The sequence below is a fragment of the Clinocottus analis genome, unplaced genomic scaffold, assembly GCF_023055335.1.
Source record: "Clinocottus analis isolate CAN_PGR_092001 unplaced genomic scaffold, fCliAna1.0.p SCAF_14, whole genome shotgun sequence".
Lineage (NCBI taxonomy): Eukaryota > Metazoa > Chordata > Actinopteri > Perciformes > Cottidae > Clinocottus > Clinocottus analis.
Window position 1 is genome coordinate 2370906 of NW_027175865.1, and position 60948 is coordinate 2431853.

At 46.7% G+C, this 60948-nt stretch overlaps 3 protein-coding genes across 3 annotated transcripts in view; 1 reads left to right on the forward strand and 2 right to left on the reverse strand.

Annotated features, from left to right (window-relative positions):
* Positions 1 to 2350, forward strand: part of LOC137784527 (CD5 antigen-like) — a 10832-nt gene extending 8482 nt beyond the window's left edge. Inside the window, exons 11-13 of the mRNA XM_068575284.1 lie at positions 1 to 164; positions 738 to 851; positions 938 to 2350. The exon at positions 1 to 164 is cut by the window's left edge and continues 1 nt beyond it. Coding sequence (XP_068431385.1) covers positions 1 to 164; positions 738 to 851; positions 938 to 1032 — 373 coding nt within the window. The 3' untranslated portion in view covers positions 1033 to 2350. The remainder of the gene's footprint in view (positions 165 to 737; positions 852 to 937) is intronic.
* A 19870-nt stretch (positions 2351 to 22220) lies between these two features.
* On the reverse strand, positions 22221 to 24339 carry gdf6b (growth differentiation factor 6b). Its single transcript, XM_068575476.1, has 2 exons — positions 23994 to 24339; positions 22221 to 23113 (listed from the first exon to the last, which is right to left on the reverse strand). Exons 1-2 carry the CDS (start codon positions 24337 to 24339, stop codon positions 22221 to 22223), a joined length of 1239 nt encoding a protein of 412 aa, XP_068431577.1.
* A 1053-nt stretch (positions 24340 to 25392) lies between these two features.
* On the reverse strand, positions 25393 to 60681 carry pkhd1l1.1 (PKHD1 like 1, tandem duplicate 1). Its single transcript, XM_068575475.1, has 76 exons — positions 60639 to 60681; positions 60249 to 60326; positions 59449 to 59593; positions 59253 to 59361; positions 59109 to 59166; positions 58922 to 59015; positions 58310 to 58363; positions 58103 to 58176; positions 55996 to 56038; positions 55694 to 55764; positions 55482 to 55592; positions 54289 to 54393; positions 53177 to 53442; positions 52994 to 53085; positions 52745 to 52904; positions 52367 to 52502; positions 51972 to 52115; positions 51723 to 51877; positions 51076 to 51183; positions 50754 to 50900; positions 50542 to 50666; positions 50301 to 50458; positions 50008 to 50177; positions 48719 to 48851; positions 48405 to 48559; positions 48169 to 48291; positions 47804 to 47909; positions 47596 to 47703; positions 47340 to 47498; positions 47123 to 47244; positions 46628 to 46760; positions 45771 to 45966; positions 44817 to 44959; positions 44614 to 44718; positions 44322 to 44507; positions 43687 to 43860; positions 43388 to 43599; positions 42320 to 43292; positions 41187 to 41435; positions 40946 to 41095; positions 40105 to 40279; positions 38910 to 39066; positions 38542 to 38698; positions 38249 to 38458; positions 37865 to 37994; positions 37009 to 37250; positions 36776 to 36912; positions 35658 to 36687; positions 35369 to 35560; positions 35068 to 35219; positions 34818 to 34977; positions 34387 to 34558; positions 33884 to 33972; positions 33604 to 33767; positions 32320 to 32449; positions 31947 to 32065; positions 31482 to 31611; positions 31079 to 31252; positions 30686 to 30789; positions 30401 to 30527; positions 30201 to 30322; positions 30018 to 30108; positions 29772 to 29920; positions 29483 to 29605; positions 29279 to 29390; positions 28957 to 29073; positions 28699 to 28864; positions 28338 to 28570; positions 27698 to 27862; positions 27461 to 27618; positions 27132 to 27267; positions 26706 to 27050; positions 26416 to 26567; positions 26167 to 26313; positions 25882 to 26035; positions 25393 to 25625 (listed from the first exon to the last, which is right to left on the reverse strand). The coding sequence occupies exons 1-76, from the start codon at positions 60679 to 60681 to the stop codon at positions 25393 to 25395; spliced, it is 12627 nt and encodes a 4208-aa protein (XP_068431576.1).
* Positions 60682 to 60948: the final 267 nt, after the last annotated feature.

Genomic DNA, 60948 nt, shown 5'->3' on the forward strand with positions numbered 1-60948 from the left:
TCCTGAACCCACAGAGGAAGTGATGGGAGTCTTTACAGGATACAACCCCGCTGAGGCTCAATATACCGCAGTGTCAAAGATCTCGGTGGACTCCTTCGATACCTCCAGCACCTCCTCCGGGGAATGCTACGACTCTAACAACGGCTACGTCCAGGTCACCGCAGGTCAGCTGAGTTACCATAAAAAACTATAAGCACAGAACTGGATGCTACATGCTGACATCATCGTATGAACATGAAACTCTTGACTTGAAGACAGTTAGTGGCCAGATTTATGTCATTATTATTATGCCATTAATCTCACACTTCCACTTCCAATGTGTGTGTGTTGGCAGCTGTTTATGTTATAATATTAAATGAATGGTGAGGAGATCAATACCACTCTCGTGTCTGTACGCTGAATATAAAGCGACAGCCAGCAGGTGTGTTTTGTTAACTCTGGCCAGCTCTTTACATGTGTTTTACTATAAGCTACGCCGCATGCTACGCTAAGCTAACAGGCTGCTAACTGCTGCTTCAAATTTGCCATACATGACATGAGATAAGTCGTCTCAACTCTCTTTTATTGATAGTAATTTAGCTTTGCAAAAATAAGATTCATCTTTTCTGTGGGTGTGAGTCAAGAAAAACAGCCCCGTGACTAACAGTTGTGCGCATATGAAAGCCAACCTGAAACTGCCTCAAAGGCTTTCACAAGATGAATGTCATGAGACAGAACACACTCTGCTCTCACGACAGACGCAGGACCGGCCCCGTCTTCTGTCGCCAACGCCAACGCCGCCGCCTGTGACCCCTCACAGCTCGTCTCCAGCGAAGATCAACCCAACCAAACGATGAACCTGCAGAGTTCAGGTAAACGATGCCAGGTGGATATTAACGCTTGTGCGAGAATCGAGACCTGTAACGTTCGCTGATCTCTGTCGCTGTCCGGTCATCAGATGACGAGGATGACGGCCCCGTCTACTCCCCCGTGAGCCCCGACCAAGAGTCTTCGTCCGAGGACGAGTACGACGACGTCGACATCCCCCAGTGACCCGAGGGCGGGCCTCGAGTTACTGGAGAGCTGAAGACGGCACAGAAAGGAAGCGTGCACTGTGAGACGAGCACCGGTTGGGAGGGAGGAAACCCAATGAGCATCCTTTTACTGGTGTGCAGGCGAGAATAATAATGTGCATTTAGGTTAGAAATGGGTTCAATTGTGGTTGAGTACACTTTATTGTGTGGAGCAGTCAACATTTAACTGCTGGTGATAACGGAGTTCAACGCGGCATCTAAAAATGTTCTTTTCAACTAAATTTAGACCAATTTTGACCCAGATATCATGGCTGACCTTTGACCTGCCGTTTCCTGTAATCCGCATTAATAAGTTGGACTTACTTGAGACTCAACGTGTGATTGACCCGCCGCAGGTTTCACAAAAACATGGTGCTTGTCACGAGCAGAAACTTAAATGGTGCACTTAATGATGCTCTGACATCTGACAGTTGGCTTTGAAAGGCCTTCATGTCCTACGTTTAACCCCAGAGAAATAAATGACGAGCAAGTTCATGTTGTTGAAAAGGATGACGTGTGGTTTGCGTTGAAAAGCGCTCGAGCGCACTCTGAAACGTCCTGTAAGCGTCCTGTAAGCGTCCTGTAAGCGTCCTGTAAGCGCGCTTAAAAAACAAAACGGGTCCTGCTTTCAGACGCATTGTCATGCAAATATAATTGAACAAAAAAGTCAATTTAAACTCAACAAAATGTTCACTGTGATGGAGCAATGACTACCTGGAAGGTAGGAACTCAACCTGAGAAGTTAAACTGCAACATGCTTTTTTTTTCTTTTATAAAAGCATCGCTAAATGAAATGTAATATAATATTTAACTATTGTGTTTAATGTGTTCGATCGCAGTATTTGCACACTTCACCTCAACTCAATGTGCTTTGAATTAAAATGCTTGTGCAAACAACCGCTCACACCGACAGGAACAGACACACACACACGTACAGGAGTTGAGCACAAGACAGTGAAAATATACGTTTGCAGTTTGCTGGCTTGCATTTATTATTCATCCTGAAAACCTTCGTCTTCATCGACCTCCAGAGAACGTCTTCTTTATTCTGCTCACTGTGTAAATAATACCACTGTTTGCACAAATGACTCAAACATACATGTCCTTATACTTTTGGCCGTGACGTGTGTTTAAATAATCTTTGCAACACATCCTGGTGAAAGTGTGCTCAAACTACTGAGTCCCACCACCAGGTGGCAGCATGGTCGTGTGAGTAACTAAGTGTCTGACTGTAAAGCACTTTTATAGAAACTACAAACACAAACAAACTTGTTGTGCCGTCAACTGTTTGCCAAATAAATGTCACCCAGTCTGTAAGACTTTTTATTCCAATGCACATTAAGCTAAGTGTGGGGTCGACGCGTCGCTCAGTGAAAAAGGTTCCTGAAGGGGGACTCAAACCGTCGGTGCGGTTTGAAACCAGGCCTGGCATCGCTCTGCTGGGTCCGTTCCGCCTGCAGCAGCAGCTGCTGAGCGTCAACGCTTCCCCCTGATCCAAAGTGATGCCTCCAATCACAGTGATGTCTTGTTTTGTCGAAGCACATAATGACAAACGGCCCTCAAAAGCACCTGTGAAACTTTTACTAGAGGAGGTGGGGTGGGAGGGGGGGGGGGTAGCGGCACAGATGAGCAGGGATTAGCTTCAGGGAGGGATGATGCATTCGACTGATAACCCAGCAGAATGGGGTGTTTTCTGACTGGAAGGTATTTGGCACATGAGGACGAGTGTGTGTCGGGGTGTGTGTGTGTGTGTGTGTGTGTGTGTGTGTGTGGAGGGAGGGGGGGGGGGGGGGGGAAGTCGGCAGAGATAAAAACGTGTCTGAGAGAATCGTATATTGCACTCAAATGTAGTCCAGAGCTCTGTGTCCAGATAAACAGGCGAATTAAACCACCAGCTCTCCTTATGAAACTCAATCTCTTTCACATGCTGGAGAATCCAACACTCTCTCACACACACACACACACACACAGACACAGACACACACACCAACCCACACACCACTTAACAGAGCTTCCATCTCAAACTATGCAGCCTGATTTATTACAGATCCTCCTCCTCCGACAGTTTGCTTTTGTTTTATTCTGCTCCGAGGGATCGATAAATCAGAATCTTAAAATCTGGGGATTTACAGGCCCGATTAACATCAAGGGGGAAGAAAATGTAGCGCGCCAGTATTTCAAGTAGCTTGTAGTATTTGAGGGATTAGAAGATCAACCCTCTGTTTTTACTTTGTTCATTAAATCAGTTACACACAACGGATTACGGCTCCATAAGTCCGTAAGTTGCTTAAAGTGTCCCGGCCACAGATCCTTGAACTTCTGAACTCTGTTTGGTGCCGGAGGCCCGGAGACGACAGTACCGGCCTGCGCACACTGTGAGCGGTCAGACTCTTTTTGGGATACGAAATAAAAACAAATGCAACAATGGAAAAAGTTTTTGAAGCCTCTTTTAGCACAGGAAACGGGTGGGCACGTGTTACACTGTGTGTTTTAGCTCCTTGTCGTGAGCCACGGCTCCAACACGAGTTCACAACGAGGTCTGTGCATCGTCTTCAGCCGCCGGGTCAGGATTTCTGGAGAAAGGCGTCGTTTAGATGTCTTTTACTTGCTCTTTAAGCAGACTGAGCCATCGCACTGCTTGAAGTTGCCCCTTTAAAGTTCCTATCGACGTTTCTTTTTCTGTAATAATTCACTTTTGCGTTTTACCTCGAGAGAATATTTCATTTATGTTCGTCCCGTGGACATAAACACAGCTCCACATGAATGATTATGTCTCCCTGTGACCGCTGCATGTATTCATAAACTGCCGCTTGCTAACAAGTTCATCATATATCACCTTGAACCGTGGGTACGTCAGCGCTGTGGGGTTTGCCAACTTCTCTTCCTGATTCCTGCAGCTTCTGAAGAATTGACCTCAAATATCAAGAGGTCGTTTTGTTGTTATTGTTATTTGGGTCGAAGCCCGCCGTTCATCTTGTGATGTAAAGCTTCATATCTCGCTGCATGAGCGGTCTCGCTCCACCGTGTTTGTTTTGCTCCTGACTCGGCCTTTTGTGTGTTGGCGCTGCTCTTCCATTGCCAGGGACACGTTGCAGGATGGACTGCAGCCAGTAAACCGCAGTGAGGTCATTAGTTTAGAGCCCCAGATGGTTTAAGAGAAGAAAAAAAAATCCACTCCAGCTTATTAATCAAAGCTTTCTTTTCCTTCTTCTCTCCCTTCGGCCTAGAAATGGCAGCGATTCATTCTCCTGCCATTAAATTCACTGTTATATCCCTCTTTCTCCTGATTAGTGGCTCTCCCAGTGATCCGGCTGTGACCGACGTCGCGGCCCGCTGGGCTGAAGGTCGGGAGCGCCGGCGAGGCTCAGTAATAGTGTTGATTACTCCTCACTCATTAGGTCGCTTTCACTGCCGCCGCTAAGCCCTCATCAGGAGGGTTTGTGGCTGAGCGGCCGGGCAGGGGCCCCGATCCAATTCACCTTTAAAGTTCAGTGGACCTGTCCGGGTTTGCCGCGGGTCAGCGCGTCGCTCTCCACGCTGCGCTCGTCCCCAGAGAGGCCCCCTCGTGACCTCATTTCCTGTTACTACTGTACCAGAGCAGCGGTTGAATCTCACGCTTTGGTCGTGTAGAAGTTTGCAATGTTTGACACTGAAATGTTCTCTGAAACTCTGGAATAAAGCCGTGAATGAAGGTAATAATAATAACAATAAAGTCTCTGCAAAAGTTAATTTTAGGGCTTGAACTCACCACAATTCATTGTTGATTAATCTGGGGATTACCTTTCTGATTAACTGAATAATCGTTTGATGTATTAGTGACATCATCATTAATAACAATATGGAAAGCACAAAAACAATTCACTGAACACACATCAATATAATAGAAAGTGAAACATTTTAGAAAACATAAAATTAAAATATATTCATTTTTTAGAAAAAGCAAACAAATCAGAAAACTTAATATATATATATATATATATATATATATATATATATATATATCAGAAAATCCAACAGCATTTTATAAAATTTTATTAATTAATAAAAAGGTATTTTTGGTTTATGATAGACAGAAGAAATTCATATCAGATGATTTTGTTACTCACTGAGATAATAGTTGATTCAATATTGACTCATTTTATATGATTATGCCACCGAGCCAACACTGGATTACCTTTACCGATATTAACGTGTATTTTCTATATCATTTACTCATTTTAAAGTACGGTCACTTTGACCCAACTTTTCATTTTTTATTTAAAATATATTATTATTTAATTGTCACTTTATATTTCTCTTCACAACCTTTCAGAATCTCCTACGTGTCACTTCACAGATACAGAGTTTACATAAAGAAACATATAGATACAACACATTGTTAAGGCACGGAAAAGTAAAATGATGTTTTTTAAAGTATTTTCTATTTCGCTCTTGTGTTTTGCACCTCAGGGCCACCGTACGTTTCTCAGGAGACTCGTTTACGGGTCCGTATAAAGAAATGAATCCCAACTTGAAAGCCGGCCGCGGCGGCGCGGCGTTCAGCTCGTTAACCTTCTTCTCAGCACCTCGCTGCAGTTAAGAGTCTGCGGCCTCTTCCCCACCAAGACACATTCACGGAGCTGCCAATCAGGTCAATGCTGCAATTAAGCTGCTTTAAACTTGTTCAGTGGGGCCTGGAGGCCGTAAAAATACTTCCGTTTGAGTGTCAATGGGAGCCCGCGGCGGTCAGCGCGGCATTCATGGGAGCCTGCATTGTGTCTAGTTAGTGTAAGTAGTCTGGTCAGCGGGTCAAAAGGTCAACGGGGGCCGACGCGAAAGGCCGCGCGGCGGTTTCCAGCGACTCCCAGCGACTCCCAGCGACTCCCAGCGGCCCTGCTGCTCCGTCTTTGTTTCTTCTTCAATTTTCTCTCTCTCTCAAGCGAGTTAAGAATGTACGGGCGCATTTCCTTGTTTGTCCGCGAGCAGATGGACCGAGCTTTATGAGTGTGCGCTGCGTGTCGGACGGCGGCGTCTCGCTCCGAGCGCCGGGTCGGCCGGGACAGGCGTCGTCAATCTTCGGTCTCCAGTGAATGGCAGATTGGCTGCCATAAACCGGGCCTGATTGCTGTGTGTGCCGTTCCCTTCGGAAGAGCTTTCAAGCCAAAGGGAGGCATGGCAACAAAACCCCGCCGATACACAGTGTGTGTGTGTGTGTGTGTGTGTGTGTGTGTGTGTGTGTGTGTGTGTGTGGGACACTGAGAGCTGTGCCACATTGCAGGCTGGTTTACTGTACGCACCAGTACAGTGAACATCGAATATTGCGATGACATTGTATACAAATGAAGTGCCTTCTGAGCCGGGATCCAGGATTTAGCCACGGCCCAAAGAGAAACTCATTTCCAGGCCCCCCCGGGCCGCAACATTTTTGATTCGGTAATGAAACGCAGGCTTTTGGGGTTTTTTTTAAAAGCAGAGGCCGTGACCGCCAGGTCATCGTTTTGCAACGCCGAGCGTTCGCCACGACGGAGCCGTTTCACAGCACACGCGGCTCAAAAGAGCGCAGGTGTAAATAATCACATTAAAAAATGGCTCCGTTCCATGAAAACGTCCCACAGAGAAACCGCGGCCCCCGAGCGAGCGCGCACGATTCCCAGAGCTCACCAGTGTGGAATGCAGCCGTCGTTTTTGTGTTATTTCAATACATATCTAAGGCACCTTACCCTGTCTCTAAGGTTCCTTACCCTATCTCTAAGGTTCCTTACCCTGTCTCTAAGGTTCCTTACCCTGTCTCTAAGGCACCTTACCCTGTCTCTAAGGTTCCTTACCCTGTCTCCAAGGTTCCTTACCCTATCTCTAAGGCTCCTTACTCTATCTCTAAGGCTCCTTACCCTGTCTCTAAGGCTCCTTACTCTATCTCTAAGGTTCCTTACCCTATCTCTAAGGTTCCTTACCCTATCTCTAAGGTTCCTTACCCTATCTCTAAGGTTCCTTACCCTATCTTTAAGGTTCCTTACCCTGTCTCTAAGGCTCCTTACCCTGTCTGTAAGGCTCCTTACCCTATCTCTAAGGTTCCTTACTCTATCTCTAAGGCTCCTTACCCTATCTCTAAGGCTCCTTACCCTGTCTCTAAGGCTCCTTACCTTATCTCTAAGGTTCCTTACCCTATCTCTAAGGTTCCTTACTCGATCTCCAAGGTTCCTTACCCTGTCTCTAAGGTTCCTTACCCTATCTCTAAGGTTCCTTACCCTGTCTCTAAGGTTCCTTACCCTATCTCTAAGGTTCCTTACCCTGTCTCTAAGGTTCCTTACCCTGTCTCTAAGGTTCCTTACCCTGTCTCTAAGGTTCCTTACCCTATCTCTAAGGTTCCTTACCCTATCTCTAAGGTTCCTTACCCTGTCTCTAAGGTTCCTTACCCTGTCTCTAAGGCTCCTTACTCTATCTCTAAGGTTCCTTACCCTGTCTCTAAGGTTCCTTACCCTGTCTGTAAGGCTCCTTACCCTATCTCTAAGGTTCCTTACTCTATCTCTAAGGCTCCTTACCCTATCTCTAAGGCTCCTTACCCTGTCTCTAAGGCTCCTTACCTTATCTCTAAGGTTCCTTACCCTATCTCTAAGGTTCCTTACTCGATCTCCAAGGTTCCTTACCCTGTCTCTAAGGTTCCTTACCCTATCTCTAAGGTTCCTTACCCTGTCTCTAAGGTTCCTTACCCTATCTCTAAGGTTCCTTACCCTGTCTCTAAGGTTCCTTACCCTGTCTCTAAGGTTCCTTACCCTGTCTCTAAGGTTCCTTACCCTATCTCTAAGGTTCCTTACCCTATCTCTAAGGTTCCTTACCCTGTCTCTAAGGTTCCTTACCCTGTCTCTAAGGCTCCTTACTCTATCTCTAAGGTTCCTTACCCTGTCTCTAAGGTTCCTTACTCTATCTCTAAGGTTCCTTACCCTGTCTCTAAGGTTCCTTACCCTATCTCTAAGGTTCCTTACCCTGTCTCTAAGGTTCCTTACCCTATCTCTAAGGTTCCTTACTCTATCTCTAAGGTTCCTTACGCTATCTCTAAGGTTCCTTACCTGCTCCTTACCCTATCTCTAAGGTTCCTTACCCTATCTTTAAGGTTCTTTACTCTATCTCTAAGGCTCCTTACCCTATCTCTAAGGTTCCTTACCCTGTCTCTAAGGCTCCTTACTCTATCGCTAAGGCTCCTTAGCCTGTCTCTAAGGCTCCTTACGCTATTTCTAAGGTTCCTTACCCTATCTCTAAGGTTCCTTACTCTATCTTTAAGGTTCCTTACTCTATCTCTAAGGTTCCTTGCTCTATCTCCAAGCTGAGACCGGCTACCCTGTGAAGGAAACTCAATTGCTTGTATCCTATATTGAAATAGTTTCCGATTAATTTTCTTTTTAACAACAAATCTATCAATCAGCTGATTGTTGGCGTTGTAATATTGTATTTCTCATAAAAGTAAAACTCTGGTGGCGTTTCTTTGCTTCCATGGAGGTGATCAGGTTGCTCTTGATCACATGATCACAGTTGGAGGACGCGTGTTGTTTTTTCTAATTGAATGAGGTCACTGCAAGATTGATAGCATGGCATGGGAGGTGATGGTGAGTGAGCTCAGCCAGTTTAGAGTCCAGGAACTGTGTGTGTGTGTGTGTGTGTGTGTGTGTGTGTGTGTGTGTGTGTGTGTGTGTGTGTGTGTGTGTGTGTGTCCGGTCAGCCGCTCCATACCTCCAGCTTAACCCCTGGATTCTCCACATTCCAGCCCCAAAGTCAGGCACAAGTCTCGCCGCTGGTCCGTTTAAGGTGATTGACGTTATTTGCTACCATTAGGGCCCTACTATGTAATTGACCTTTGACCCCCCTCACAAGCGACCTGTTGAAACAGCTTCAAACCAGATCGTCTAATCTCCATGGGAAAAGCCCTCAATCGAGACTTAAGGCTCTAAAAGCAATCAACACCTAAAGGTGAAAGAGGGGAGCCGGGGTCACCGCCGCCAGATCGCTCTGATCCGGTCGGGAGGCGATGACGACCATTTTGTTCTGACTCACCGAGCCGCACACAAACACACTTTATCAGAAAAACAACTCGGAGCTCCACGATGCGCCACGTCTGAAACAACACTCACCTGTTGTCGTCGTTTACCAGGTGAAGACCAACACTTTGTGAGTGCATCATACTCACATTTAAGAAGTGACGTTTATGAGTAGCAAGTAAAATACAATTATGATACTGCTATATTTGAAATAAAATTCACATTTACACATACATTTACTTACGTTTTACTATATTTTTTAGAGTAAGATTAACTTTTTCCCCTCATTTCAATGAAAGGAGAAAAAGAAAAAGAAAAATATAAATATAAATCTCTGTATTGTTTTGCATGTGAGGCGATTCTTTTGGTTCACCTTTAACATACAAAATAAGACACCAAACATCCCCAAAAAGTGACTCCTTTTCATTAAACAAATACCTCCAACATATCAGTAAATTCCCGCCAATGTAAGTGCACCTTGCTGTGTGAACCTTTCCCTGGACGTCGTGGTAAATCTATGAGGTGTACACTGGGCTCAAATGTATATAACGTGAACAAAAGAACAGCTGGAGCTTTAATCTTATGCTCTAATCCCCAACACAAACCAACTGCTCTTATAATAAAAAGGACAAAGTTTCATTCTTCGCGGCGGCCCGGTAACGAACCTTCGGCACGTTACATTTTTGGCCTTCAGAGCCTCAGCGTGTGACTCCGGGCCGCTTCTGAAATCCACTTTGGTTCAAGTTTTTAACCCGCTGGACGTGATCCAGTCTGACAGTTTAGGACGGGAGGGAGGGAGGGGGGGAGGTTACCGGAGGTTTTGACGACAAGACATTGTTTCGAATGATATTGATCAAAGTTCACTTTAATCCTGTTAATTAAAGCAAAGAATAACACGGAGAAAATCCACGACTTAAAAGAGAGGCTGGATGAAAGGCCTGATGGGAGATTTTCATCTTGTAATGCTCAGCTAATGCTTGGAGGGAGGGAGGGAGGGAGGGAGGAGGGAGGGTTGTGACTCGGCCTCAGAAAATTGCCGTTGCTGCTTCCAGGCTGCAGAAAATGTGCGATTGACAACCTTAACCAGGCCCGAAAGAGCGAAGGAACCGGCTTTATTAGATGAATGCTGCGCGTGGTGGGAGGTCCGTCTGACTTTGTTAATGCCCGCAGACGCTGACCTCTCCCATGCCATGTGCTGCCCGAAATCCAGATATGAAACGTGGCTTCACGGGTCAAAACGCGCTTTCATCGCTCCGACGAAGGCCGAGAGAGAAAAGGACGAGCGACGCGACGGTCGCACGTCATCACACGTGGAGGAAATAAACAGCACGATGTCAAAGGAACAGATAAAAAGCCTCAATGTGCACGTGAAATAAACACATCAATGGGAACTTTAGTCCTGCGTTCAACAAGTTTACCGCACGGGAACTCACTTATTTAGCTGGAAATGTCTCCAAACACAGTTAAGAGGAGATAATGTCTTCATGTTTATTATCTTGTATGAGCAACAGTACAAAAAGATATTTAGCAATCATATAAAACAGGTAAAATTCTCACATTTAAGAAGTTGGAGCCAGACCTGTGCCGGTGTGACCAATGATTACTTTCCACTGATTCAAGATAATCACAGCTATTGCTCAACAAATAAATGTGTGTATTGTTTGTATTGATCTTCATTGCAATAGAATAGTCGATCACATTCTTAAGTTGCCTTGAATACATGGTTTCTCTGTAATTTGTGCAGATATTGTGTACTATTCCACATCTAATACATTCAGTAAACAAGTCTACTTCCTTAATATAGCTTATATATATTTATATTTGTTTAAAAATCTGTTTTTGTAGCTTTGACCTTTGACCTCTGTGCCGCTTTCTTGCGGTTTGCAGCTACTTCACGGAGCGCTTTTGTCAAATATGTGAACTTTTCCTGCGAAAGTGCTCGTCGCAACACATTCGTGCTTCTGTCCCGCTCGTCCACGTTCACCCGTCTTGGTTTTCTCCTTTTTCTGTGTGCAGATTAAAAAAAAAAAACCCCGAGCCAGCAGTTTACACAAAGTACAATGCTCCTCTATCGCGTCCACGACATGTAAAATATTTCCTCTTGAAGTTACCACACGTTTCCTCAAACTGCTTAACAGCCGTAATTGGAAACAGACAGCTTGTGTACCTCTGAGCCACGGTAGCCTGAAATATGCTTAAATCTTTATAATTTTCCCTTCATTCCAGGGGTGACTTTTTTAGTCTTTAATCAAACTGCTCTGGGGGAAACGGTGCACCGCAGCGGTTTGATTGGACGGATCGTTCACCTCTCAATCACGCTTCAAGCTTTCGGTTTTAAACCAAATGTTTGTGTACGTTGTCCTTAAAGTATGCATGGGAAAGTGCCCCCGCTGCCGGCTCCGAGGGAACGCTCCCTGTGAATAAATGCATGAATCTGTGACTCTGTGCGTGTGTGTGTGTGTGTGTGTGTGGCATAGCAGCGGGGCTTTTCCGTCTTGTCAATGGAAAACATTAGTGTCATGCCCCCACTCACCCGCCCCCCCTCCCCCCTTGTTTAATTCAGTCCATCAACACTTCCTCCTCCAGCCTGTTAGTGTCACACTGCATTTCCTCTCCGGCCTCAACCGGAGCGACTCGCCGCGATCGGCCCCGGTTCGGGTTTCCCTCAAACGGCGAAAGGGCTTCAAAGTCAATAACTGCTTTTTTGATTTTTATTGACCCAAAGACTCAGCTCCCCCCCCCCCCTCCCTCCATCCTTTCTCTGTCTACCCAGAATGCCACTCGCCCCCGCGTCTCCTTCAAGAGGAATACATTACAGCATGCAGGGTTTGAGGGTGGCGTTGTCTCGCTGATTGCACCTGCAACTGATTTAACAAGGTGTTCAGAAAAAAATGTCCGACGCTCAGAAACCTCCGAGCATCACTGAATGTCTGAAGAAGAGCAAGAGAGGGGATTTATCACCTGGAACACTGATGCTTTCAGGTTATTGAGATGTCAAAACTAATTAAAAAAGGCCTAAACTAATATATTATCATCTCAGTCACCAGGGCAGTGACTTTCTTCTTCTGTCGTCGAGTTTAAAGGTTCATTCTTGACGCTCGAGAAAGCAGTTTGCAGCAGAAAAAACCCTGAATATTTATCACATAATTTACTAACCTGTTTTTCTTTTCAGTTTGCTCAGTTGTCACCGAGATGGCGTCATTCACACATGACCTGGGTATGAAATATTCTACTTTGATGGCTCTTTGCAGATTCAGACTTTACACTCAGCGAAGGAAGGGCTCATAAAATATATCGCTTTTATCTTGTAAAAGTCTTTCGTCTCAAAAAGGTCACCTTTTCAAGAACGCAGTAAAAGTTTTGGTTTGATGATATTCTTTTCTGAAGGTTTTAAAAGATCCATTCAATCCCTACAAAACTATATCTCTCTGTCTTTCTTTCAATCCATCTTCCCTTCTCGCGTTACCTCTTCAGCTGAAACTTTGCTTTTCTTCACTTTAAGTTTTACTTTGCTTCAACACGAGCAAGAATATAATGAGGATACATTTATTTGTCGGCAGTCTCTGAATAAATTGATGGTTGTATTATTTCCGTTGTAAATATCAGCAATAAAATGCATCCAAGAAACTCAGAAACAACCTGACATATAATACCTCAAAAATGAACAAACTGTCATCTCTACTCTGGGTTTTACACAAGATTTACACAGCAGGCTAGCTGTTTCCCTCTGTTCCCAGACGTTATGCTAAGCTAAGCTAACCGGCTGCTGGCTGTGTAGCTTCTCACAGACATGAGAAAGGTATCGGTCGCTCCGCTCAGACAACAAATGAGCGTATTCCCCACAAAATCAAACTCAATCTTGGGAAATGCAACACCTTCAGCCTGTAATTCCCACCTTTGGCCACAGAGGCCGCTGTTTGACCAAAGTTATGAACTCTGGCTTTAATTGGCACGCAAACAAAAATCTGAATGAGTGAGATTTGGGGATGATTTGAATCACATCGTTGTTGCGTTAAAGTTTCCCTCTGAGGAGTTTTTGGAGATAAAAAGGCTTCAGTGTGTGTCCTCCCCTGCGGGTGGAAAGGTGGAGAAAGAACAGACAATCTGTAGGTAATCAACCGCCCAATGGCCGCCTGTGATCTTTTTTTGTGTGAAATCGACTCGCTAATGGTTCGCCCTGTGTCCTGTGTCATTTCCTTTTGATGTGATGTGGCCAGTGATGATCAGCGATCTGGCTGCGTGTAGTAAAGAGCTCTCAGCAGGCACTTTTAATTACCGGGAGGGGGGGGGGGCAGATTTTGGCGGTGCGGCCCACCCCGTCTGGTTTTTATTTCCAACTGCAGACTGACTGTAAAACAACACTACCAGCGCTGTCACCCAAAACCAAAGCTGCTCATGTACAAAAGCAGCCGGGGCCCTGATTATCATTCTGTGTCGGGCATGTGAGCGACAGTTGCTCTGTTTTTACTTACAACCCCCTTCCCTCCTTCCCTCCCGCCTTCCCTCCTTCTCTTCTCTTTAAGTATCTTTCTGCACACACATAAAAAAAAAAAAGCCGATGTCAAGTGCACACGCTACATGCTCTATCTCAGACAAATCAGAGCCAGGTGTGTCCGTATGGGAGAGTTCATATTAGAGAGATATTGCAAACATCTGCATGTTCTGCGTGTCCTCATCATTTAGATCCCTGTGTGACAGTAAAAGGCTGCGGAGGAGAGGAGGAGAAGAAGAGGGGAACACCCGCTAGAAAGCAACCCGGTTTGTTCTGCTGCCAAAAGGCCTGAATGATGGGGCACACACACACACACACACACACACACACACACACGTACACGCGTGTACGCACACACACACGCACAGTCGGGTTTTCATAGCTTTAGAAGACATTTCCTCGAGACGTACCTCTCCTTAATCGCTACAAACCTTCACCTTACTCTAACCTTACATCAAGTCTTCTTACTGAAATGTGATGATTTACGTGATGGGAAATGCGTTTTGTCCTAAAAGGGATGGGACGCTGCCGCAAACAAACGGATTTGTAAACAGATTTAAGTCCCCAGATCCCAATCCCAATGTTTTCCCCTTAATTTCTTGTCTTTTCTCTCACCTTCTTTCGGTGTCAGCTCCAACACAAAGCCATTTTATTGCTCGACTCAAATGAAACAAAAGTGCCCTGTTGGATGCTCCCATGTGACAACATGTGGTAAAGTGCCCTGTCTGGTGCCCATGCAGTGGAGAAAACACGATGCTTTCTAGCACTAGATGCTAGAAAAAGCCCCGCATGCAGCTGGAGCCCTTTTTCTTTCTTCCTCTTACCCCCAGAAAGCAGTCCACTGCTGTCAGGGTTACAGCGGCGCCACCGACAACGTTTGAGGAATGCTCGTGGTCGCATGACGGGAAACGTGGGATCCAGTGTTGTTCAAACCTCACCTATAGTCGTGACGAAGAGTCGTAGACTATCGATGGCAACAAACTGAAATATCTCAACGACTATTGGATGGATTGTCATGCATTTTTCTTTTTAGCGCCATCATGTGGTCAGAATTTCATGCTAAAACGCTTAGCATTGCCATTGTGAGGATGTTAGCGCGCAAGCATTAGCATTTAGCTCAAAGCACTTTGTCTTTCTGTATGCTCTCTCTCTCTGGTTGTCTCTCCTTCACACACACAAACACACACACCCACAAAAAACCCCTCAGCTGGCCCTTCGCTTCTTCCCCTTCTTGAAGAAAGAGTGGTATCAGGACTTTTCCTATCTCCATAAAACGTTAGCATTACGAGGTGTTGTGGACACCGTGCATCTTTAAGACGTCAAAGAGATGTGGCTCTGCCCCGGCTGCCCTCTCATGAAACCCTCCACCCGAGGCCACAATCTGAAAGACACCAGAGAAAGATCAAGCACGGGAACCAAACCAGAGGATCTTGTTCAAAGTGCAGAAACACAACATGTGTTCCACAGTGTACATGTGTTCAGACGGAGATAGAGAAGGTTACCGATATGAGGCTTCTCGTGGGTGAACTTCAGTTTTAACAAGTGAAATCTAATTCCTGTCTTTGAACTTTAAGAGGAAGAAAAGTGCCGGTGTTTCTGGCCAAGCGCTGGAGACACATAATCAACGTGCCGGGCGGGCTGATAAAGTGGATGATCAATTGTTGTTGAGCCAACAATTCTCCCTGCAAAATAATGCAAACACTATGTGACAAAGAGATGTGAAGTAACACTGAAGTGAACATTTTCTCCAGTGGAATTTAAATGTATCGCAAGCTGCACTGAGCGTAGTATTCAATGCAATTCAGAAGCCCAAAGTTACATGGTTGTGCTACCTGCAGGTGTACTAACTAAGGTTAAAATTGCATGTACTGCACAAATATCTAACCTATTTTTTTAACTTTTATAATAGCTAAAGGGCACAAGAAACAAACGGCCTGCCATGTTAACCAATGAGATGTTCTCTGCCCATGAGAATCATGAGAGGACCAACAGGCATGAATCCTTGCTGCTGGCTGAACGCACCTCTATGCAGACGGTGGCGGCTCAGTGGTGAGCAGGGATCGTCTTTCAATCAGAGCATCGGCGGTTCGATCCCCGACGCCGCTAGCCCATGTTGATAAAACCTTGAGCAAGACGCTTAACCCTAAAGTTGCTCCCGTAGCTGCGCCTACGGAGTATGAATGGTTGATTAAACTGATGTGGCACCTTGCATGGTGGCTCCTCCCACCAGTGTGTGAATGGGTGAATGATGTCATGTTGTGTCAAAGCGCTTTGAGTGGTTAGAAGACTATACAAGTACAGGTCTACAACATTGACGTCACGCCAAGAGACAAGACTCCAGCTCAGAGGCAAAAGTCTTCAGCTTGGTTGAAAAGCATGTTCTGGTTTCACAGTTTCTCTCCTCGCATCAGGTTTAACTTTTCGGCATCAGCTTTCCACATATTGCGGTTTAAAGAACATTTTTTGCCAGAGGCCTTGCCCTTTAATTATTGTTAAACTCTGTGGAAATGGTATGGCAAATAGCGTTGTTTCTACAGTTGTTAGTGATTTGGGAAAACACTTTGACGGCACTGCACTCCCAAGTTAAGCATGAAATACTGCCTGGAAATAAACAAACCAGAACCTTTTATTAAGTCCCAGTGAGTGAAAGAAACTTGTTTACATTCCATTTTGGTGAAGAATCAAATTCATGTGCGGCAATCCTGGTATTTGTGAACTGCTCGGGGGAACTTTTGTGTCAGAAACCGAGAGAAATGAGGACCTTTGCGACCATTGTTCTTGATCCGAGAGACTCAGACGTATTATGATGACTTTGAGACGGCTAGTGGACATTGTTTCTGACGTTTGTGTTTGATTGGGGAAAAGAACAACAGTTGCAATGAGACCCACATACCCGAGTCATCCGTTCACAGATGAATCCATCCATTAACAACCTGCAGCTTCTTGCTCGCCACAATTTCTCTTCAGACCTATTTCTTGAACACATTTTGTCAAAAACCTGATCTGTTCTCTCGAATTCACGCTTTGGACTAAAGGATTACGTTGGACGATCGTGGCAATAATAAAGGCAATCCATTCCCAAACCATTCCTTTGCTTTTTGGTGACATTGTGCCAGCTGGAAACAGAAACGGGACTTTGCTGATGTTTTAACTGAAGATAATCAACATCACATTTTCTCCATTGGTTATACTCGGCCCGCGGGATTTGTCTGGGTTTTGTCTGCAGTCGACAGTGTTATCGACGTAAAAGTGATGAGAAAAATAGTTTCAAAGCATACTTCTTGTAATTTATAAGCTCTTTGACACACAAAGTGACATTGTTTTTCTTTTTAAATGTGCATTTGTGGTTAAGCTGTGCCCGCAGTGCTTGGAAGATATTTTTTTCTGGATGAATAGAAAGTTTGTTTTTGATGATTGACTACACTTGTTCACGGTCTCGTCCTGTGAGCCAACACATTCAAACATGTGTCAACACAGATAGTAGAGAGATTTACAGCGCGATCGTGTTCAGACTGTTTTTCACGCCTGAATGTGGAAGCTGTTTCAGTTTTGGGGAAACAGTCATGGCGGGGTTGCAGTGCGTTCATTAATGTCGTGGAAAACACTTCAAAATATGAAATAAAACACTGAATGTTTGCAACTCGAGCGAGTCAGTTAATCTACGTCCCGGGTCAAGGAAAGGACAAGCAGGAGGACAACAATACGACTTTTAATAACTGAAGATTAATTGGAAAAAAAACAGGAAAATTAACAAAAAACTTGCCGGGTTTAATGTATAGACGAGGGGGGAAATGTTGCGTTGCGCTAAACAACAACTCTAAATCCAACTGAACCAAACACAAAGGAGGCGGCCTGAAGATGTTGGGTTGTAGTTTCTACTGATGGAAGTTCAAATAATTTGATGACAAAGATCACAACAGATCAGCCACCGGCTGCAGATCCTCGGCAGTGGATTTTTCTGCATCGCAGTTTAATCTACGTCCGTTTAGTACATTGTGTGTAAAGTATTCGTACATAATGTGAGTGGCACAGTGACAGATATGTGTGTGTGTGTGTGTATCACAACAAAGACACAAAGCCAAACCCTGAGAGGGATTTTGAAGACGCTGTGTGTCAGCAGCAGTGACCCACACGGAGCACTCACCTGTCTGACCTCCTCCTCCTCTTCCTCCTCCTCCTCTTCCTCCTCCAGCACTTTGCTCTGTCACTCGTCTGTGTAATCCCTCGTCTGTTCTGAGTCCACGTCGGTCAACACGCAGGCAGAGAGATCTCTCAACGTCTCCTAAGTTTCATTCGCGTCTGATTGAAATGTCGAGAAAATCCCAGTTACAATGGTCTCATTTAATTTATTAAGTTTGCACTGCTGAATCAGCGGTAGGGCCAGTATTTCATGAAACTATGTCCATGCACACACATTATTCATTAAATATAAATGTTGTTAATTTTGGAGAAAGCATGATTTAATTTATTCTGTCTTCTGAATCCCAGGCTGCTTTTAAATAGGTGTTTCTATTATTTTGTCCATTGACGGTTAAGGCTTGTTTAACGCCACCAATTTATCATCCAAATAATCATAACGTTGTCTCCTTAATGAAGGTCAGATTCAGTACAGGTCTGTTGACTCATACTGCATTAGTTTGATCTCGGAGTGTATAATTTACTCTAATTGTAATGTTCAGATCGAACAAAGATCCTTTCAAAGACCGTGAAGTACTTCATAAATTGCATCTAAATCTAATCTGATGAGGAGTATAAATAAAAAGTCCTTTCTGTGACTATATAAACATTTATCTTGGGCCTGCTTCATATTAAGATTTGGTTGTTTTGGTGCTGCCTCATGCTTTTTACATCCCCTTCGGCCCAGTTTTACACTAAACATCCAAACAAAAAGTCAAGGCAAAACGTGAAAGGAGCAAAAAAGCCCTGCAGCAACGACGACACACACAAAGTCCCTGAAGTTTGCTCAACAAACAGAGCGCGTTAACAAGCCACTTCCCTCGTGTGTCACTCAGAGGGCCGTCTGACTCCACGGAGAAGATTTCCCCTTTCGCGTTTACCAGAGCAAACACAGAGGTCAAGATGACAAGACATCACTTTTGCCGGCGACTGAAAGCAAACAAAGGAGACACGTGTTGGAATTACATCGAGTAAATACTTCAGTTCTCGTTCTGTCTCGCTGTTTCTTGGACGCACATCACATGTTCCAAACTATCTCGTTCCAGATCTCGGCCTCTGAGCTCACTCCTTATCCTTTCTTTTCCTCTTGACTGCACTCGGGGACATGTGTGAAACATTTAACATCACAGAAAAACTCAGCAAGAAAACAGAAAAAAAAACACGAGCTCCCAATCCCCCCCCCCTCCTCCCTTTCTCCTCCCCTATCTGATAAACGTCCAATCCTGCAGCCGATTTACACCCCGCTTTGTTTCCCCCTGCGAAAAATGTTTTCTCCATCTCGCAGCAAATCTGCCACAGTGCAGAAACGCCTCCGTGCGCCGCCATAGAGACGAAACATTCCCGTCTTTTGTCCTCCGCTGGCTGTTCGGAGCAGCTGCTTCGACCCGGCCGCCCCTTTTTTATATCTCACCTTGTTGTGTGGTGCTGGTGGTGGTGGTGGTGGTGGTGGTGGTGCTGGTGGTGGTGGTGGTGGTGGTGGTGGTGGTGGTGGTGGCGTCACGCGCATTCCTTCCCCGTCGCCCTCCCCTCCTGATTGCCGCCGTTTTCTAAAGGGGAACGTACACGTTGTTTAATGTCCACAGCCCACGGAGACAATGCCCCCACTTGACCTTTGACCCCAGTGAGGAAAAGCCAGGCTTAATCTGATGTTGAGATCCTCGGCTGCCATTGTCTGTGGGGCAAGGGAGGGGGGGGGGGGGGAGGGTGTCAGTCACTACATCTGCACACCAATTTGTTTGTCACACAGAACCACGGCCCACCCAGGGAAGATGGCGCTCTTGTCTGCTGACCCTGTTTTCACCCTGCAAACTGTCACTCACCCCGCTTTTCACTTCAACACCGGAGAGGACGACCAAAGCTCCTGACCGCTTGTTTGTATTGGTCAACAGCTGGTCGAGGTGCGCTGTACCTTTAACAACAACACCCGCAGGGCTCACTTTGAACACGATGAGATGGCAAAAGACACGGATAACAAGATACTTTCCGCCCCTCAAAGGATTAGTTTGACATTTTAGGAAATATGCTTAGTCGTGTTCTTGCTGTCTTGCTGAATCTATCAATCAATCAATCAATCAATCAATCAATCTATCTATCTATCTATCTATCTATCTATCTATCTATCTATCTATCTATCTATCTATATAACTTGTTAGTTTGTGAACTTTAGAGCTGCTGGCAGCGAGTCAGGCTACCTGTTTTCCCTCTGTGTCCAGCCTTCGTGCTAAGCTAAGCTAACTTGCTGTTTCTTCGTATTTAATGAATAGAAATGAGACCCATGCATGAGTTTGTTTTGATGTGTGGCTTTTTGCATGCTGAAGACCAAATTTCAAGCAGGGATGAAGTTTGATAATTTCACCAAATATTCACAAACTAAAATAATTTGATATTACAGAAACTGATAATTTGATTAATCTGCATTTGGACTAAAAAGAGTAAAATTAAGAGTCTAAACAAGCACCGTAACTAATGTATTAGCAGTGATAAACTGTGAAATGAACAGTATTAAATTCCACAACAACATTTTAAAGTCAAGACATTTTAATTTGCCTGTTACTCTACACATCTTACAGTTCACACAGTTTATAAGAATAGATTAATTTGATTAAACAATTTTACTGTGTAAAATACATTATCAATTCATTTTCCGCTTTAATAAGGTTGGCTGCAGGAGAGCAAAGAGATGACACTGAATCATCCATTCATCTTACTGACAGTCAGTATCAATCAGTATAATATATTATTTTCAGATTCCAGTAAATAATGCAAAACAAAATATAAGAGGCTAAAATGTGCTACTAATGTTTTAAACAACAGTATAGCCTAAAAAAAGAGGGTTCAACAAACAAATACAAGGTTATTTTGTTTGGTAAATAATTATTTCTTATGTATATATACAATAAAAACACTGATAATACCAAAGTATTTCACAGTCTGTGACCAGAACATAGCTGTCACGTTTCGTTACCAAAACATTACCCACATGTATTTATTTAAACCTGAACATCCAGATGTGTGACTCATGCCGTCTGGAAGTTGTATCAGAACAAAGTGAACAATAAAAAAAAGAAGAAATGAAATAACTTATTCATAGAACATAAATTATTATTTCCAAATATTTACACATGGTACCTCTGAACATCAGTGCATCGCAGACAAAATTATGTATTTCCTCAACGAAAAAAAAAGTAAATTGGCGAGAAACCCTGCGCTGGTTTTTCTGTGGAAATGTAGTCGGTGGTTCAATGTGATTTAAAAATAAAATAAAAAAGGACTTCACATTCTCTCCAGCACCCGAGGACGTTCCCTGAGTCGTAGGCCATGTCAAGTGCTGAAAATCAGATTTTTTAATCCTGGCAAAGATGTCACCTAATATGTCAAATATGGGAAAAACGTTTACCTGAATTACTTTAACTTAAAGTAGTAAAAGAAGATACAGGCCACAGAAGTGTCGTCTTAAATTAAAAAGTTATCAAGGGCGATTACATTGTTGGGCTGCTAAGACGGCAGAGGGACTTTTTATCAGTTGTGTACTCTGGCGTACATTGTACCTGGATTATTTTTACTACAAGGTGTGCTTTTAAAAAATATTCTACAGTCTGAGTCTAACATCACGTATACTAAATGCACCTATGCATGTAACTCTTCATAGTACTGGCAGTCCATAAACGTTGAACATAGTGCCTGTGTCGCAATCGCCAAACAGTGGGGGGTTAAATGATAACTGACACCATTGTTTTTCTTTTCTTTTTCTTCTGCATTTTCATAAAAAAAGTAAAAGATGAATGTTCCTTAAATGGAGGATATGTAATGTGTCTCTTTTTGAAGTAATGGTTTAAGTGACAATTTGCTTTCTTGCTGAGAAGCTCGATATCACTCTTGAGTCTGTGCTGTGAATGTGAAGCTGAAGTCTGGAAACGGTTAGCTTAGCTTAGCATAAAGACAGGAAACAGAGAGCAACCTGGCTCTGTCCAAAGGTAACACAATTAGCACTTCTAAATCCCATTATTAACATGTTATGTCTTGTTTGTTGAAGATTTTATGCTAAGCTAACCAGCTGCTGGTTGTAGCTTCATGTTTAGCATACAGACAGGTGAGTGGTATCAATCTTCTCATCTAACTCTCTGCAGGAAAGCAAAGTAGGGAATTTGCCAAAATGTTGAACCGCTTTTTTAAAAACGTTTTCTTGATTGGGTAACAGAAAAGATGTAGTTTCCAACAGGATTATCTCATCGTATATTCGCGAAAAAGCAGTCACTGTAGTGTTTACATTGCCGAAGATACAGAAAAAAATAAGAAAACAAATGTCTGAGGTATTAATCTTGACCCTGTTGGGTGCACGGTGAGGAAAAGCATCGCTACGTTTTCCTTGAAGCAAGTTTCCCTTGTTTCAGCTGCAGCCTCGTCTCCACGCGGTCTGTAACGCTGTTCGATTCCCACTCACTAGAAACCCTGACAGACAAGGAAGCGGGTCCAAGGTGAAGCGCCACGACACGACTACCTGCAGCCGCAGGACTCCACCACCATGTCCTCGTACTGTTTGTAGACCACGTTGTTTCCTGAGTCGATGTAGAGGATGCTGATGGGGCTGAGCTTGGACGGGGCGCAGCAGCTGGGCGGCATGTTGCTGGGGTTCATTGAATTCATCAGAGTCTGGATAATGGCGTGGTTGGTGGGCTCCAGGTGGGAGCGCAGGGGGAAGTCGCACACCCCCTCGCAGTGGTACGCTTCGTAGTCCAGCGGGGCGATGATCCAGTCGTCCCAGCCCAGGTCTCTGAAGTTAACATGCAGCGGCTTCTTGCTGCACCGGGATTTGGACTTCTTGCCGTGTCTCTTCCCGTGCCGGGTCTTGGACACCGCCGTCCTCCTTCTCCTGCTGGCCTTGGCACCAGGACCCCTCTCTTTGGCCTTCCTCTCCAGACCCAGCAACGCTCTCCCCTCTCTCCTCTCATTGAAGAGGGTCTGCCTCTTCTTGGACCTGGTGAACACCACCAAGATGGCCTTCTTCTGCTGGGGCCTGCCGTGCCTGTGCAAGCCCAGATGTTGCAGGTCCAGTTCCCTCTCCGGGTTGTCCAGCATGGCCCTGAGCTCCAGGCAGAAATGCTTCCCTTGGCTCAGGTGCTGCTGCTCTTTGAATATTTCCCACACGTCCAACACTTCCCACTTCGGCCTCTGGGCGTCCTGCAAGTCCAGCGTTTTGGAGTCGAGCAGCTGCCGGTCGTGGCAGGAGAGGAGCTGGACGTCGACGGCCTCCGTTTCCGAAATCCTGAAATTCCCAGACACTTTGGTGTAGATCCTGAGCTCGGCTCCCAGCACCTCCGCCTTTTTGGAGAGCGTTGAGACGTCGAACAGATACTGCTGTCTCCTCAGAGGGAGGAGTGGGAGGTCATCTGTGGAAAGCATTAAAGCAAGCAGGTCAGACGCATTCTCGCGGGGACGATATGCATACCACAGAGATGCGGAATCTGACAAGAAAAATCTCACTATTGTCTGCACCGAATTAATGTGGGAGACAAAGTATGAGTCATGGGTGTTCAAACAAGCAGTGGTTCTCAACCTTTTTTCAGTGATGTAGCCCCTGAAGAATATTTTCCAGCCAACCTTCTAACTGGCGCAAAGCTTTTTGGGTTGAAAAGAAAAGATGTAATACACAGCACTGTGTAATCAGTGTCTAATTTAATATAGAATACATCCAATTATGTTTAGGAACCTATGCATTTTATTGAATATTTATTAAATATCACATTTTAAAGGATGGATTTTAAATGGATGTTACTTTCACATATATTTTCTTTAAATCTCACGTACCCACAGGGGGTACACACCACTGCTTTAGCGGACATTACATGGACTTACATTGATTTTTTTTAGGGTTTTATCCTCATCACCACTTATCCTAACCAAACCTCACCTTAAACCAATTCTTCACCCTTGTGCCTAATTGTGTTTACCTTAAGTTTATTGTTATTCTGTGCCTTATTGTGCAATACTCTTAATATAGTGTGTGCCTTATTTTGTTTACCTTAAGTTTATTGAATATTGTGTGTGTTAGGACAGCTTATCATTGTACAGAGTATCTCTGTTATCTGTGCATATGACAATAAAAATATCTTGAATCTGAATTGTGATAATTCACTTTATGGGGGACCAAAAGTAAAGTGAGTCCCCAAAAAAGACTGTAAAAACATTTACAAGTCCCCACAACATGAGTAAACCAAACACACACACACGCACACACACACACGCGCGCGCCGGGCAGCCTCCACGTACCTTGTCCACTGTCCACAAAACTCGCAATGGTGTTGGCAGCTTTGGAGGAGCGGAAGAAGCTGGCGTTGAGCCCGAGCCTCTCCGCCGTGGAGAAGGTCTTGTAAATAGACAGCATGTAGTCGTGCGGCTCGACGGAGTCTTTAAAAGTCGCTTTAATGTGTCTGTCGGCTCGCGGCGGCGCGTAAAACTCCTTGAAGTATTTAGAGGCTTCTTGCCCGTCAAAGATCCTCGACACCTTGCCGCTCTTGGGGGCCGCCGGAGGGGAGATAGCGAGAGAGTGAGAGCGAGGGATCCACCAGACGAGCAGCAGAGCCCCGCAGAGGGACGCGGCGCGGCGGAGGTCCATCCTCTGGTGTCGGAGCCGGAGCAGTGGGACCGGGGAGGGGTGAGGAAGAGGAGGAGGAGGAGGAGGAGGAGGAAGAGGGGGACCGCCGGAGCTGAACTCTGCATCCACTCCGCAGCAAGTGGCTGCTCCGCTAAAAGTGCGCACAGCTCCCGAGGACAGGCGGTGCAAAAGTTTTTTTTTTTTTTAAAGGAAAAGAGGGGAGGGGAAGGGAATGGGGGTTCACGCCCACATTGTGCTGTTATCGTTTAATGGAGGGCGCAAATTAAGGCTGTAAAACTAATTGTTCCTCCGGCGGCCGTCACCTCCCTCAGGCAGATGTGCGCTGAAAGGACGCTCTTCAACTTCTGGCGCGTTTTGCGGACGCGCACAAAAACTTTTTTTACACAGCGAAAATGTCTGTTTTTAAGATATTTTTTCCTTCTTCTTCTCAGTTTCAGAAGTGTTTTTTTCCTGTTTAAAGCAGGACGAGTTAACACCGCCGCAACTGAGCCTCAGTTGAGGATGAATTGAGGATTTTGCACGGGGTCTCCTGCCCCCTGGTGGGGCGCGGGCGTATCGCCCCGCAAAGCCAGAGACCCTCAGCCAATCAGCTGCCTTCAGCACCATGGACAGAGTCTCCTCTCAGCGTTACAAAGGACATGAAGACACGGATGCAATGCAAAAGAATTTATTGAAGAGAGAAAATACATATTTTTTTAAATGTAAACTTCATATATTCCTTCATGTTGTTAAGTACCTGCACCTGTTTTACAATATAACACATATATCTGTATCCAACACCCTGAGAGTAACCGTATCAAACAGACATTTACGCATAACACAACAAAGGAAAGACACACACACACAATCCTTACAAGCGGGGAGTTTTGAGAAATCCTAACCCCATCCATATTATTTGGTTTAAAGTGAAAAATGACCGCGAAAAAAATGAAAACCCAGCCCATGTGCACCCATATATATATTTCAAGATATTTTTTTGTTTTTCCTTCAGCAGCCGTGTCCGTGTCGAGGTATCCTTCATTAAAATAAAACCTCTCAACGACACAGAACCGTCTAGCAGATGGGGGTCCCCTCGGAGCAGCAGGCCACAGCGTAGATGACGCTGACCAGACACAGGCTGCCGGCGGACACCGTGGAGGCCGAACTGAAGACGCTCACGTCGGTGGTGGCGTTCGAGGTGGCCGCTGTGGTCGACGGCGTCTGGGTGGTCGGAGTGTTTCTGACGGAGAAGGCGCGAGACTTGGCGCCCCACTCCTTCAGGGTGAAGACCATGGTCAGGTTCTCGCCTGCAGGAGGGAGGAGGACGAGTCATTGATGTGGTGATTCGGGGTGATTTTGTGTCGACTATTAAGGATGTGTCTTCATGCAAACAGCCCACAACGCCACGATCTTTAGCTTTACAATCGTATAAAAGGGTGAAAAGATGAATCCTCATGTTTGAGAAACTGGAATCGAAGATTATTTGGCTTGAAATCCAATCTGAAACGATTATTTCTCTGTCAATCGACTATAATGAGGAACAAAAACGTGAAGCCGACGTACCGCTGTTTTTGATGGACAGGTCGGTGAAGTTCGCCCAGCAGGTGCTGAACAGGATGGTGGCGTTTCCTTCCAGTCCGCCCACTTTGTTCCCGCTGGCGTCCTTCAGGCTGGCCGTGACGGCGAGACTCGTCACTCCCACGGAGACGCAGTTACCCTGCGGACAACGGCACAAGGAAACGCCTACTTCAGCACGGCGTTGAATCTACTTGGTGGTTCCCTTTTCCAGAGATTAGCCACCACCATCTTTGTGTCATTTCCCTGCTCTCAGCGGCGGCGGCGCCTCACCTTCTCGTCCACAGCCATCAGACTGGGCTGCTGGTGCAGAGGACCCACAAACGCTCCGGCTATCGGCTCCTCGATCAGCCGCAGGTTCGCTACGCTGGTCACGAAGCTCGCCGTGGGCTCGTCCCTGGTCACTTCTTCCATGGCTTCCTGAGATTTCGAGGCGGGAAAAAAACCACCGAACCAGTGAGCACACATGGCGTACAGCTCTGATGTTATTTGTGTAGTTTTTACTCGTGTCTTGACGCTCACATTTTTCCAGCTGGGGTCGGATGACGGAGGAGGAGGAGGGATGATGCCCATCGAAGACACGTTGAAGCCGATGGAGCGACTGAGGTTGCCGGAAACGGCCGCCTGGCCCAGATCGTCAGCGATGTTCTTCAACAGCGCGAAGTCCTCCTCGTCTGAGAGGACGGACGAGAACAGAGAGATGTGACAGAGATCCTGGCCAACGTTCTCACATCGGACATCAATCATTAATCTATCGGTCTATAAAAAAACAAATGTCAACACAGCAACGAGACTCTTCTCCTCCCACCAACCGTTGGTGGCGTTGCTGGTTTGCTGGACTGGAGGTTTCTTGATCTCCACCTCCACCTTCAGGCCCGTGGACCTCTTCCTGCGCCGCGCGTCCCCGTTCTCCCGGATGATGTTGGTGATCCGGATCATGTTGGCGGGAACTTTGAGGAACGCGGCGAGGTTTTTAATCAGGCCGTCGCCGAAGAACTCCTCCTCGGTCATGGCGGGGAGGTCGAAGGAGATGACGAGAACCGGGGCGGTCCGGATCTCCACCGGCTGGGAGCCTCTCACCAGGACCCTCAGCATCTTGTAGTCCCGGTCGAAGTAGTTGTTGCCCATGGTGGCGTTCATCTGGGGGTCGTACTGACCTGGAGGCGTGGAAGGAAAAGATGAACAGATTGTGCTGACGCTGTGGACATGGCTGCCCCGCTGGTGTCGAGCAGCAGTACCTGGAGAGCTGGGCTTCTGCAGGGTGTAGTCGGTGTTGTCGGAGTTCCACTTGGCGTTATTTGGCGCGATCAGTTTGTCGCCAACGTACACGTCCAACCGCTGCGGCTTGGAGTAGAAGACGGACACCACGACGCTCTGCACGAATCGAAAAGCAACCGGTGTCTCAGCGAAAAGTGAAAAAAAAGGACCAACAAAAAAAAAAAAATGGCTCCAGAGGTTCATCAGTAACAAATGTATGTTTAAACAGAATAAACTCATGGGTTTATATATATATTTAAAGGAGCTTTTAAGAGCTTTGAAGCTGTTGATCAATATCTGGTCTCCTGACCTCGGATGGAGCCGCGTTGAGCATCATGAGGCGAAGCTTCTGAGGGCTGACGCTGGAGAAGAAGACGTCGAAGGAGCGACCGACGGCCACGATGCCGTGGAAGAGCGACAGCCTCTTCTGGCAGGTGTAGCCCGAGCACCAGCCGTGGTCCTGAGGACCTAGATGCAGGGACACGCAATCAAATTAAAGACTTTCTAGATATATAGATTGTTGAGAGACCTTAGGACAGGAACGCACCGTTGATCAGGTCCAAGAAGCCGCCTCCGAGCACGGCGACGGGGGACAGGCGCCTGGTCTCCGTGTCAGAGTCCAGACTCTCGATGGCCAGCATCCTGTAGTTCAGCCCGAAACACTTGTAGCTCTGCCAGGAAGGCATGTAGGTGCAGCCGTCTCTGATCACACCTGAGGGGAGAAGCAACAGGACACAAGTTGCATTCTGGGATGCAGAGGAAACGCAAAAGAAACTTTTTTTATTGGACTCTCCGTCATCTTTTAGAATAAAAATGCTGACTCTGCAGAAACACCGAGCTTGAAACCAACAAGCTAGAGTATTAACCTGAATGCATTCTTATCATATTAAACCTTGAATTTAAAGAAGATTTTTGTTTGCGAAATAAATACACTGAATGCAGTGACTTGTATATGGATGATTGAATAATTGATTATATGCGGTTTTGCCTGTTATTTCCAGTTCAATTGTATTGGAGAAAAGCAAATAAGCTAAGAAATACAAGTAGCGTTACTTCTTCACCGGCTACGATGGCCTCGTAAATCATAAAGAAGTCTTGAATTGCACATTCACGACTTTTTAACCCGGCGCCGTTTAGTCTCTAAATCCTAATCAATCTTTCGCAATGAACTCGGTTATTCGAGTTACCTTTGTGCGGCGCGATGTGGCTCACGGGGATGCGGCTGCCGTTCAGGGCGGTGAGCATGATTTTGGGGATGCGGTTGTCGCCCAGCCCTCTGCGGGCGTCGCCGTCCCACTCGAACTCGGACTGCGGCACCACGGTTCCCACCGCGCCCAGGAAGGACCCGTCCAAGTCCCTCAGCAGCGTCTTCTTCTTGGCGTCGCAGTCCATGTCCACGCAGTCGGACGGGTTCACTTTACTGAGGACAAAATACAAACCTCATGAGATTAAAGGAAGCAGGACAACGTCAACACATCTCGTTCACGACTTTGAAGACAGCGTTTGATTCTTCTTTAAGGCCTGCTTTCTTGGTTTCTGGTGACTTACCCCACGTCGGGCCTGTGCACGAACACCCTGGCCTCCTCTGTGCTGTCGCTCATCGTCACGCCTGAGACGCGCACCGGGTGCTGCAGGTCCTCGTTGTTCGGGTTGGTCATGAACATGAAGGTCGTCTCGTTGGAGCAGACCTTTCCGAAACCGGCGAACGTCGTGTCTGAGGAAGAGGAGAAGGAGGAGGAGGAGATAAACGACACGCTCTTCTTGACGTCGGATTGTGTTTTATTACACGGCAGAGCTTGAACTCACCCGTGACCTTCATCAGTCCTTTGATGGCGTTGTAGCTCGTGGACCCGTGGAGGGACATCTTTGGACCATTGTTGTGGCCCGATAGAAAGTTCGGCCAACAGATTCCAGATCTGCCTCCTGTGCACAGAGAAAAGAGTCAGAAAACGATCTAACCAACAAACAAAGGGAACGCATTTCTGTTGGATGAATGAAACGGTCAAAACGACTTTTTTTTAAATCAATCAAGGTTTCAAAACGTTCATTTTCAAGCTGAATGTCACGATGTCACACACACTCCAGCGTGCAGCAGTGATACTTAGCGTTTTCGGCCTCATCGGCGTACCTGTGGGCGGTCTCGGTGCTCGGTGGACTTTGGTGTTGGCCAGGTTGAAGGCACCGCTGGGCCGAGCCGTCGCGCAGTCGAACCTCGGGCTGCTGCCCACAATCACGGCACCCTGGAGGGAAAGACGAGCGGAGGGAGGAGCGTGAGCCCCGTCGACCGAACCGTACGCGACGACGAGGCACGAGAGGGGAAGAGGCGACTCACCTGCACTTTGACGTATTTATCGGCGTACGCGTGGGCGAGCGAAGGGGGAGCGTAGACGATGGGCATGACGCCCATCCCGTTTTCCACCAGGGTCACGTTGGAAACGATGACGCTCATGACGGTCTGTCGGGGGCGAGAGGAAGAGGGATGAGGAAGAGGCGACGAGTCATTTCATGCCGATAATCTATCCATCTATCTTCAGTTACTTCCTCCAAAGCTACTGCGAGTAAATGCCCGGTAAGGTCCCGGTAAGCCAGACCGTCGTCGGACCTTTTTAAAGCATTCGAACCTGAAAGTAGATGCCGTAGTCGAAGCTCCTCCAGACGAAGAAGCCCCGGACGAGGCTGCAGCCGGGCTGACCGTCTTTGTTCATGTAGACGCCGAACAGACCGCCGTGAGCCTCGTTCTGCATCCACTTCTCGTTCTTGTTCATGGCATCTGCAGCGGGGAGGAGAAACAAAACAACAAAAAAGGCTTTAAGGAGGTCGGTTCTGCATCTTTCTCCTCGGTCCTCAGTTGGATTCGTTCCCGTTACCTGGACACGGTTCACCATCGATGCGGTAGGCGACTCTCTCGTAACCTGCCACGATGTTATTCTGCAGCACCACATTTGTCCCCTCATTGACCTGGAAACACCCCAAAAAACACAGTAAAGATCACGAAAGCAGCAGCAGATTTGAATAGTTTAGTGTTCGTGTTGTTCCACGAGAGTTCGGACCTCGATGGCGGCGTTCCAGTCGAAGTTGAAGTCCTCCTTCCTGTCCTGATACGAGCCGGGCCACAGCGTCATCATCACCAGGTTCCTCCTCACTTTTATCTTGTCGCCCCAAATTCGGATACCTGCACACAACTCAAGACTTTAGTGCCGGAGGAAAAAAAACCTCTCCACTGTTCGGTCGGGACGGTCTGGCCGCTCACCTTCGCCCACGGTGTGGTGGACCACGTTATCGTCGACGCTCAGGCCCTCGGTCCCGAACACGCCGATGGCCGGAGAGAAGCCGTCGTGGAAAGCGCAACCCTGAATGTACGTGTCGTTCTCCGAAACCTTTCGACGCAGAAAAAAAGAAGAAGAAAAAACGAATAGATACTTTTTGACTGTCCGAGCAAACATCAAGAAATGTGATGAACTAGAAGACCTTTTTGGAGTGTGTGTGTGTGTGTGTGTGTGTGTGTGTGTGTGTGTGTGTGTGTGTGTTGCTGTACCTTTCCCAGGTTGAGGAAGGCCACAGAGTAACGAGGGTCGGTGTCGTCGGTCCAGCCTTCCTGACCCGAGTGGAAGAACTCCACGTTCCTGATCTGAGCTTTGCCTGTAAAGCATCCAACCATGAGGCGGAGTTATGTGTTTGAATAAATAAACTAGAAAAAGTGGATGAAAACACATCAGGGATAGAGATAATGAAGCTCTTTGACATGAAGCCCAATGCCTCATCATCAGGAAGTAACTCCCAAAGTGTTCAGCTCGAAATCAACCTGCAGAAGTTACAAAGAGGAATCAATCTGGAAATTAAACCGCTTTAAATCCTCCTGAGAGGCCCAAAGGTCTGTCTAATTAAGTCTGTGAGAATCCAAACCCCCAGTTTAGACCTTTCTTTCTACCTTTATAGTCGACTCCGCCCGAGGAGTAGCTGCCCACCAGGACTCTGGCCCCGAACGACTCCGCCATCATCTCCGGATACTCCGCGCCGATGATCTTAATGTTTCGGGTGACGAGGCCGACGTCGGCCGCCAGCCGGTAGGACGACGAGGAACCTGAGACGGAGTGAGTCTCACCTGAAGGCACAGGTCACAGGTCAGCATCGTGGATCTGAGACGCTCTTTCAGAGGATAATGATACACTCAAAAAGCTGCGTAGTATACGTACAGTATGAATTAGATCCATCACAAAAAGGTTTATTCATGCAATGAAAACAGCTTTATAAAGGTGACAATGAGCTGAATGACATACAGGTGCCACATGCTATTGCAGTGGGTTTAAACGTCATTCTGACGCTGAACTGACCGATGTGAGTGTGGGTCAAAGTCTGGTTCAGGGTCAGGACGCGGCCGTCGGCCGACACGGCGGCGATCCGGCGTTTTTCTGTCTCCCAGGCGTCGTAGCTGGTGGTGGAGATGACGACCTCGTCTCCAACCTGAACCCAAAGCAGACGCGTCAACGGGCGGCTGAGTACGCAGTAGTTGTACTAATACTTCAAGTACATTGGGGTGTTTTGAAGCGGGGGCGTATGAGGTATTCATAGTCGGGGGCGGCACGGGGACTTTGGTGTTTTAAGGGTTTAAATATTCTCGATATTGAAACTACGAGCGTTGCTTTGCTCCCGTCTGCTCTCCAGACGCCATCTTGAAATAGCTAAGCTAATCTCACACAACCACACTTCAAAAAACACCCTGACCATCCTTTTTTTTCTTTTTTTTTTTTTAATCACACGAACACCCGAGGTGAAGGTGAAGATAAAAGCTCTCGGACCTGCCAGTCGACAGACTCAGACAGCCTCAGGGTGCTGGATCCAGCGGCGGAGGTGGAGAGCAGTTTGCTGTGGTAGACGTTGGGAGGTTGTCCGTAGAGCTCCAGTGTACCGAACACACCTGTCGCACACACACACACACACAAACACACACACTCATGGTGTTAGTTGTTGTATTCAACCCCTCCTCTGTCTTAATTATTTTTTACAATTTTTTTTACAAACATGCACATCCATGACACTTTCAAAAATATATATAAATACATTATTTGGAAGAGCCCTCGTGTACATTATGTAGATATATTTACAACATACAAAAACAGAATATTGCACAACATATTGCAAACAGAAGCAGACACTGCAACGTTTCCTCACCCAGGACTTTGGCCCCCTGGTTGGGTCCGTTGGGCAGCAGCGAGTCGGGCGTCTTGTGTTTCCCTCTCAGCTTGATGTGCAGCTGACCTCTGAACGGCGCGTCGTCCCACCCGGCGATCAGCCTGCCGCCCTGAAACCCGCACGAGACGCCGACATCATCACCCCACTGAACGCCGTTGTACTGCGAGCGTCTGAGTACTTTGACTCTGCAGTACTACTACTTTGACATCAGTAAGCGATACCAAGCTGAGGAGTGTTTAGCTTGCAGGGAGGTGACGTTTTTCCCTGTGTTCAGCGCTGATGATATTAAGACTTGAAGAAGGGGTTCTCACACTGTGGGGCGCGACCCTCTAGTGGGGCGCGGAGGTATTACAGGTGGGGAGATGCAGATTCTTTAAAAAAAATAAAAATTAACAATCCTTTATTTATGGAAGCCCATTTCCGCCACAAAAAAAATTAGGACCAAAAAAAAAAAAAAAAAAAAAAATTGAAGACCAAAAAAAATAAAAAATAAAAAAATTGAAGATCCAAAAAAAAAAAAAAAAATTGAAGACCAAAAAAAAATAAAAAAAAGTTAGGACCAAAAAAAAAAAAAAAATTGAAGACCAAAAAAAAAATAAAAAAAAATTGAAGACCAAAAAAAAAAATTAAAAAAAATTGAAGACCAAAAAAAAAAATTAAAAAAAATTGAAGACCAAAAAAAAAGTTAGGCCCAAAAACAACAACAATGTACTTTGTGTGTACACATATTAGCTGCAATTATATTTAGGCTGTGAGCGTAATTTTGACAATTATTGTCAGTAGTCGCTCCTGAATGAAACGGGAAACTTTCTTTCTTTTTTTTTCGTGTTTTTAAGTCAACAAAAAAAGGCAACGAAAAAAAAAAAATTGAGATTTTTAATTTTCTTTTGGTCCTAATTATAATTTTTTTTGTGTGTGTGGCGGAAATGGGCTTCCATATTTATTAATCCCACAGTGGGGGAATTATTCTCTGCATTTGACTCAAATATGAGTTATTTTCTGCACATATGTAACTTTATTTGCATTGTTTTAACAAAGTGATTGCACGTGTTATTAGTTCTTGTCAGATGGAGCAATCTGGTTCACTTTAAAGGGATTTCCATTTTCTTTAATCTATTAAATAAAAAACCACGGATGGAGGAGTCTCAAAAAGTTGGACCATTTTGTTCCCGTGTTGTCGGGGCGGTGGGAACATTTTGCTTCCTCCAACGTGGTGACAGAAAAGGTTCGAGACCCGCTGGGTTAAAGTGAGGATCCACTGACCTGGATGGAGATGTAGACGGCGTCCAGCACCACGACTCTGTATTCGGGCGCGGCCCGGGACGATCTGGAGGACGAGTTCTTCAAGTTGTCGGGGATCTCCAGAACCCCGACGACCGTCAGCTTGTTGAGCCGAGGCGTGTCGGCGTCCAACACCACCCACGTGCCTGCGGGGACGCAGAGGTTTCACAATACAACCACAACAGTCCAGTTACAAGTGGAGTTCCTGGGCGCTTTTTTTGTGTGTTTAAAAACAACTCTGAGCAGCGTTGGAGTTGTTTACCGGAGGGGATGACCACATCGGCGCCCTCTGCGGGTGCAGTGAACTTGTTTTCAGCTGAACTCGTCCAGAAGGAGGCGTTGGACCACAAGCTGGAGGGAAACACAGGTTTAAGAATCACAAATGCTGCAAAAGTTAAACATTTTTCACTTTTAAGAGTCATCCTTCTATTTTTTCCCCTCCATTTTCCTTCCGATTACATTTTTCCATCCAAAAAGTTTCATTTTTTAAATTAAAAATAAGTTGAAATATTTCATTTAGCACGGCAAAATAAGTATTTTAGGATTTGCTTCAGAATAAACTCTCATTAAAGCTCATGTCAATAAAAAACCAACTCGACCAACCACAACAGAAAAACACCGCATACAAATGCATCAGCGATAACAACTGTGACAACAACATGCGTACTACTTCGAATACTTCTAGTACATTTAGCTGTAAATACACACTTCCTCCTGGTCATAAATCCCATGATGCACTGGGAAGAGAGGAGGGTGTTAACCTACATGAAGTCGTCTGGCCGGTGGGTAGGTATGGGGGCGAGAGTCGCCGGTGGCGGCGGCGGCGGTTTGATGCAGTCGGGGAAGAAGCAGCGGTAGACTTTGAACTTCACGGCGGAGTCCCTCAGGGAGCGGTCCACGCTGGAGCGACGCCTGCGCTCGCTCGTCTTCCCGGATACTAAAAGAGATATTGGTGAATAATGGAGGTCAAAGGTGTTCGATTTTAGACCGACGACAACGACGGTGCTGATGAAAAAAAAGTGTAGTTTGTGGCAACTGTTGAAGGAGACACATCGCATCAGAACGGGCGACATCTTGTTTTTTGTTGACCAACAGTCCCGGACCCAAAGATATTACATTTACAATGATATACAGAATATATTTAAGAAGCTAAAACTCATTTTACTCAAAGACAGAACTAAGTGAAAGTGTCTTACTCATGTAGTAGAGGTTGTTGGTGTCGTTGTTGAAGTACCAGTCTCCGTTGTTGTTGCCACCGAAGCTCAGCATCGCCGTGGAGCCGTTCCTCTCATCGATGATGTTGAAGCGGTCTGGTTTCTGGGTGAAGTTGTGGTTGATGATCACGAATTGATCCGACTGTGAGAGGGGAAAAACAATATAGACGTTAGTGCCTTCATGGACATTTACAGTGAGGTCCTGTTGCGTGTGCGAAGGTGTCTCACGTACGGCGAATCCGTAGAACTTTGCGTCGTAAGTGATGTTGGTGACGTGGTCGACGTCTTTGAAGAACCACCTGTACGTTTGTCTGGAGGGCAGCATGGCCATCCAGCCCAGCTTATGAGTCATTCTCTTCTTCAGATAGGGAACCACGCTGCTGCCTGTGATTAAAACCTTTGTTTAGACACATCACACCTGACAGAGATCTACTGCACTTCCCACTAATCACCAGTAGAGGTCGTCGCAGATTTACAGATGAGGTTCCTCAACAAAACTGTGTTAGTGTGTGTGTGTCTGTGTGTGTCGGTACCGTGAGAGTTGGTCAAGATGACGTCCTTGCCCTTCAGAGACGTGGGCGACGGGTTGTTGAACGACAGGCGGTGGAAGTCGACGGTTTGGTCGCACACGGCGCCGGGGAAGCCCACGCTCCACTCGGCGCTCTTGGAGCAGTGGGCGGGGTCCAGCAGGCCGCTCATCGGCACCACTTTGTGGTTGATTTTTCCTAAAAAAAAACAAGGAAATCGCAAGATACAAGAGGTGAGGATGAGCCCACCTGAGCTGTAATGCCTGACTTTAACACTAAGAGCCTAACGGGTTACCTGTGAGGGAGCCATCCATGTCCACCAGCTGCACCTCGTGCTCCCACCTGAAGCCGGCCTTGTTCGGCGAGTTTAAGAACTGGATCCCGGCGAACCGGGCCGCCCAGCCGCCGCAGCGATCCACACACGTCCCGTCGATCGCGGCCACCCCGATGGCCGTGCACGAGCCCCGGTCGAAGTTGAGGAACTTGGTGTTCAGGACGCTCAGGCCGTCGTCCAGCGGCGCGATGATACCCCGCCGCGTGCAGTACCCGTCCCCCAGGCCGAGCTCGTCCACGTGGCCCACGATGGTGCCGTTGGACATCGTGGCCCCGCCGACCTCGCCGTAGCCGCTCACGGCCCACTGCAGGATGCGCTTGGCCTCGATGCCGGCTTTCTCGTTGTTGACCATCCTGAAGCCGTCGAACTGCACGGCGCCCACGTTGACCCACTCGGCGCCTTTCTCGCAGTTCCAGACCGTGAAGTCGCGGAAGACGGCCGGCTGCGGCTTCTTGGAGCCGCAGCTCCCGTCCTTCATCGGGTGGAAGTCCTTGAAGATCCAGAGGCCGAACCAGCCCTGGGAGTGCGCGGTGTTGTTGTAGAACTCGCCGAGGGGAACCTTCTTCTGGCAGATGTTGCCGTCGTAGGACGCGCCGTCGGGGTGATCGTGCATGCGGTACCAGAAGCCGAAGTGGGAGCCCCCCGCGGCGGCGTTGTGCCGGATGATGTTGTTGGGGTTGGTGACCCAGAAGGCGGCCGGCGTGATGTCGTCGTTCAGCAGGCTGGTGCTCTGCTTGACGAACACGGCCAGGTTGTACTGCACCACGTTGCCCGTCTCGATGCCGTCCTCGATGAAGAAGGCCCCGCCCATGATGTCGTAGATGACGTTGTGCTCCACCAACAGGTTGTGGGTGTTGTGGATGGTCACGGCCCGGTTGAAGGTCCGGTGGATGCTGCAACCCCGCACGTACGACTTGTGGTCGATGTCGCCCATCAGATGCCAGTGGATGGGATAGCGGCCCAGCCTGAAGGCCTGTCCCGCGTGGTAGACCTGGAGAAAAAGAGTCAGGTTTTTTCGCCATTTTTCACAAAAGCATAAAACAGGTCGGAGCAGAGAAAGCTGGCTCGAAGCGGCTCACCTCAACGTGTTCCAGTCTGCCGATTGCCAGGTTCTCGTTCGGTCTGGGCGCGTGGAACATGATGCAGCCTCCGAACTGGTCGCTGCCGGTCTCCTCTCCAAACCGGCCTTGGAAGCAGGTTTGGGTGCTGAATTCACCTGCAGAACAGAAAGATGTTCAAATACAACGATGGCGTGACCGACCCCGAGCAACGTCTCTTCTTCTTTTACCGCTTCCAGGTCAGAACTCGGTACCTGTGTTGAAGCCCGCGGGGCAGGCGGCGATCGTTTGGTTCCAGTCTTGGTGCTCGGCGCCTCGCACCAAGATGTTCCTGGTGAGGAGGCCCACCTCGGCTCGGCCCTCGAACGTCGAGCCGTCGGCGAGCGTGACCGTCACCCCGAGGTGAGTGTACTTGAGCGGTTCGGTCAGGGTCAGCGTCCGGCCGTCGGACGACACGGCGGCGATCCTCATCTGCTCGTTCTCTCTCTGGCTGTGCCTGAGTACGGAAACAAAGGATTTATACTTTGCGGCTAATGCAATGTGCAGTGTGACTGTGACTCAAGACAAAAGCATCGACTGTGTTGATTTTTTTTTTCTTATGACATGAAAATATTTTAAATTAAAATTACCATTTCAGCTGAATAATCCTTGAGCACACGTGTATATTTTAGGAGAGCTTTTTGTGCTGCATTGTTGAGATTTACTTTTTTATTAGAGTTACTTTGTAGGATTTGGTCAACGTCAGTGTGTGTGTGTGTGTGTGTGTGTGTGTGTGTGACGTTTTTGTGTTCATGGATTTTTATTCAGTGACAAAAAAACAAAACAGGAACAGTGAAGTTGAGCCAAAAGGGTTCGTTTGACATATTTAGAGAGCAAAAATTATTTTTAGGTTGATTATTCATTAATTCATTATTCATTCATATTTAATTCGAAGATTTAATTTAAATCCTGCTGAGCTCGTTACCTTTTAGCGGGACTAGTTTCTCTGAGGATCCTTTTTTTTCTCCACTATGTTTTAATTTTGCATATTCATGCATTAACTCAATATTGATATAATGGTAAAATATGTAGTTTTGACTTTTTTGAAATCGTTGTGTTTCTCGACGGCACCTGTGTCCGGTGGACGCGATGACAATTTCATCTCCGACTTTCCACGTCACCGCCTTCACCAGCGTCAGCGTCTTGGAGCCGTTGGCCGCCGTCTGCGCCAGGTGGGTCCAGGGGACGGGAACGGGAATGCCTGCAGGAACAGCTCGTCAGCGAGGACTTTGCACCCGAGGGTGGGTGGGGCGGGGCGGGGCGCTGCCGCCGCCGATGACATCGCTTCAGGACACGCGACTCAAATGACAGACGGTGTCAAAAAGACTTTGTCATAAGTAAAAAATTGTATTTAAGTGTTTAGTAGTACGGTTCTTTTCTTTGGACAAAGCCACGCTAACCGTTCCCCCCCGTTTCCAGCATTTGTGCTAAGCTAAGCTAACCGTGTTTCCGTACCGTGCAGGTCCAGCACTCCCTCTCTGACGGCCAGCGTCTTGGTTCCATAAACCGGTAACTCGGGCGAGCGCATGTTCCCGTGCAGCGTGATGATGGCTTTGTGCTGGAACGGCGCCTCCTCCCGGCCGATCTCCAGCACGCCGCCGTCCGTGATCAGGATGTTCTCCGCCTGCAGCTCGATGTCCGCTTCATCGAACACCAACTTGCCTCCTGAGGAGACAGAAACAGAACGTTTTCAAACTCTTTCGACAGAGCATTTACGCGCTTAACATGTACAAAGTCCTTTTTTGTACCTTTAATGAGGAGCATCTTCAGCACGGGGGTGCTGGCGTCCAGCAGGATGATCTGGCCTTTGGTGATGACGGCGAACGAGCCCTTCTCGGGCGGAGCCAGGCCGCCCCACGTGAACCTGGACGACCACAAGTCGATGTAGAAGAAGTCGGCCCGGTCCTGAAGAACAGCGGATAGCAAAACGAGTGTTAAAGAGACTCAACGCATCAGGACGCAGACGGGCCGTCCTCTCTCTCTCTCTCTCTCTCTCTCTCTCTCTCTCTCTCTCTCTCTCTCTCTCTCTCTCTCTCTCTCTCTCTCTCTCTCTCTCTCTCTCTCTCTCTCTCTCTCTCTCTCTCTCTCTCTCTCTCTCTCTCTCTCTCTCTCTCACCATCTTGGCGATGCCTCGGTCTCCGATGCTCAGTCGGACTTTGGTTTCCTGGGACCGGCGCTGAGAGTTGGTCACGCAGACGACGTGCGTGCTGTTGGTGGACAGGACGTCGCACACGGAGCCCGCGATGGTCACGTTGACTTCGTTTATGTTGGTGCTGCGAGGCGGGAAAAGAGATCAATCAATGATTCATACTTTGGATTGTGACAGACATATTTGTTTATGTATAAAGGATACTATAACACACTCTAATTTAACATTAAACCCTCTGAAATATCTATCAAAACTTAGTTAAATCACACATGTATAATCAACTTTTATATCATTTTAGTAAGGATAATATAATACAATAGCATGCTCATTAACAATATAGTCTATTATATATAATATACTGTAATATAATATAGTATACCTTACTGTATAATATATTACACTTTACTTTAGAATATAGTATACCTTACTTTATGATATATATTACTTTATAATATAGTATACTTTACTTTATAATATAGTATATCTTACTTTATAATATATTATATCTTGCTTTATTATATAATATATCTTACTTTATTATATAATATATTTTACTTTATAATATACTTTAACATACCATGCCATACAAGAGGCATCTTATATTTGTGTTTTTGGGCTTTACAAAATATAATAAACTGAATTAAATACAACACTATTTAGTTTATAAACCTCAATATAACATATAGACCCCATAAACACTCTGCATTATGTCATAATAGTATGTTGTTGCAATCATATAATATAACTAAACAGAATAAAAGGGAGTATTTGTATTTTTGTGTTTATATATATATATATATATATATATATATATATATATATATATATATATATATATATATATATATATATATATATATATATAATAGATACGTGATATAATTGTAAACATATTTGTTCTGCTGTTATTTATAATTAGCAGTTAATGGGCCATATGTGGACATGTAACTGCACATTGAGGTTTTATTATCGGCACTATGGGAACATCGTTTGTGTGCAAAACAAACTCAGTTCTAAACTCCCTTCAGGGCCAAAAGCAAGAAAAGCCAACGACAGCAAAGCAAAGCAACAAAGTGTGTAACGTGAGTCGAGCGCCTGATTGTTAACCGGCGGCCCGTGATCCGGGGGCGGGGCCTCCTCCTCTGTGTCCTCGTCCCTTCACCTGAAACCGGAGCCGCTGATTGTGAGCCGGGTGCCTCCGGCGGTGCCTCCTCTGCGCGGAGAGACCTCGGCGATCACCGGCGTCAGCTGGGATTTGTAGGCGTAGCCGTCGGACACGTTGACGGCGTTCAGCGGGTTGATGACGGCCACCACGCAGCTCACCTGGGGCCGGGTGTCTGAGAGGCGACAGGACACGCTCAGAGATAAAAACAAAGCAGCGTTGAGATGTCTTATCTCCGCCGTCGAGTCATCGTCTGCTGGCCTGAAGGACAACGGCATTCCTCTCACACGGCTTCAAAACCGGGCCTGATGAGTCGAGAACTAAAAATATCATAAAAACCTGCAGGAACACATTCCTTCTAAAAAAAAAAAAAGGAGAACGTGAGAACCGTCCGGACTTCACCTTTTCGGAGAACCTGTGCAACGCCGGAGACAAGTCACGTGACTGAAAAATATGTGTTTTTTTTGTGACATATACAACAGCGTTTGTTTGGTTTCAGAAATAAAAGATGAAATTGTTCACAATGCTTCCCGTAACAAAGGCTGTATGACAATAAATCTGAAATGTAACGCACTTAAAATGACCACAAACTTTGCCCCTGTATGCTGTACACGCTACATATCACTGCATCTCATTAAAGCCGGTCTGTCGTTTCTTCTTCTTGACACACAACATTAATGTCTCAACGTTCTTCTTCAAATATTTAAACTTAAAGTTTTGAATCCTGCTTCTTCGGCCGTCATATGAACTATAGAAAACCCAAACTGGAAACACACGTCACGCTGCATTTGATCGACAAACCGTCCCGACGTTGTGTTTTAAATCAAAGCTGAACTCGTACCGTTGATGGACGGGGAGCGGCAGTCCAGGCGGGACGACGTGGACGTCTCTCGGACAACTTCACACTCCCGCCCGCAGATCGTCACGGTGGAGTTGTGCGGGTCGAACCCGGAGCCCTGCACCGACAGCAGGGCGCCGCCGCCAAAGCTGCCTGGAGACGCAGGAGAGAAGTATTAATGTATTAATATTAAAGCCAAATGCACACACGAACACGCCAAGTAGAGACCGATCGGATGGCGTACCCTGGTCGGGCCGCACGGCGCTCAGCGTCAGCTCGTGCGTGAACTTGGCGTCCGACCGGGCGTGACCTTTGACCCGGTGGTTCAGCTCGACCGGGTAGGCCCCGCCCGGGTTGTCCCCCGCGGTGCACTGCACCTGCGTGTCGGAGGCGGCGGACACGACGCAGGCGACGTGGTTTATGTTGACGGAGACGAGCCGGGAGTCGTTGCCGAATCCTGAGCCCGTCAGCGTGAGGGTGGCGCCGCTCGGCCCTGTGGGAAAATAAACCCCCGGCAGGGGGAGGAAAGGGTTAAAACACAGAGTCATGGACGTGGTACTTTCATTACGATGGCTTCATTCTCTTCACTGGAACTGTTACGGAAAGTTTGAAAAGTTTTCTAAACCTTCAGTTTGAAACGTATGGAAGCCCATTTCCGCCACACAAGAAAAAAGGACCAAAGAAAAAAATATTAGGAAAAAATAAAAAATAAAAATAAAAATAAAAAATCAGGACCAAAAAAATATATAAAAAATAGGACCCCCCCCCCAAAAAAATCAGAAGAATAAAAAAAAAAAAAAAAAAAAAAAAAAAAAAAATCTCATTTCTCTCCTGAAATGAAACAGGAAAGGTTTTTTTTTTCTTTGCCTTTTTCATGTCAAAAAATAAATAAAATAATATATATTTTTTTTATATTGTCCTCATTTTTTAATATTTCTTTTTTGGTCCTAATTTTATTTTATTTTATTTTTTGGTCCTAATTATTATTTTTTTGGTCCTAATTATTATTTTTTTGGTCCTAATTTTATTTTTTGGTCTAATTATAATTATTTTTTTGGTCCTAATTTTTTTTTTTTTTCTTGTGTGTGGCGGAAACGGGCTTCCATAGAACATGCCATCATGCATTTGGAAAAAAAAGCTGAGAATTACACACCCAAATAAAAATAACTGCTGCTCTTGAACCCTTAAGCTCACAGTCAAAGATGACACTTTTTAAAGTTTTCTATTAAATGGAAAGATCAATTTGTGCTTTTTCAGTTTTACTGCTCTGTTAAAAAAAAAAAGTGACAGTAATTACATTGTGTGAGGCGTTTTTTAAACAAATTCTATTCTCTTTCACAGAAATGGCCTCCCACGGCTGCAGGACGCAGTAGTTACCAGAGCTGGGGCTGATGGAGCTGACGACGGGGGTGTGCGCCGCGGAGTAGGTGAAGTTGAGCGATGGGTATCGCACCGAGAAGACCCGGACGTCGGCGCTCACGGCCCCCTCGGCGTGAGGAGCCGTCTCGCAGCTCAGCCGGCCGGCCGTCACCTCCCGGATCTCGCAGGCCGCGCCGCCGACCGTCACGCTGGTGTTCCCCGGCGCGAAGCCGTTCCCGGCGAAGACGAGGAGGGTCCCCCCGGCGAGGCTGCCCGCCGGCGGGTGGAGGGCGGCCCGGGCGCGGCCGCTCAGGGTGACGGACCCGGACGCGAGGCCTTTGCTCCTCACGATCACCCGGAGGGGGTGCTCGCCGGCGGGCAGGGCGTCGACCCTCAGCGTGATGTTGCCGTCCGACACGGCGGTGACGTTGAGCTCCGAGGCGCCGGCGAACACCGCCACGTCGTCCACGCTGTCACCGAACCCTGAGCCGGAGACGGTGACGACGCTCGGCCCGCTGACGCCGTCGGGGGAAATGCCGGAGACGGCTGGGGTGACAGAGGCCGAGTACGCGAAGGAGCAGTTGGACCCGCAGGAGCTCGGGACGTTGCCCGCGTTGAAGACGACGTCGCCGCCCCCCGGCTGGGACGGAGCCGTGTCGCAGGTGACGTGAGTGTAGTTGGCCGACACGGCGGCGCACGGCCGGCCGGCCACGGTCACCAGACCGCCGGCGAAGCCCGAGCCGCGGACGAGGAGCCGCGTGCCGCCGTTGGGGCTGCCGAGGGGGGGCGAGGCCGAGTCCACCACCGGCAGGACCACGAAGCGCCGGGCGCGCTCGCTCGGCACCGCCACCACGGCGTCGCCCAGGTTGGTGACGCGCACGGCCACGGGCAGAGCCACGCCGACGGGGAGCCGGCTGTCGGCGCCGAGCCGACAGTTGATCTCGGAGCGAGAGCTGTTGATCACCCGGCAGGGCCGCTCCCCCACCGTCACCTGCAAGGGACACGGAGACGGAGAGTCACACCAACGATTTTTTTCACATTTCGATCCATCCGCACGCGGCCGTTAAAAAGCTCTCCGGCTCTGACCTCGTTGGCGCAGGCGATGTCGCTGAAGGCGCTGCCCTGGATGCCGATGACCTGGTGGTACGAGCCCTGGTTGGGCGAGATGGAGCGGACCGTTGGGGTGGAGCAGGCCGAGGCGCTGAAGGAAAGGTCGCCCGAGGTCACGTTGGCCTGCGGCGGGCACTGCGGCGAGGCGACGCACTGCGCGGCGGCGGCTCTGGAGACGCGACGGGAACCTGAAACAGATCAGATCAAATCCTTAACTTGCTCCCCCTGAGTGTCAGCTGACTGAGACTGAGTCTCCTCCACGTCTATACGTCTACCTCCCGCCTTGTGTCGGGCCTCCATGCCTCCCACGCTGACAGAGACCTCGCTGCTCCTCTCCGGCCGGGCCTCGGCCTTCACCACGCCCTGCAGGCTCCTGCCGCTGGCGCCGTCGATGACGCCGCTGCTGTAGTAGAACTCACCGGGCGTCGTGAAGCGGTAGACCAGAAACCCTGAAGCGGGAGCGAGAGAGAGTTCATAAGACGAGCGCATAAAGATCCGCTCGATGTGTTAACTGCAGCAGAATCGATGGGAAAATATCTAGAATTGAACCGACGACGTCATTGTTAAGAGTGAACACGGACCATAATGCAGTTCAAGAAAGTATGAGCTAACATTATCAGCATTTGTATTTTTCTTTTTTGTCCATCCTCACAGCCACGCACTGTTTTTATCTTGCTTTGTTCGCAATGGATTTATTGTGTATTTATTTGAACAGTGAATAGCTTCTTAGCGCTAACCAAGATAGCAACACGCTAATTTACGTCTGTAATCCCAGGATATGAAACAGAGGATAACGTCTGTGTTCAGTAATCTCCCTTCTTGAATAGTTCTTGCTGGAAAAGGAGATTTTACTATGACTTTTATCTGATTAATCAAAGGACAAGAAAAGCGGGGGACTCTGTGTTTTTACCGTTGGGGGTCTTGGTGGCTCCGCTGTGGAGCGGGCCCTCGTTGTAGGTGCTGTTACTCGGGCTGGAAACACTGTAGACGCCGTACGCCACCTTCTGGTAGACCGGCGCCTCCCAGCGCCACTTCACCGTGTCCCCGACAAACACCGACAGGGAGGCGGGATCCCACGCGTAGCCCTGTCCGTCAGCTGGAACACACACACGAGCAAGCAGACGTGAAGTCTGACAGACCACCCACAGGAAGGACGTGCATTGTCTCAGGTTGGGCAACGTGTCATTAAGATGGAAACCTACTGAGGTGGGACCCCTGGTTGGTGACGACGTGGGTCTTCTCCTCCGACCGCAACACGCACTGCAGTTCGTTCTGCGAGGCCGTCGTCACTTCACACTCGGCTCCTCCTGTCAAAACCCACAGCAACACGTGTGAGGCCTCGACAGGACTGTCGCCGTGGTGGGTAGGTCTGTTTGAAAAATGGGCCGGGTCTGAATTTTCTTACCGATGGAGACTTTGTTGTCCGAGGTTTTGTTGCTGAAACCGGAGCCGGACACGGTGAGCGCCGTTCCCCCCATCAGGGAGCCGAGCTGCGGGGAGACGCTGTAGATCTCCAGGATGTACTCGATGGTGGCGTTCACACCGCCGCTGTGAAACAAACACAAAGGAAACGGCAGAAGAGAGTTCATTTAGATGCATTTGAGACGTCCAAAACTTTTGTGACTGTGATCTGTCTCCTATTATTGATCAATAACACTCTTTAAACAACGTGCGTCTGTGCTTTAGTTTGTGTTTTCTGTCATTCATGACAAAACTAAGAGAATGAATGAAACACGAAGTACGCTACCACTCACTGACACGACGCTGGCATCAATAACCCACAATGCACTGCGGTGCAGAGTTCCTAAAACACCGACATTGTGTGCTTATTGTCGAAAGGTGTGACACATCACATTCCTCAGGCGTCACAACATAGCAGACGACCTCTAACGGCATGCAGGCGTCTTCACGTTATATCAATCACCAATATGCACCGTGCCAAGAATTAATATCACGCAATGCGATAAGCTGCGTGACCCCAGTCACGCCTCGCTTGGAGTAAATGGCGTGACATTTCGAAAGCGGCAATAAAATACAAACCTTTTATTCGGTTGTCGCTTATGAAGACGGATGCTACGACGTAATGAGAACACACCACCGGGTATCAGCCCCTCACTTTATCCTCGATGACATCACAAATTTGAGTTTGAGTGCTCTGATTTTGGGATTTGTGAGAAAGTTGTTCACGTTCTCTAATACTCTTTGACTTTATTAATGCTAATAACTGCTATAAATTAAGTTAATTGACATTTTGTGTCTGCTTGAACATCTGAAAACAGGGGACGTTGTGTAATATGGCTTGTGAGGTTATTTTTAGATCGTAATCCTAATCTACAGATCTCCTCTGTGCCTTAAATACCTCATCTGGGGGTTGCCGTTGTTCCCGAGCTGAACGTCCACCTCGTGCTCGCCGGGCGGCAGCGCGGGGAGGCGGCAGGTGATGGCCGCCGCCGCCCACTTCACCGTCGCGCACTCCTTCCCGCCGACGAGCACGACGCTGACGTTGTCGTCTCCGCCTCCCAGGTTCGAGCCCCGGATGGTGAGAACGTCTTGACCTTCAGCGAGAGGGCATCGAGACGAGAGGAGAGAAAAGAAAAGAAAAAACGTCAGAAGATCTTTTCAGCTTCTGTCACTGGAGCGTTGAAGATAATTATCACTTGTCCCGACGGTTGAGTGATGACCACGGACGCTGCAACAATATCACAAATGCACGGGAAGACGAGTTCATCTCTCACGCTCAGATCCCTCAAGGTTTCAAGAGTACAAAGAAAACCTGCAAGTCAACATTACAGGACACAAAAGAACAGAAGTCTCGAGGTGAAGGTGAAGACAAAAGGTTTGTGAGACGTGACGGTGGATTCCTATCTCTCTAGTCCCTTCAGACGCAGATATAATTAGACTGAAACATCATGTTCCTCGACAATAGCAATGCAAAACGCAAAGCAAAACGTCACGCTTTCGATAAGCCAAAGGGCGTGGCATTGAAACACATATCGGATCTTTTTCTTGTCACAAACAAAAGGAGAGAGGACGGTATGTCTGATTCATTCAGCAGGACGATCGTGTTACTGTCGACCAGGACGAAACAAATCCTCTCCGTTAAACCTCTCGTCTGGGGTTTTGGCCCATCGCATTAATCCTTTAAAACAATTGCAGCTCACTGAAAAAAGGCCATCAAACGCATGAATGCAGTTCACAAAGGTCTCCTGAACTCACCCATCACCGTGGTGTTGCGGGGGCTCAGGCCTGAGATCTGTGCCGTGAGCTTGACGTCGTAGGTGAAGGAGCTGCTGGCGGTCTGACTCGTGTTTCCCACCATCACGGTGACGCTGTGCGATCCTGCAGTGCCCTGAAAGAAGTAATATGAGCATGCATTGATAAGGAAATAAGTCAAATAAGCGCCTTAAATTTGTTCAAATGAATTAAGACATTGAAAAAACTTTCACTCCAGAGTTTTGTTGTGACAATATTAGCTTAAGCTATCCAACTTAGCTCTCACTGAGTCCGTTTCCTCATTTATTTGACTCGTCTATCTTTAAAAAGGCGCTAAATGACAAATTCAGAGCATATTCACGCTTGAGGGATTGACTCCACGCGGCTCTCAACATGGCGGCTGGAAGCTAACGGTGCTAACAACAGCAGCCAGTGCTTGATGTGAGCCGACGTTTAAGAGCGGAGAGTAAATGTGTCTTTGCGCTCGGGACTCTTTACCGCCGGCGTTCTGCATTTCAGCTCGGCGTCGCCGGCGTGAACCACGACGCACTCGCCGCCGCCCACGCTGACCGCGGCGTTCCGGTTGAAGCCGAAACCCTTCACCGTCAGCAGCGTGCCTCCTGAGGAGTGAAAAGCATCAAAGACGATGGTCACACACACATTTCCTGATCTATCACAACACTTCTACAGACGGGGGTTTTGAGTGAAGTCTCACCTGCCACGCTCCCGGAGAGCGGCGCGAGGGAGGAAACGATGAGCTGGTAGGTGAAGACGTTGCTTCCAGAGGAGCGCGAATCCCCCAGCGAGGGGAAGCTGACGGACACGGGGTAAGAACCGGCGCTGGCGCTGCCGAGCCTGCACACCTGAGTGGTTGCTGAAATGCCAAAAGTCTGGTTTAACTCCTCCCGTTGGATGCGAAACAGCCGACTCGTCTCAAGCGACAGGATGCGGTCTTCTCTTCTATCGCTTACCGGTGATCTGCTCCACGTGGCACCGGGTCTTCCCCACATGGATGGAGGCGTTTTCCCTCCCGAAGCCGGTCCCAGTGACGGTCAAAAGAGTCCCCAGGCCGTTAGAGCCTGAAAGTCAGCGATATTTCAATTAGATTTATGAATGAAGGCTTTAAAATCGAGCAATACGCAATGATACGGCATGTTGAATAACTCAGCGACAGCACACCTTGGGAGGGGCTGATCCCAGTCACGACTGGAGTCTTGTCCTCAGACCATTCATATCCACAGTCGCCCGAACACTTCGAGGGAATGCCGTTGATGAAAACCTCCACCTGCACGCGGGGAAAATCCCCAAAAATGTGGAGTTGAGGAACAAGTTTCATGACATAAGAAGAAGACAACAACAATTCTGTCCCTCCCAGCGTGAGGGCGTTGGTTTTGCATGTGGTTTGGAAATGCCCTTGAAATGCCTGCTGCAGCCATACAATATAGAACAATAGAGGTGTGTTTCTGTCAGTCTCCACAGTACAAAAGCAATTATTCAGTATAGAAAACCAGATATGCCGTAGTCTTCTTTAATCTGGGTCGTACCTGTGGTTTGGTTTCCCAGACGCGGAAGTAATCTCCCGTCAGGCTTCTCGTCAGCAGGCCTCCCTTCTTGTTCTCCCTCGCGAACATTGCCACGTTCTGCCCGACGACCAACGAGCCGTCCACCTGCAATGAGGACAAATCCCCGTTCAGGCGGCTGTTTTTCGCCGCGCTTGTGTAAACTGGAAGACATTCGGTAGCAGTAAATGCCGCCAACACGACCGAAGAAGAAGAGTGACCTTGAGCAGAGGCTGGTTTCCGGGTCTGGAGAGCCACTGGACCCTCCACCTGGGGTTTCTGCAGCTTCCCTGCTTGTGGACTTTGACCTCGCCCATCCCCGCGATCCCCTGCAGGGCGTACTTCAGGTCCTCGCCGCTGATGTCCACGGACAGACCTGAGAACGAGCGCCGGCCGTGTTAACACGCCTCAACCAGCAGCCAGTCGCAGGAGTATGTCGTAGGAGCAGGCAGTGGTGGGACTCAAGTGCAGTTACTCAAGTACTGTACGGTACAAGTTTGAGGTACTTCTACTTTACGCTCGTGCTCTTTCGTACCTTCGGCTCGGCCTCCGTAGATCTCCACGGCGAAGGTGCCGTTCAGAGGGGCGGTGGCCCTGTGGGGGCGCGAGACGCTGACGGCGGCCGCTCCGGCCCGGTACGCCGCCGCGTCCTCGCTGCTGTTGGACATCTTAAGTGGAGAAGGAAGAAGATTTAAGAGGATTTAAAACAAAAAAGAGTCTGACATCATGTGCGGTTGTATCCTTGATTCTCTGCACGGAGGATCAAGATGCAAGAACTCATTTTTATCGTGTAATTGTTCGTGTTTGAAGCTTTGCACGGACTGTGTTTTACTCTTCGCATATCTAACGCCGGGCACAGCAAACTAGCTCTGCCGCCTTCTACATACTCACATTTACAGTAATAACAAACATGACATGAATTAGCTTAGTTAAGAAAACCCCCGGTGTCAGTTAACCTGTTGATGATGACTGCGCGGCGTGCCGAGGCTCACCGTGTCGCCTCTCTGTACTCAAAGAGACGCCACATGGCCGTGGGCTGTGCATTCATGAGTCACACTGCCGAACATGACACCTGGCTTTCCTTGTGTTCGCTGTTTCAGGATGAATCGCACTATTGAGCTCACGCTCGTACGTCGCCCTATTTGTCGTATCAGCTCAGAGTTCAGCACAGCTTCATCGCAGCAGAGAGCTTTGATTTCTATAGAGGTAGATTTGTAGATTTGAGGTAAATTTCTTTTTTGTCAGTAAATTATCTCCAAATCTCAATTCCAAAAATTCCTCTAAAAAAAAAAAAAAAAAAAAACGCTCTCAAAACTAAAATTTGCTAAAAAAAAAAAAAAACGCTCCAAAAAAAAAAATTTGCTCTAAAAAAAAAAAATCCTCAAAAAAAAAAAAAAATTTGCTAAAAAAAAAAAGCTCTTAAAAAAAGGCTCCAAAAAAATTAGCTCTAAAAAAAAAATTAGCTCTAGAAAAAAAAATTGCTCTAAAAAAATTTGCTAAAAAAAAAAAACTGCTCTAAAAAAAATAAAAAATAAAAAATTCAACTTTTTGGATTGAGAGAGCAGATTTTTTAGGAGCGTTTTTTTTAGAGCTAATTTTAGTTTAAGAGCGTTTCTTTTTTTTTTTTTTTGACACAATTTTTTAAATTGAGAGCAAAGATTTGGAGATAATTTCATTACAAACAAGAAATTTGCTTAGGTAAAAAAAGACACAAATCTTTGGTTTGTGAAACGCAAGCTCGGCAGATTTACCTTCAATCTACACTGCTGCCAAACGAAGGAACACGCAGGTGAAGAATGAGTCTCCAGTTTAACACATTATTACCTGCAGGAAGCCGACGGTGAGCAGCGGGAAACCGTGGGCGCACGCGACCGGCCTGGCTTTGACCTCGTAGCTGATCCGCGGGGCGGCCGACGCGTCTTTGGTCACGGCGATGGTCTCGAAGGACCAGCCGGAGCTCTCGAAGGGCGGAGGCCTCCTCTTGAGGTGGACGGCTGGACGGGAAAACAACACACGGGAACAAATTGACGGCACAGAAAAGCGTTCACGCGGGACTAAAAAAAGAGGATTTGCCCTTTTCAAACTTTGACGGCCAGAACTTCGACGAGGCCGCGTACCGTTTCCATTATTGGTGGTGGGATTCTTCCCGATGTGAACGACGTCCACGTAGAAATCTCCCCCGTCTCTGTAGAGGTAAAACTGCTGCAGAGCGTACTTGCTTCCGACGTAGTCCGTCTGCAGGGAGCTCAGCAGGTCCATGCATTTGTAGCTCCACCTGTCACGAGACGACCACATCTAGAAGCTGCGCCTTTCTGCACATCGTTGAAAAATTAAGAGAAAAAAGTGTCGTTTACTGACTTGTCGCTCTTGGTGAAGGCGGTGCTGATCTTTCCGGTCTTGGTCTGGGTTTTGCCTCGGCTGTCGAGGTAAGTGAACTTCATTCCAACCTCGTTCTTCAACATCCCCTTGTATGCAAAGCAAAGCTGCAAAGAGGAAACCAGTTGTTCATTTACCCGTTTGAGATCCGACCGCCTGAAGCTTCAATGAAATGCAGCGCTTGGGTCTTTTACCGAGGGATACTTGTCCAATGAGATGGATCCGTACTTGTCGTCAGACGCTTTCTTGTAAGAGTCCTTGAAGAGGACCTCAGCGTTCTTCAGCGACCACAGGCCGCAGAAAGCAGTGTTTTTCATCGGAGTCTCTTTCTGAGAACTGAACTGGTGGAGGGAAAGCAGAAAACTGTGAGAACCTCAAACCTGAAATCTCTCCCGAGCTTAAACACCCCGAGGAAACACTTTTATTCGTTCGTGCACTTAACGTGCAAATGCTTGCCACGTTTCTCCCAATTGGTTTGTTTTCTCTCTCTGTCTCTCTTTTGTTTGTCCCACTGACCTGAGAGTTGTCGCTTTCAAAGTCGTTGAAGTACTTCACATCGCTGCCGTTGGTCAGGATCTCAGCGGGACACTCGGCTTCCATCGCGTCCTCCAGAGCTGAGCGCACCTGTTCACGACGACACGGGAACATAGTTTCCACGCGGTACAGGTAACAACCTCAGTGCAAAACTTTAAACAAACGGTTTAAGAAATAAAATGAGTATTTTTGCAAAAAACGCAGAGATATTTCATTAGAAAAACATGTGTAAAATATACATTTTCTGGATCTTATTCTAGATTAGACTGGATGAGGCTTCAGGCTGCGGTCCCATTGTGTTGTTTAGTTCATAAGTCCCATTTCTAGTCATCTGCAGGCATATATCTGCCAATAAATGTTCAGGCGGAAATAAAATCTTACATTTATTATTTTGAAACTTATATAACTCAGTGTCAGCAGCACTCAAAGTGATCGAGACTATTGAGGGGGAAAAGCTGAGGAGTTTTTTCTTTCAAAAGATACCAAGACCATGAATTCACTCCAAATGGTTCAAGTGCAGCTTGCGCTTTACTTTGGGTTTTATTTCGGCGTTTTCTTTCTGCAAACGTTAATCGAACACTAAGAGGTCTCAAGGCTCGTCGATGCCGACAGAGAGACACACAACAGACCTCAGTCGCCGTTGCGTTGAAGGCGATGGGCTTGGTGGGGACGCCCCCCCACAGCAGAGTGAAGGTCTCCATGTTGCTGACCCCCTTCGTGACCTCCGCAACGGTGACGTTGGTGTCGGAGCCAAAAACCTCCCAGTGCAGAGGTTTGAAATCACCTGCAGTCCAAAAGAAATAGTTTATAGTGTTAAGGTGAGCTGCACGGATGCATGTGCAGGAAGCGTAAGGAGCACTTTCCCCGTCTCTTCGTACCTCTGTCAGAATCAAACGTGACCAGGTAGTTGGACCCTCGGCTGTCGTCCTGTTTGGTGACCCGGACCGTGTCGGGTTTGATGGTCCAGAGGTTGTTCAAGGACGCCGCCACCGCGTCGGCTGAGGCGGTCACTGGAATCGGTCCTAGAAAAAAGAAAAGAGGTATGTATGGTATAAGCTGCACTGTGGATTCATTAGCAACAGGCTGAGGGTTTCCTTTGTGCGGCTAGCAAAGCTAAACGTCTACGCAGTCGTGTGCGATTACGAATCTGCATCACCGGCTCTACCTTTTTGCGCCATGACATTTTTGGGTTTCCACTGCGCCAGATGCAAATTCAACAAATGATTATTTAGAAAAAAAAAAAAAAGGAGTCAATTGCACGGCTTTGCATTACCTGTCTTTGCGTCTCCGTAGCTCAGGCTGATGAAGGTGTTCCCGCAAAGATGGCTGGCACAGCCACTGCTGACGGTCACCTTCTGCACCTCTTTGACTGCAGTGACATTGTTGGGCCAGGAGTCAAAGGTCACCACCTGGGTAGCGGCGACAGAGAGCGAATGTGAGGAACAGAGCAGTGACTCCCTAGCTAGCAAGCTTCCCCCTCTGTATTCCAGTCTTTACGCTAAGCTAAGCTAACGGTAGCTTCATACTGACTGACTGGTGTCGACCTTCTCGTGTAACCTCGAACCATTCCCTTAGAGCGACGCTGAGAAGATAATCTGGGATGTGCCGCGTTCAACAGGAGCTACGGGTTAGCGACAGGTGAGCTAGGTACCTGTTCCTCGTCGAACACGTCATATTGAGCGATGATAATCTGGACCTCGTCGACCGCATCGTCCGTCTGCTCTTCTGTGAAGGGGCTAGCCTCTTGGAACAATGCAACGTCGAACTTCGCAGCATAGCCATATTCTTGTTGCAGAATTTCCATGTAGTAGCTAAAGGAAAATGTATTTTAACAACATGAAATAATGGTTTGAATTTGTTTTAAAGAGGTGTTAAGAGCCATTGAGGATCATGCACTCACGGTTTTCCTCCCTCCAGATCCAGCACGGCAGACTTCTGCGATTCCAGTTTTGTGAAATCTGAGACATACCGAGGCTGGTATGCAATTTTAACCTGAAGTTAAAGGAGAGATATGAGGAGTTTCATCACGACATGATCACTTTCACAGCGGGGGTTCTTGGTGATGACAGCCGGCGTGCTTCACCTTGTCCTCTGGACGGCTGGAGTTGCTCAGGTAGAGCTCACACAGGTCGTCGCAGAGCAGGTACATCGTGTAGTTGGCGCTGGCCGGCGGCACGAAGAAGCCTCGGGTTCGCGTGCTGAAATAATCGAATTTAGGCAAAAAGACGTGGGGCATGGAGTCCACCCACTCCGCCCAGTAGCCGGTCTTGTTCTGATCGTAGCTCCAAATGTCAGTCAGGTATCTGGGTCTCGTATCGTTCCACACCTCCATCTTCAGGCCTCTTCCACCTGGATCAATGGAGTTGCATCAAAGTTAGAGCTCAGCAGATTAGCAGATTAACTGATGAGCTAACCAATGGAAAAAAAAGAGAACAGTTGGTTTCCGTTGTCTTTTTTTCCCATTGATTTTGCTGCTTTTCGCTGGCATATATGATAGTAATCTAAATATTTCTTAGTTTTTGGACTGTCGGTCGGACAAATATAAACATAAGACGCCATTTTGTTTTCTCTGAAATCGTAGAGAGCATTTTTTTAGACAATTTAGAGACGAAGAAGTGAATCCACGAATGGAAGAAATACACAGCAGGACACTGGCGTGTGAATTTTAATGTTTGTTACATCTCTTATCAAACAGAAAGCGCAGCCATTAGACAGTAGAAATGACCGCAGGAGGAACACGGTACCTTTTGAGCTTCTTTTGCTAATTCTTTGCCGAATTTGAGCGTTTTTTTTGCACGCTGAAAACTTCAAATGACAAACCTTTGAATCTCTCATCTTACTCTTGAATCTTTTGTTCTGACTGAAGTATACGGTCTCTTGATGTTCAATCGACCGTTCACATCAGCTCTACAAAAGGTCTCAGGTACGATGCGTGATCACAAAGATGTGTCACAGTCAGATAAGAGGACGTCTGTCCACAGATCTCTGCACATCAAAGTGCTCGATCCTCCATCCACTGCGATAAGAGATTGTGTCGACGAGATCGCGTCTTCTGTTGTCGAGCCGGCTGGAACGCTTCAGATTCCAGCAGGTGTGTCAACAGGTGTGTCAACAGTTGTTAGCGCTTTGTTCGCATGATTGCACGGTTAGCGTTGCGTCAGAAGACAAACAGAGGAAGAGGAGGCGGGACCTCACCTGGGTAGATTGTCATGTTGTTGTTGTTGTTGTTGTTCATCTCGTTCTTCGGGGTTCTGCAGGTGATTTTGTCGTCGGACACGGTCTGGATTTCACAAGGCCGGCCTGAAGGAAAAATAAATACACTTAACAAAGTGAAAATATTCTGATTATATACTTATATCCTGCGTCATCATCTGATTTATGTACCTCGGTTGCATTGATACTTCTACCTCGACTTATTTATTTTTCACTTTATTTGTGATATTTTCTTTACTAAAAGTCAAAGTTACTTTGTTTTCCAGTGTTTCAATGTAAATTAATTTGATTTAGCAGCTGGTGGTTTTCAAACTGGGGCTTGGAAGATGATTGACGGGACAGAAACCAGGAAAAAACTATTTCTGACATTAAATAATCTTTTCTAACTCCCCCAGTCTCAGAAAATGAATTGAAGAAAAGAAAAATAAACTCTCTTTGGTCTCAAGCGGTTGACAGACAGTATGCAACAAGTAGATTTAGCTTTAACAGACAAAAGAGACACGATAGTCGATGCTCATCGTGTGTATTCAGGAGTTTTTCTAGCTTATATATTTAGATTTGGCTGTTTTTCTCCTCTTATTGCTGTTGTGACACTTCATAATCTACTTTAATGAGGCTGAAAGAAACAAAACAACTATTTTATATGTTGTGCATGCAATGAAACCTTAATGAAAGCAATATATCAATCCTATTGTCGGATTACAAACCCAAATAGGAATATTGTGTGACAAGAAGTTGTGTCCTGTCATCATCTGCCTTCTGTATCTGGTTTATATTCATTCCAGGTGGCGTTAAAATTCATTCGTTGAGTTCATCACGGTGTGAAAATGCGGAAGCAAAGATTTCACTTGACGATGATTGAGCCGAAAGGAACATTGAAAGTGACAGTCGACACGTTGCATGACACGCGTGTTCTGGTGTCAGACGTGTTGTGTCGCGGTCTGCTGCGTCTCTAAGCGCCCAGACGATTCTTCTCCTCGACCGCCTGCGTGACAACTTTGTCATTTTCTTTTGTCAAAGTGTTTTGTTTGCGCTGAAAAGGATTATCGCCATCGCAATGAGGCCTCGAGGGCCGTGATGGGAGTCGGGTTTTTGTTTTGGCCGAGGTGCAGCCAACGCAACGCTTCGTGACAACGGAGGAGTCGCTGGAAACCGGACTCGGCGGCTGAACTCACCTCCGACGAGAACCCGCGCCGGCCGGTCGGTTTGGTCGAAGTGTCGGCCGTGGACGGTCAGCAGGGATCCGCCCATCACGCTGCCCGCCGCCGGAGAGACGCCCGTCACCTCTGGACAGGAAGACACGACACACACACTTCACTGTGAGGAGGACACACACCACACAACAGGAGGAACTTTGTGCTGTGAGCATCTTGTGTGTGTGTCGTACCCGCAAAGGTCTGGAACATGGAGAGCTTCCCCAAAGCTGAAACCCTGTACAGCTTCTTCTGCGCTGAACTCCTGAAGATTGGAAAGAAACGAATCAATATTCTGACAATTCTTCTGTGGAGAAACTTTTGTGAAGTGAAACAATTAAATTGCAAAGAAGTGAAACTCTTAAGGAGCTGGTTTAGCTTGGTATCGATTTATTTCTTTCCTTCAAAGGTTGGAGGAAACTCTGCGGTCTTTCTGAAAGCATGAAGGCATTTAAACCTTTCTGACGTTACAAAGGAAACACAACCACAGCGTTACCTTCCCCAGTCTGCATCCAGGATGTACGTCAAGTTGTGATGTCCTGTTGGGAACACAACAAAGTGATTCAAGGACAGTTTACATACTAAATGCACATTTTGGGCTATTTAAGGTTCCATCATGAAAAAAAAACATCCAAAATACACATTTAGATGTTTACTTTGCATATTTGATTTCTCCTCAATTCACCAAAAACTACACAACTATGTCTTGTTTGCATATTTAAACGTTAATATCTCAGAAAACTTGCAACATGAAAAGAAATCATCAACTGGGAAAGTTTCATGAGGATATCTGTGAGGATATCCTTTTTAGTTTTTTCCCTTTGTCCCTGTGTGTGTGTGTGTGTGTGTGTGTGTGTGTGTGTGTGTGTGTGTACTGTGGGCGTGGCTTCCGGCAACTGGCAATCATCTCCACACCTGCCTCCAATCAAATCATCAACTCCTCTCTGATAAAGCAGCGGCCTCCCGCTCGCTCCACATTACGGCACTATTGACTTCAACCCTCGGCCGCCGTACAAAGCAGAGTGAAATACTTTGCATTGTGGTTTTCCTACTAATCCCTGTTTCCTATGCCCAGGATTACTGCACGCCACCCCGCCAGTTAACTTCTGTCAAATTCACCCTTTCACCTTCACCCCACCTTGCCTCTCCGTCTCCGGCTGACCGAACCCTCACAGATATCTATTACTTCTTATTTCTGCTCTGTGCACCTGTAGTGTTGTCAAAACTAGGACTGGGAATCACCAGAGGTCCCACGATACGATGTCATCACGATATTTAAGTCACGATACGATATCATCACGATATTTAAGTCACGATACGATGTCATCACGATATTTAAGTCACGATGCGATATCATCACGGTATTTACGTCCCGATACGATGTTATCATGAAACTTAAGTCCCGATACGATATCATCACGATATTTAAGTCCCGATACGATATCATCACGATACTTAAGTCCCGATACGATGTCATCACGATATTTAAGTCCCGATACGATATCATCACAATATTTACGTCCTGATACGATATCATCATGGTACTTAAGTCACGATACGATGTCATCACGATATTTAAGTCACGATGCGATATCATCACGATATTTAAGTCACGATGCGATATCATCACGATATTTACGTCCCGATACGATGTTATCACGATATTTAAGTCACGATGCAATATCATCACGATATTTACGTCCCGATACGATATCATCATGGTACTTAAGTCATGATACGTTAGCATCACGATACTTAAGTCCCGATACGATATCATCACGATACTTAAGTCCCGATACGATATCATCATGGTACTTAAGTCATGATACGTTAGCATCACGATACTTAAGTCCCGATACGATATCATCACGATACTTAAGTCCCGATACGATATCATCACGTTATTTACGTCCCGATACGATATCATCATGGTTCCTTAGTCATGATACGTTAGCATCACGATACTTAAGTCCCAATACGATGTTATCACGATACTTACGTCCCGATATTATCACGATATTGCGATGTATTGAGTATTGCGAATTATTAGCTTTTTTTCCCCAACCGCAAATTGTCCCCAAAGGAAAACTTTGTCAACAAAAGAAAGACCAAACACGTTTAGAATTTATGAAATAAAAGATCGATACTTGGCTATTGTGTATCGATACGTCACCATGTAAAATATCGCGATACTATGCTGTATTGATATTTTGCCCCACCCCTAGTCAAAATCTTTCTTTTTCTCTAAATGAGTTTTATTTTTAGACTGATCCAGAAGTCTCCACTTCAGCAGCTCTGACGTGCAGCAGACTTTACGCTTTCATTCCTCTCTATACTCTGAAGGTCACTCATACTCTGATTTATACAACATTTCATTCCTGCAAACATGTAGAAAATCTAGTTTTTGTACTACCGTCCACAGTATTTTCTCATTTATGAAGTGACAAAACTGAGTTATCCAAAGTTCCCTCTAAAGTTTGACTCTATAAATTAAACCTTTATCACATTTATGTTGTAGAAATGTATGCACATAAGCACAGAATGCATAATTTGCATATTTAAAGATGACATATATATCTCCTGTGAGAACTAAAGCAGCTTACCGACATACGTCCCCGTCATCTTGCAGCTCATGATTCCGTTATAAGAAGTCTCGGCGTCCAGTCGTAGGTTATACCTTCATAAAACATGAGAGAAACGTGTAATACTATAATATTTACATGTTTTTCTTCAGGTAGTTTTATTGAACGTTAACTTCTTCACACAGAAGACCTCAGCTGTGAACAGATGATGGATCTCGCACTACTTACAGTTGGTCTGACTCCGGCTTCAGCAGCTCGCAGGGCATCGCTCCCATGTAGGCTCTGCAGCAGGAGAGCGTGTTAAACACAAGAGTTTACATTTCAGTCAGGAGACATTTTAATGTTTCGATGGCGAGCAGACACGCTGCTTCTGCAACTCTCGTCAAACAAGTTTGGGTTTTTTCAGCATCCACTGGTGGGTCAGTCCGTCTTCTTTCATCATAATTGTGCGCGAAAAATCTTCCCGCTCCCATTTTAAGTCCCAGCATGCCCCATTGACACGATCTTTTGGCATAAAATACGTAATTTTTTTTCCAATTTTTAACCTAACGACACAGTTTTTGGACTGAAACTCCTTCCAGACAGGTCAAAACTTTGTTTCATTGTGATTTTAGTTGCAGATTCTGATTCTTTAGGTCCTAATCTTTCCAAAAAGATGTCTCATTGACGCTCCAGGAGGCTTTTTTAAGGAATCTGGCTCATATCATGCTGGATGTTCATACATACGATCAAAACATCTTTTAAAAGTGATTATTTTTTCGCAGATATGCATTTTTTTCCCAATACTTTGCTGAACAAATACATTAAGAGACATTTGGAAAGTCCTGTTTCCTGTCGTACCTCAGGAACCTGACGTTGAGGCCGTTGGAGCTCTTGTCGGTGTTGCTCCCGTACACGTCGGTGAAGATCATTCCTTGAATCGTCACCAAGCTGCCTGCAGGGGGTTAGAGGTTTAGAAGTGGGGGTTTGAGTACAAAGCGGAGGGGAAGGACTCAGCCTGACGCTGCAGAAGTAAAGGACGGTGCACCTGGAGGCCCGCTGGCTGGACTCATGGAGGTGATTGAAGGCGTGCGGTACCACACGGACTGAGGGGAAAAAACACAAATGTTAGGATGTGAAAAAAACACAACCGACGTGAAGGGCCTCCCTGTTGCATCGGCTGCAAACTCACGTAGACGCTGCAGTAGTACGACTTGAGCGCGCCCCTGCACACGCGGGCGTCGGGGATGGGAACGCCGTCCACGCTGACGCGCACCGTGTACTGCCCGTGCGGCATGGCCCTGCGGCGGAGAGGGTGAGTCGCTTTTTAGATGGATGTCGAACAAAGCGTGAAGGATTCGCTTGCAGAGGCCCTGAGGGGGCTTTACCTGGTGTAACAGGTGATGCGGGTGCCGTGCGTGGAGTCTCTCTCCACGTCGCAGGGCACCGTCAGCGTGTCCGACACCATGAACACGCGGTTGCCAAAGTTGTCGTCTGTTGGATTCAGCTGGAACTGTTTCTCTTGGGCAAAACCTGCACGCGGGTTCATGTCAGAGGAGTTTTATTTGTGTTTGTTTGTGGATGAAGGAGTCGACACGCAGGGATCCTCTTCCTCTGTCTATTATGGAGGTAGGTTTGTGTCTTTTTTTACCAGAGCAAATTTCTTGTTTGTAAGTAAATTATCTCCAAATCTTTGCTCTCAACTCCAAAAATTGCTCTCAAAAAAAAAAAAAAAAAAAATCTCTAAAAAAAAGTTGCTCTCAAAAAAAACAAAAAAAAAACTTGTAACTTTTTGGATTGAGAGTTTTTTAAGAGCAATTTTTTTTTTAGAGAAAATTTTAGTTTTAAGAGCGTTTCTTTTGTTTGTTTTTTTGACACAACTTTTTGAATTGAGAGCCAAGATTTAGAGATAATTTAATTACAAACAAGAAATTTGCTGACACAAATCTACCTTCATAGTCCATAAGCATTGTCATGAAAACAAAGAAATAACCCACAACTATAACTTGTTCAACCTCTTTGATTACTTTTAATCTCTGTTGAGAGTCTTACAGCAGACTTACATCTGTTTTTAATCATGTTCACACTTATTCTTCCAGATAAATTAGGTTCATAACAATATTTCGACATCATCTCTCTGGATTTAACCGTCTGCGTCACATTTAAATATTAGGATTTAATCTCTTACCGCTTCCTTGGATGACAATTCGCGTCGCTCCGCTGGCGCTGGTTCGACCTGGACTTACGCGGTCAATCCTTTGTGCGTCTGAAATACACATAACATCATTACATTTATGAATACACATGTATATTACACACAGGGTGTTCGAGCTAATAAAAGTGTGGAAATTGTAGCTACCTGAATTAAATTATTAACCATATTTGCTTTTTATATTGCTTCAAATTGGGATGAAGAAACTGTTTAATATTTTAACATAAAATTATTCGATTGTGTTGATTTAAAAACCGCGAAATACTTCTGAGTCACAAAACAATGAGTTAAGATAAAACTCCATAAAAAAACACACACGTTTGAGGAACTTCCATGGACGTGGTACCGTGGTGAGCGGTTACTTACTGCAGCAGCACCAGAGGAAGAGGAGGAGCGCCGCCGGCTTCATCGGGGACTTCATGGCCGATCTCCTGCCAGAGACCCGGCTGCTTCGCCTGCGGGCCGCGTGGAGGTCGCCCCGAGGTCAGCTGACGTTGAACACCACAGCCGCTGCTTTCAAATAGTCTGTGGAAGTCAGGCTGGCTTTTATAGCAACACAATCAACCATGAACATTATGAAAAAACATAGTGAAGACACAGCAAACATGATTATTACACAGTCGTAGCCGCATAGTGATCAGAATCTATCACGAGCTCACCTGTTGAAGCGATGTGT

Excerpts from the sequence above, each read along its gene's own strand:
- gdf6b (XM_068575476.1), bottom strand. The coding sequence starts at position 24,339 with ATGGACCTCCGCCGCGCCGCGTCCCTCTGCGGGGCTCTGCTGCTCGTC. Across the intron at positions 23,114-23,993 it reads TTTTGTGGACAGTGGACAAG|ATGACCTCCCACTCCTCCCT; the intron begins GTACGTGGAGGC and ends TGCTTTCCACAG.
- pkhd1l1.1 (XM_068575475.1), bottom strand. The coding sequence starts at position 60,681 with ATGAAGCCGGCGGCGCTCCTCCTCTTCCTCTGGTGCTGCTGCA. Across the intron at positions 47,245-47,339 it reads GCTCTCCGGGAGCGTGGCAG|GAGGCACGCTGCTGACGGTG; the intron begins GTGAGACTTCAC and ends TTCACTCCTCAG. Across the intron at positions 30,528-30,685 it reads CCTTCCTCAACCTGGGAAAG|GTTTCGGAGAACGACACGTA; the intron begins GTACAGCAACAC and ends CTGCGTCGAAAG.